This window comes from Buteo buteo, chromosome 19 (assembly GCF_964188355.1).
Source record: "Buteo buteo chromosome 19, bButBut1.hap1.1, whole genome shotgun sequence".
NCBI classification, from domain to species: Eukaryota; Metazoa; Chordata; class Aves; order Accipitriformes; family Accipitridae; genus Buteo; species Buteo buteo.
The window spans coordinates 29,617,443-29,688,572 of record NC_134189.1 but is presented as its reverse complement, the minus strand read 5'-3'; the positions used below and the strand labels follow the sequence as shown (position 1 = coordinate 29,688,572).

Below are 71,130 nucleotides of genomic sequence, written 5' to 3'. Positions count from 1 at the left end.
TATATAACTCCCAGTCTGGATTTTCTAACAGAACGTCTTTAAGATCCGGATGGCTAGCATATATTTCCTCTACAGTTTGTAAGCAATCGTGTTCTAGTGAACTCTCCGCTCAATCAGTGGAGAGGAATACTGCAGGATTTGTAACTGAAGTGGTCTTGAGATTGATGTCATCTTGTTCTAGTAGTACCACCTGGTATTTCAGCATACGGCTGAGGGACAAGCAATGCCCCCCTTTTTGTTCCGAAACTGTGACTACCGTGTGTGGTACACACACAGTAATTTCCCAAGATTCCGCTGCAATTAAGATGTCATCTACATATTGTAATACAGTTCTCTGTCCATTTTCTTTTCTCTAAATCTCTAATTCATTCACCAGCTGATTTCCAAAAATAGTTGGGCTATTCTTGAAGCCTTGTGGTAGAACTGTCCAAGTATATTGTGTCTTTTGCCCTGGTTCAGGATTTTCCCACTCAAAAGCAAAAAGCTTTGTTCAATGGTGAGGGTATTTAATAACGTACACAGGTTTGCAACAACTGGATGTATATCTTGTACTCTCTGATTTATTGCTCTAAGATCCTGGACTAAACAGTAATCTTTTCCATTAGCTTTCTTTACTGGTGAGATAGGTGTATTATATTTTGACTCACATTCTATTAGCAACTTATATTTTAAGAATTTTTGAACTATTAGTACCAAGCCAGTTCTCGCTTCTAATTTTAAAGGGTATTGTTTAATTCTTACAGGTGACGATCCTAGATTTAGATCAATTCTTACTGGTTCCGCTCTCTTAGACCTTCTTGGAACTTCTCCTGCACAAACGATGGGGATCACTGCATCTTCTATTTCTCAAGGTATCTTGTCCCTTTTGGGGTTTGTATCCTGTAACAACAAGGCTATGGCTTCGACATATTTAGATTCTGGGATTAAAATTTCAACTTCCCCATCCTTGAATCTGATTTCAGCTTCTACCTTTTCAAGTAAATCTCTACCCAGTAAAGTTTTCAGAGAATTTGGCAAATATAAAAACTGGTGAGTAACCCATTGTTTTCCAAGTTTAAATTTCAGGGATTTGAAAAATGGCCAGGTCTCACGAGTCCCTGTCGCACCAATGACATTTATGCTTTTGTTACTTACATTTCCTTCTAGTGTATTTAAGACCGAATATGTAGCCCCGGTGTTGACTAAAAAATCTGTTTCCTCATCTCCCAGCTTTGCCTTAACCAGAGGTTCTGCTGGGAGAGGTTCCTCTGGTCCCCATCAGTCCTCTCCCCCTGCTTACTTCAAAGGCTTCTCTCAGCACAGCCACAAATACACTTGATTCCTCTTTCCTTTAACATCCCTCTTCCTTAACTCTTTCTTCTTCTTGACCACTGTAGCCAAAGGCACTACCTCATCCATTAACTTCCCTGGTCATTCAGGGACACGTTTAGAAAAATATTTTTCTTGCTGCACATATCCCAGGTTTCCACAATAGTAACATTTTCTTCTAGTGTTCCTTCACATTCTCCTTCTCTTTTTCTAGGTCTTAGTTCAGACCCTGTACCTGATCATCTTTCTTCCTAATCCTTATCTCACTTGTAAACTCCTTGCAAAAGCGACTGCCAATAAATCATCCTCTTGTTGCTTTGCTCCTCTTCTTTTTTTTCTCTTTTTTTTTTTTTTTTTTTAATTTCTGCTATCAGGGGCCATTTGACCTACAAGGACACTAATTGGAAGTGCATCATTAAAATTTTGTTAGCAGAGCTTGTCTGAGTCCCCCAAAATCACTGGGATGCTTATCAGGTCTCTGCCTGTATTCTTGCACTTTTAGTCCAGTTTACCAATTTACCCCTAGTTCTCCACATGCCCTAATGGCTTCTATTAAATTTCAGAGCCCTGTCTGACAAACGGCTCAGTCTCCTACACTGTTATAGTCCCAGTTTTGATTTTTTTTTTTTCCCCTAGACTGTTGTGCTAGTTCTGCTCAGGGAAATTTAACATTCACCCTTCTCCTTTTCTTATAGGGACATCAGACCCCAGGTAGCAGCCACAGCGTCCTCCAAGGAAGCTATCCTTGAGATTTTTTATTTTTTGGAGGAAGCTCTCCCCTCCGGGATCCACCTGTGACTCCCAGGCATCTCCCAGTCTTTTGACCTCTGTTTTCAGTACCAGAGATCGCAGATCAGATTCGACAAGGGTATAAAGAGGATCCCGCTGGAGGACATTTTGGAATCAGTCCTCCCAAGAGCAGCGGATCTGCAGTCAGAGACTCCTCCTTGGGTCGGGACGTTGCCTGAGGTAACTCCTCAAGGTAGAGAGCCCTCAACTTTTAGGTGAGTGATACGCACGTTTTGAGTCATCATTTTAAATCTTAAGAATTCTTAAGTCAGCTGTGTAGTATTAATTCCCCTTACATCATTGAGCCTGTGGTTTACAAAATGTTACTGGAGTTCTAACTAACTTTTTACTAAAGAATAAAGCTGAGCTTTAACACCTGTTGGATTTGACTGTGTGTGCCTCCATAACATCCCTTCGAGTGTAGGTTAAAGCTCTGCCAATGAGCCCCGCTAGCTCGTGAGCCAAGACCCCCCTTCCCCCTTTGAGAAAGGCGAAGCCCATCTGACACCAGCAGGCCTGGGGCCGTGCCGGCCACCCTATTATCGAAAAACCCAAAACTCTGGCGGGGACACCAGCCACGACCCACGTATTAAGAGACCAGGTCCACCTCTTTCTTCCAGTGTCGCTGCCCGCAACTGGAAGGAGAGAGGGAAAAATAAGCCGTGTTCCAGATTCCCCTCCCAACCATCCCAAGGCCCCGAAGTCTCTTTCGATCGCCCTTGGACCACGTGTTGCAGCTTTGTCACCACCCAGGCGGAAGAGCAGTTGTGGGCAATAGCCCGTGGGCCGTCCCAGGCTGGGAAGTTTCCCAGTGCTGCCCTGAACCCGGGCCCCAGGGAGGCAGCAGGCTTCCCTAAGAGGAGGCTCTGTCTGGCATCTCGGACCCTCTGTTCCCCTCAGAAGGGAGTCACCCACACCCCTAAGCCATCTTGGCTTCCTTGGGGAGGCGGTCATAATACAGGGGTAGGCCTTTCTGACCATGGCAACACCTCTGGCACAGCTGGCCCGAGCTCCACATCCTCCCTGGACTGGCCTTCCACCTCCGGAGCCTCATGCGTCTTGTTGAGAGGCACCTGGGAAGGCGAGGAGGGGGTTCGCCTGCTGCCCCCAGCCTGGCCTCCTTTTTCTTTTTTCTTTTTTCCTTTTTCCTTTCCTTTTCCCTTTCCCTTTCTTTTTCCCTTTTTTCCCTTTCCTTTTCCCTTTCCTTTTTCCTTTCCCTTTCCTTTTCCCTTTCAATTTCCCTTTCCTTTTTCCTTTCCTTTTCCCTTTCCCTTTCCTTTTTTTCCTTTCCCCCTTCCTTTTCCCTTTCCTTTTCCCCCTTTTCCCTTTTTTCCTTTTCCCTTTTTTCCCTTCCCCTTTCCCTTTCCCCCCGGCAGCGGGAGGATCCAGGGTCCCCCGGCTCTCGGGTGCTTTCTGGCGCCCGTTTCTGCCTCGGGGAGGGCAGAGCACGGTTCCAGCAGCCAGAGGCTCTCAGAGTCCCGGGTGCGCTTTCCCCTTCCTGCTGCCTCCCGGAGCTCTGCCGGCGGGCTGGGCTGAGCTGGGCTGAGCTGAGCTGAGCTGAGCAGGTCGTCCCCTCGGTCCCACCTCACAGGGCTGGTCCCGCTCCTGCCAGCCCTTCCCAGGGCCAGGCTCTGGCACGCCCTGAGGCTGCGTGGGAGCTCTCTCTGGGTCGCCACATCCCTGCTGGCGAGCGCAGAGGACGTGGCTTTCTGCTACCGTCGCCTGGCTCCTTCCCCCGGCCGAACTCCCCTCTGGAGCGGGCAGGGGCACGCCGCCCTTCCCCGCCAACTGCCGCCCCCGGCTCTCTTCGCCCGCTCTGGCCGCGGCGCTCCCCAGGCCGCTTCGGAAAGGGCTGGGGGTGGCGCTGTTACAAATATTCTGGTAAGTTAAAATTTTATATAAACTGGGTTCAATCAAAAGGTGAAGACTGTAGAATATAGGGGTTTGAAGCTCCCAATGTAGTCGTCGAAACTTAGGAACGTACAAAATGTGCTGTATACAGTCATAAGAAATAAGTATTGTCTAAGATTGGTTAACCATAGAAACTTCGACCGATTGGTTAGTTTGTAGTGTTTTGTCCTAAGAAACTAAGAGAGATCGTTGTGGACCTTAGTTCTGTTGCTTAGAAACCCCACTTTGATCAAGATTCCAGTTAGTGGCATTAAGTAAGATTAACCAATGAATGTTTTAGTATAAGAATATTGATAAGGTGGTGTGACTGAGGGCCAATCACTAGAAACGTTAAATTCAAGAATTAACATTGAATGTACTTTTTATGTCAATCTAATACATGATGGCGAAAATCGTACTGCGCAGAATCACATAAGAGAGGTCAACTCTCGGACAAAGTGAAGAAGACTACGGAAGACCACCAGAGGGCTCCTGAAGACCACCAGAGACTTCACCACGCCTGTGTAAAGGGGCATTTACATATGCTAATGATTTGTCGGACAGTTGATGATTATGTATGACATTTCCCAGAAATTTAGTGACTATGTATAACAGGTGTGTATTTAACCTGCATGATCAAACCAGACAGGTGCACACACGCGGTGGAGTGATCCCCTGTGTGCCCAGCGCTGCAATAAAGGAGTGCCTGCTTCTTAACTTCTCATTGCCGTCAAGGAGTTTTATTCCGGATTTCGGCAACAGCGCGGCCCCCGGGCCGAGACCTGCCGCTCCGCTCCGCTCCGCTCCGCTGCGGGCCGGGCCGGCTCCGGGGCAGCTCGCCTCGGCGACCGACTGCCAGCCGCAGTGACAGCCGGGCAGCGGCCCCAGGCTGCTCCAAGGAAGCTCCCGGAGACGAGGGCTCTCCTCTGGAGGAAGCTCTCTCCGCCGGGACCCACCCGCCGCTCCGTCCGTCCGTCCGTCCGTCCGTCCTCGGGTCCCTTTGTCCCGGCAGGCTGCGCTGGTGCCCGGGAAGGGCAGCGGGAGAGCCCCAGGGCTGGGCCGGGGCCGGGGCCGGGGCCGGGGCCGGCTCTGTCCTGGCGGCGACCCCCCTGTGGCGGGGGCACGGGAGGACCCCCTTTGGTCCGCCCCGGGACTGACTGACAGCGCTGCCCTCACAGCGGGGGGGGACTGACTGACAGCGGCGTCACGCTGCACAAAGCCCTGGGGAGCTGCCCCGGCGGGGGGGGGGGGCGAGGCGGCAGACAAAGGGGGGTCCCTCGCCTCCCCTGCGACACACGGCCATGGGGGCTTCCTCCCCTGAACCGCTCCGCTCTGCCACAGATTGCCGGGGGGGGGGGGGGGGCGGGGTCCGGGAGGGACACGGACACTGTGCATCTAGTGAGGTAGCTCGCTCTCTCTCTAGTGCAACTGTAATTGCCAACAAGCCGTAACAGCAACCATCAATCGGAGGAGCACCGGGTGTCTATACAGTATTTTCATACAAACTTATCCTCCCCAAGAAAGTAAATCGCTAATAAAGCAAAGCCAGCAGCAGGACAAGCAGCACCGGGGCAGAGGAGATCCCCCTTTTGGGGAAGGAGCGGGTAAGTAGCACAAAAATGTCCTGCGGGAGGAGGAAAAACAGAGAAGCCTTTCCCAGTTCCGACTTCCCTCACCCACGAGCTCTCCGGCCTGATCACGCTGACTTCAGCAGCTAGGAGCATCAAGGTCCACAGTCACCAGTGCCAGCAATACAGCACCGGTGCCACGAGCCCAGGTACCGCTGGAAGTGATGTCAGATACAGAAACCCTGTGGTAGGTTAGAAAGTCCTGGTTTAAATTTAGTCAGTTGGCCAAGATCAGTCTGATCTTTTCTAGTCTTCCTGTTTAACGGTGCCTCACCTGGAGCACCAGAGCTGATCCTTTCTGCTCTTCCTCATGGATGGCGTGTCCCTCTTGGCAGGAAAATGGAGCGCTGACCCGATACAGAGCGACTGAGCGGTCAAAGCGAAGAGGGGATAACTCCTCAAAAGACCACCGAAGGCCAGCCGAGACCCCCGCGCGTGCAGAGAAGGCATCCGATGCGTCAGGGTTACACAATGCTACGCACATGCATCAGATAGTTTGAATATGTATTAGGTAGGAGTAGTTTAATAAATTAGATGCAATTGTTACTGCATAAAAGGGACACAACTGATGAATCCAGCCTGCTTGATTTGTGCAAAGTCCACGGAGCAGCCTGCGCAGAATAAAACAGTAACTCTCCCGCCTGTGTGAGATTGTTCTCTTGCACACCGTGTACCAAATCCGCTTTTAGGACAACAGATGCAAGCGTGTGGCTTTTTCCAGGGTTTATGGGATGCCAAGGGGAAGAGAGGGAAGAGCTTGCTTGTTTCTGCTTGTTCTTTTTTAAGTACCTTTCCCTTTCCTTTTAGAAGGTGGCCACTGCTTTAAAGAACAAGGTGCTTTCTCAAAGTTAAAAGAATGCCTATCCCAGTTAAAATAAAAACCATTTTTGTTTAGATTTCATTAACCCATGTTCTTTATCATCTAAAAATGATTTTCCAAAATGGATGCACATCTTGCCCGTAATTCTGTAATGGCATTTGCTGGACTGAGACATCAAAATGTCTTTGTGTGTAGGTTGTAGCCTCAGCCAGCCCAGCTCTTGCAGGGTAAAGGCCCTTTCTTATGCAGCTGCATCTAAGATCAGGGAAGTGGGACATCCTCCTCCTCCTGACAGAACCAGTGCTAAAGAAGATCAACTCATGGATATCTTCCCTTATTTATGGCTTGTTCTCCATCTGGTCAACTCTCTAGCCATTCCCTGGTCCTCACCGCTGTCCATCTCATTGTACAGCCCCCCAGCAGAAGGGACCGAACCCTGGTGCACTCAGCCTGTACCACGGTTTGTGGGACAGGACTAAGGAGAACGCCGTAAATGGAACCAGTTTCTCAACCCCATTTCTTCTTGGAGGGAAAGCATTCTTTCACTGCTGATGGGAGTCCAGGAATGAATACAGAGGCATATAGGGTGGATAATCTGTGCACCACGGTGGCAACAAGCCAAACAGACCCCGTGTTGCATTATCATCTGACTCTTTTAGAACATCGCCTCATTCTGCCAGACACGTTACCCCGTCAGACAGCCACACATTGCTACTGCTAAAGTAACAACCAGTAACACAGTGTTATGTCTTAGACCAGCATTGTGCGTGTAGGTGCTGACGGTGCCTCAGCTTGGGACAGGGCTGAAGAATGATGGTTTATTGCAAATGCGCTAGCGTGATGGCAAAAAGCTGCCTGAGCATGCCCTAGGCACATCTGAAATCTTAACTCCCAGCCTCATCCCACTACCCATCAAAGGCAAAAATAATTACACCACTTGTAGCAGAGTGGTAAAATCTAATCCAAAACATTTTCACCAATTTTGACCTTTTTAATGCTGTGAAGCATAGGGCAGCAGTCCATCCAAGACTAGAAACCTCTACTTCTTCTTCTTGGAGGGAAGGAGTGTTTTCTGCCAGGGTAAGACTGATTAAAATAACACACAGAGCCAAGCTGATGCTTGTTTTATTAGAGTCTCATACAATGATTTTTAAATGTAAAATTCCCGATTTATGACACTCAAGGATCAAAATCGTAAAGCTTGTCACACTTTTTCCAAGACCTCTAGGTTGTGAAGAAAAAGACATTCTAACCCAACATCTTCAGTATAATAATTTGAAAACGTAAACAAAGTAGAATTTCATTTTAAAGCATTTAATAGCGGAGACAAGCAATGTGTAAAGCTGAATTACAAAAGAAACAATACAACCTGACATTCATGCTACAAGTTTACCTTTCCACAACCATTAGTACTTCCAGGTCAGTTCTTTCCAACAAAGAGATGCTGTAGTGGCGAGAAGATTATGCTGGGGAAACAACAACAACAACAAAACCCACATTATTTCTTCTTCTCTGCAGAGAAGTACTTCTCTGAGAATTGTAACAACAAGGTAATTTCTGTCCACCAGAAAGACACATCCCCAGCACAAAATAATACAGAGGAAGACCAAAAAAGTAGAGGAAACGTAAAGAACAACCTGTGCCGTAACGGTCTAGTCTCAACAGTTAAGGGGACTGGCATACATTATGATTAACAAGGAGTTTTATTCCTTCCAAAACTAACCCACCTATCAAACAGTTACTGCCAACGTTCAACATGGGCTGTGCAGTGAACAGACCACTCTTGTTTCGACAGCTTTAGAGCACTCCTTTAGTCAGCAATGCCCAGCAACTGTTGGTGAGGGGGGCTACTTTCATTTCGGTTTAAAATGGTGTCTTTGGGAGTCAAAGTTACAAAGGCCACAGTTGCCAAGTGGCCAAATAAAGGCCATACTTGCCTTAAGGGGACTGAAGGTCCCTCCCAGGAAGGCCCCTCGAGAAGGGGGGAGTGTGTAAAAGTCCTTTAGAAACCAGGCTGGAGATGGCACTCCGCAGCTGACAAAAGCCACATCCTATGAGGGCTGTGACTGAGGTCAGTAACACCCCCCAACCCCCCACCCCTCAGGCCCCCCCTCCCCCGTGAGGAGTTTTTTCCCCAAAGACAGCCCAGAAGAGGAACATTTCCTGGGAATGCTGCACCTTACCACAAGACAAAAGGACACCCCGGAATGCTCCTTTGCCTTGGCAGACTTTTTTGTTTAACCACAGAAAAGAGGGACCCATTCTTCAAGAGAACGTAGAATCACCTGAACTGCCAGAATCAGGCACAGGCTCGGACAGAGCCAGGACTGCATCTGCTCATAGCTGCAGTATTTGTACCTTCTCCAGAACCTGGACAGACCTCTTCCTTCTGACTCCATGTTTCCTTTGTTTACCATTTGGTCCAGTTGCTGCAGTAGCTGCACCGCACTCTCAGCCTGACCGGTTCCTGTTCTTTGTTCAAGGTTAGATCCCACAGGCGCCCCTGTCAGAAACAGCAGCAAGAACAAAAACACAAGCTCGCTCTCTCCACACTCCCTGCACACCCAACGGCAGACCCTGAAACCGAGAGGTCGGTCCAGACTCTGACTGACATCACGCCTGGGAGCTTTCAAAGCAATCACAGTGCAGACTGGTTTGGAGGTAGGCTCCCATCTCACAGCCCGGCTCTGAAAGAGCTACGTAGCCTGGCTCTATGGGTGGGAATTGCTTACAGCCAAAATCATTGCTGACCTACTGCTCTTCGGTGGTTCTAATTCCTAGTCTCACGTGCTGGAAAATACCAAACACCGCTTTTAAAGGAAAACTATTACCAATGTCATCCTTGCAGCTTTTGACTTCATATGACCAATTTGAATGAAACAAGCCAGGAATTCCTTCCTTACACAAACTCACCTGGCTACAGCCCACAGTAAGGGATGCTGGACTAAACTCACGCTCATCTTCTTTGGAGGAATTCTGAAAGGAAAAGGAACCCAAGAACTTTCACACCATGTAAAATTCTATTCTACAGGAGATCTTTGTTTCTTTGCTTGCTTGCTTGAAGAACTAAAAGGCAGGGTCTGCTCTCTTGTTCTGTGACTTTATTTTCTTTCCTGCTACTATGAGGACCTTCTTCACCAATATCTTTCTGCCCCTCCCTCCTCAGGACATTCCCAGGCCTAACATAAAGCTGGAATTCATTGACTAGACTTTAATATAGCAGATAGTGAAAGAGGAACACCAACTATGGCACAGACAGAGATTTTAAAAAACATCGACAGAGGTGCTGTGGGAAATAACAGCCGCTGGACAATACAGGCCCCTAGACATCAGCCCTGCTAAGACACACTCATAGGAAGCAGAGTAACAGGGCAGGGACAAAAGTGAAAAGTGCCAGAAGCAGGAGGTGAACCAGGAATACCCATTCGCAAGGCTATCAGCAATACAAAGGACCACAAACAACAAAACCACCATGTAACCTTCTTTAGGAGAAAGTGAAACAACTTTGTCACAGAGATAAGAGAAGAGAAGAATAGATCCCTCCCTGATGGTGCTTCTCTTGCACTAAGCTCAGGTTCAGGTGAAATTCCAAACTTTAGATGGCCAGAGAGCTTTGCAGTTTAGTCTCAGAGCATTAACTAAGGTAGGAAAATTATCTGCAGTGACAGGCTGAGCGTCTCCCAGTCCTTTCTTCCTTGGACTTCTACTGGTGCTCTTGGTAAGCAGAAAGATGCACAGGCTCAACTCCAATCATCCTGACCAGACAGCCTCCTGTCAAAATTGCAGGCCTGGAAGGCATTCGGGTGAGAGCTGAAAATGCAATCTATTCAACAGCCATGCGACTGCAGCACTTCCATGCTCCTCCTTCTGAATTGAGTGCCAATGCTGTAAAGTCAGTCCTACGCGTACTAAGCAGACAGATTTCCTTCATGTTTCAACAAGAGCCTTCCCTTTTCGAGATGCACTCTAAAACACCAGCTGGATTTGGATCCAAAGTCATACACTGCTCATAAACTGAACAAGAGCCCTGGAGGAATGACCAGAAGAATCCTCAGAAAGCACAGGCCCTACTGAGATGGTTTTTTTCTAAACCTGATCTTTCTTCTCATTCTGAATACCAGAAGAAAACAAATGGAAAGCAAACCAAATGGAAGGCATGTCACAGAAGCACCTGGCTCTGATCTCCTAAAAAAGCACACGAGGGAGAGGTCATCTGCTCAGGATTCCATGCGGTGCTCCTGACATCTGGTCTGGTATTCATAAAGACACCAGTTTGTGTCTGGAGCTCCCTCTCAGTGTAACAGTGCCCTGACTAGTGCAAATTGCAGGTACGAGTCATGGTGGCACAAGCATCTCTTCTGGAGAAGGTTCTTCTCACCTGAACTGGTATTTGCTGACTTGATGAGTCACTCATCATAGTTCCAGATTACCTGGAAAGAGCTCAGGACACGTCCTCCCACATCAGTTAACACAGTAGGAGGTTACGGTGATGCCTGCCACCTACCACATCATTTCTCAGGGTCCAACATGCTAACCCGGAGCTCCAGCTTCCAAGGACCCTAATGTTTGGGAAATTCAGCCACTGTACAAGGAGCGGAGGCATTCTGGGGACAGCAATTATGGCAAAGCGGGGAATAAAAAAAAAAAGCATCTTTCACAGGATGACCTTATCCCACCAACAGAGTGTTTGGAGCACCTGAGGAAAGAAGCCAGAAAGGGCATGCGTAGAGACACCTGTCACTAATCCTGCAAAGGTAAGCTGAAGGGAAAAAAAGGGATACAGTTTTGGAGACAAATCAGCCTGCTTGTTTTAGAGAAGTTCTGTACTGAAGGCTCCTGAGGAGTTACCAGGCAGTGTCCTTCCTATCTTGAAAATCCAACAAACCTGTCAAAAACCCCTCTTCTGAAAGAAAGTTTTGGGCTTACAACAAGGTGAGGGCTCTTTCAATACAGGAGTTTACCTGGGCAGGCTGAAGGTAACCATGCAACTAGCAGCACCTGAAATTGCAGGCTACTGTATATGCAGGGGATCCCTGCAGAGCAATTATGCTGAGATTGGCCCTTTGAAACCAGTCCTACAGCAGCAAGCAGGCAGCATGCCCTGGCCAGCAGGCAGCAAGCCCACAGACGATATTTGCGTAAAGGCTCAGCCAGTTGTGGAGAGGTCCAAAAGGTTTCTGAAATGGGGGCAGCACGTCATCATGCAGAAACACGCAGAAACCTGGGCATCTGATGCAACTGTTCACCTCCCAAGGAACAGTGGGAGAAGAAGCTGTTCCTTTTATACCACCAGGCAACTTCCTTTGTGGACAACCCCAAGAGGAATGAGTTTGCCTCCTCGGAAAAGACTCTCTCCAAAGAGCTGGAGAGGGAAGGAGGCCAGGAAGGCAATAGCATGGCAGGGGTTTGAACTAAATGCAGAATGGCTATCGGGATCCAGAAAATGGATGAAATGCACTGGGAGGATGGGCAACAGCCAGGAGGAGGAGAACAGGGGGGTGAGGGAAGACCCTCTTACCTAAAGGGTGTGCCTAACAGCAGCTCTGTCAGAGCAGCCTTTTAGCTTGTGGGCTACAAGAGAAAGAATCTTGCCCTCCTGACAAGGTCTCTGGAGAACAGTGGGTTTAGAAAGCAACTGCCAATCCCTCTGGAACAATCCGGTCGTAAATCTGCCTTCTGATGACATAGCGAGAAAAAAACATGACACTGTTTCAAGAAGAGGGAGATGCCTGCAAGGCCATCTGCACAGAGAAAGGACACTGCTGAGGAGTGGCAAGTACTCGCACCGAAGCCAGTGTCAAGGTGTCAGCACCCACTGTCGGCCCTTCATGAAGTTCTGCACAAAGGAGCATGTGAGGTAAAAGAGGACTGGAGTCTCTTGAGGACAAGGCAGGGCGACCTTCAGGTTCAGCTCCGAGAGGCTAAGCTCACCCCTAGAGCTTGTAGCTTCACAGTCAGAAAAGCCTGTGTTGGTTCCCGGTAAAACTCATCCCGTGGCTAAGTTTGATGAGCAGGAATCACAAATGTCTCCATGCAGGTGATGCAGGTGAAAAGGGAAAAAAAGTTACCTGAAGGCATTTTTATGCTTGCCACTTTAAGAACCTAGGACTAAACAGATGCTATTGTCTCTGAATATTCTGTAGCTTACCGTTTCAAATCCGTGCTTTGCTTGTATGGCAAACACGCTCGGCTCCAGTTCTAAAAATAAGTCAAACAGGTAAGAACTGAGTTTACCAAAAGTCACAAAAAGGAAACAATCTTGTAAATGGCTGCTCAAGTATTTCATTAGAAAGCAGGGTTTTAGTACCTCCCTCTAAGCCAACAAGATAGATACCCTTAATCTGTATTTGTACTCATGTTTCAAAGTCTCATTTAAAAAATGACAATAGGCACTCACTCCAGTATTAGGCTTTCTGCTTTTCTAGTAAGCCCAACAAGCAGTTAAAGAGAAAAACAGCGTGACGTGACAGGGAAAGGGGCATGAGCAGCAAGGTGAGAAAGCTTGCAATCCTACAAGATTACTGACACAAGGAGAAGGGCAGGTAGCAAAGAACCATAGAAAGATCTTACAAGACTTGGTCATGGAGCGACAAAATGGCAGAGAGGTACAAAGTGGTGGACGTGGGGAAAACCAGTCCTGGCTTCACACACAAAATAGTGCTCTTGGAGCTGATCAGCATCACCTGGAGATTCCGATAGCTCAACTCTCAATAGCACCCCAAGAAAACCCAAATCCAAATGCCCCATGAAGACTTACGAGCAAAAGAGCTTGTCCAAAAAGAAAAAAAAAAAGATCAAGAAGTGGTCTGACTACAGCAGGCAAACTCCTTCCCGGGGCGGGGGGGGGGGGGGAATGCTCAGACTGAATGCTCAGCTCTTCACTCTGACAGAGTAATTGCAAAAAAATGACAGACGGCTTGAAGTTGATGCCTGACTGGTTTAATTTTGCAATCAAGAATACACTGTAGAATTATTAACTGTTTTAATCTTTTCTGGAATAGCGTAACTGCTGGGGCAAGACACAGGACTAAGAGAGAACTGCCAGACTGGACCATGAAATAGCCCTTTCTGGCCTTGTATTTTATGAATCTACAACTCACGCCTTGGCTAAAAGAGATTAGAAAGCATTCTGGATCCTGGTCTCATTCTTCACTTATGTCCAGCAGTTTTATTGTGACTAGAAACTGATGGGGGGTAGGGAATGAAAGGACTACATCTGGATGAGCAGGAAAAGAACTGGCTTCAGACTTCTCCCATTATAATCTCTGCATGAAATACATCTGGGAATTGGGTAGAATATAAGGCAACAAGGGAGATGATTTGACATGGTCTGTACGTCGCCATGGAAGGGGAAAGGTGAGCATAAACACTTCCAACCACAACGCTGGATCTGGGACTCTCTGCCACATAGTTGTGAATATTAAGTACAGACATGAATCTTCTGTTTTTAAAAGCTATGCTCCATGAAAGAAAGAAGCTGCCAGACTATAATAATGGGCCTGCCTCTGAAAGGTAATCAAGAACTAAGCTTGAAGTTAGCCACCACGAGCCAGCATTGCACCCTCGCGCTGAAGGTGGCCAACAACACCCTGAGCTGCGTTAGGAAGAGTTTTACCAGCAGCTCAAGGGAGGTGATCCTTCCCCTCTGCTCAGGGCTGCTGAGGCCAGTCTGTGTGCTCCGTACAGACTAGGCTCCGCAGGACAAGACTGGGACTCACTGGGGTGAGCCCAGCAGAGGGCCACAAAGAGGATGAAGGGACTGGAGCACTCTTCATATGCGGAGAGGCTGGGAGAGCTGGGACTGTTCAGCCTGGAGAAGGCTCGGGGGCTCTTATCAATGTACACCTGATGGGAGGGAATGAAGAAGAGGGAGCCGGGCTCTCCTCAGCAGCGCCTTATGGCGGGACAAGACGCAAAGGGCACAAACCGCAAAACACAAAATTAAAGCTGAACACAAGAAAAAACTTTCTGACAGCAACTGTGGTCAAGCACTGCAACCGGTTGCCTACAGAAGTTGTGGCGTCTCCACCCTTGGAGTCCACTCAAAACCTGAGGGGGCACGTCCTGGGCAACCTGCTCTGGGTGACCCTGCTTGAGCAGGAGGGCTTGGACTCGATGATATCAAAGGTCCCAAAAACCTCAATGGTTCTGTGAAAGCCACAGACAGAGATCTCTGCCTCAAGCCGAGAGGCAGCAGTCATCAGCCAACTCAGAGAACAGGCTGGGAGGCAGCTAGAAAACTGTTCCCAGTTCCCCCCTTGTCATCCCTGCCTCAGGTGTGCAAGCCAGTGCACCGCTTTGTCGAGCTGCCCAGTTCTCATCCCGCAGAAACCAGAAACCTGGTTTCAGGCAACCGACAGGTACCTGTTTTCGAGGACATCCTCCTTTCTCCCGGCCTAGGGAAGGAAGCAGGAGAGCCAACGGGACGCGACTGCTCTGGAAACGCCGCTGCCGACCTCCCTGAAGCTTGACAGGCCTCTTGCCCCGGGGGCTGCCAAGAACGCCCGGGCAGGACTGCGTCGCAGCCCACCACCGACGCCAGGCTGTGAGGGAGGGACACCCCCGGCGGCTGAGGGTCCCCGCGGGGACAGCCGGCAGAAACTCCTTTCTCTCCACAGCCGCACGTCTCCGCGGTGCCCGCCGGCCTCTGCCGGACAGCCACCAGCGGCAGGCAGTCCCCTGCTGCCCCCGCAGCCCCGGGGGCGGCAGGGAGGGGCCGGGGCTGGCCGGGTATGCGGGGGGAAGGCCGGCACCCGGCGCCCCGGCCTGCCGCGAGGGGAGATGCCGCCACCGCCGCCGCCTCAGCCCCCCTGCCGGCCTGCGAGGCCCCAGGGCAGCCCCGGCGCTGGCGACCGCCGGGCAGCCCACCGCTCCACGGACGGGGAGGAGCCCCCGCCACGGCCACCGGCCCCGCCGCGCCCGCCGCCCGCCCTTGCCTCAGGCGGGGCCGGGCCGGGGCTGCAGCCGGAGCGGAGCCGAGGGCAGCCGGGCCAAAACGAGATGAGCCGAGCCGAACCGAGCCGAGCGGAGCCGAGGGAAGGCGAGCGCCGCCGCAACGACATGAGCCGAACCGAGCCGAAGGGAGCCGAGCCGAAACGAGATGAGCCGAAACGAGCCCAGCCGAGATGAGCCGAGCCCGGCCGAGATGAAACGAGCCCGGCCGAGATGAGCCGAGCCCGGCCCGGGCGCCCCCTCCCTCTGCTCCAGCTCCCCACGCTGCTCTGCACTGGCTGCTGCTGCGCTGCAGAGGCAGCTGCATTTTGGGGCTTGGAGCGCTTTGGGTTCCAGCGTGAGCCCGAAGCATCAGAGGAGTTGGCCTGTACCTCGGTGCCTTTGCGTCGGTGTCCTTGCCACCGGCTCAGTTCCTTTGAATCGGTGTCCTTGCCACCGGGGCAATCGCTGCCAGAGACGTAGGCCCCCCCGGGCCGCTCCCCGGCCCCTGGCAGTGTCCCTCTCCATCTGCCCGCCCGCCCCTGCCGTGGGCAGGAGGTCTCCGCGCCCGCGCTCCCCTGGACGAGGAGCTGCAACGCCCGGTGCGCAGTGCCGAGAGGCCGGCTCCTGCCCACCATCACCTGCAGCTGGAGGAGCCGCACCGCGCCCGCCGGCACCGCTGCCCGCCCTGCCCGCCCATGCCGCTGCGCCCGACCGCCTCCGCTCGGCTCGGCTCGGTACGGCTCGGCAAAGCTCCGCTCGGCTTCGGCTCGGTAAGGCTCGGCAAAGCTCGGCTCCGCTCGGCAAAGCTCCGCTCGGCTTCGGCTCGGTACGGCTCGGCAAAGCTCCGCTCGGCTTCGGCTCGGCTTCGGTGTGCTTGGCTGCACTCGGTTCGGCTCAGTTCGGCTCCATTCGGCTTCGGCTCGGCTTCGGTGTTCTCGGCTCGGCTCGGCTCGGCTCGGCGGAGCTCGGCACAGCGCCGGAGCCACCCCCAAGGCGAAGCGGTCAGGATGCTGACCAAGCAGGAGCTCTCCTTCGGCGGGTCCCGGGACATCCCTGCTGAGCTCAGCCGAACCCTCCTCGCTAGGCAGCAGCTGGCGGGACAAAGAAACCCGGGTGGGTGCAGGACAGAGACACGGCGAGAGCGACCTGCCCTTCCCGGGAAAGAGGAGTCAGCGACGGCTCTCTCGGGACTGATGCCCCACGCCCACCCGTGCCTCTGCACCAAGCAGGCTGGAAAAGGTCCCTGGCTGCCGACCCCAAACACGTTCCCCCGCAGGAGCTCCCCGGACCCCACTCGGGCCACCAGGGCTGGGCTCAGGAAGGAGTTTTTCCCCCGGGCAGATTGGCAGAGGTCCCGGGGGGGTTCGCCTTCCTCTGCAGCACTGAGCACAGCCCCTTGCCGGGGTCCTCGGGGCCATTTCTGGCCAGCGAGTCCCTGCTGTTGCAGGAGCAGGAGTCCAGCTGTGCACTCCACCCTTCCGCCTCTCTTCCCTGGGCCAGCTTGGCATGGGAACCTCATGGACCTCCATGTCTCCAGGTCACTTGGGGCTCTTCTGCCCTCTGCAAAACAAGGAGCCTCAAGGAAGCCGACTTTTCCCTGGTGCTTTTAAGCTGGCACACTTCCCTGGGGAGAACAGAAAGCCTGGAGGGGGGTGTCTTATCTATCTATCATCTATCTATCCCTGCTGGGAGGGAATGAAGATGAGGGAGCCAGGCTCTTCTCAAGAGTGCCCACTGAGAGCACCAGCGGCAACAGGCACAAATTAAAACACATGATATGCTCCAGCTGCACATGAGAAAACAACTTTTTCCTGTCCGGGTGGTCAAACACTGGCACAGGTTGCCCAGGGAGTTTGCGGAGTCTCCGTCCTTGGTGATGTTCAAAACCCAAGGGCACATTGTCCTGGGCAACCTGCTCTAGGTGAGCCTGCTTGAGCAGGCGGGTTGGACCAGAGGAACTCTACAGGTCCCTTCCAACCTCCACCCTCCTGCGTGAGTCTGTGCTTTGTTTTCACTCCTAAAGCACCTGAACTCAGCCCTGATGCCTGCAGGAAAGGATGCTGGGACAAGGCAAGATCCCAGACTCCTCCCCGAGGACTCATCACAAAACCCCATCTACCTAGTCCAGAATATCGTATGGCAGACACACTCAGAAGAGAGAAAAGATCCTTTTATTGTGAACATCAACTGCGGGGGGGGGGGGCCAGGAGTCACAGGGGTTCAGCAGTGACATGAAAACAGCACCTACAACGACAGAGTCAGAAAGCACTGATAAACCCACAAAGGCAGGAACAGGCAGGATTTGGTTCCCCTTTCTTTGGGGAACACTGTTGACGAGGAATTGTTCATAGCCCAGAAGAGAGAGCTATGGCTGGCATCGACTAGGGTACGGCTCTGGTGCCTTATCCCCACAGGTAATGCCCTTAGAGACCTGCACGCGTGCAGAGATGCACGGGGCCCCTGTGCCACACAGCAGGGCTCGATGGGGAGCCCCTGGGGAGCGGCCACAGAGTTATTTCCAAGCCCTGCGCAGCACCATCCCTCGCCGTCCCTTGCCAGTGGGTTGGACCAACATGGAGCAGCGCTGAGAGTTGGGAAAGATGGGCAGCAGAGCCTGGTACGCACCTGGGCTTCCTGACCTGCTGGACCTTCCTGCATCTTTTCACCAGTTTGTCCCCAAAAACGTTTTCTCTCTTCCTCCTCCTCTTTTCTGCGTGTCTGTCACTCTCCTCTCCCCAGACCTGTTTTCTCTTTCGGTTTTTCTTTTTCTCCTTGTCCTGGGGAGAGCCTGCAAACCTTTAAATCGCACAGCGGTATGAGGTAGGGGAAGGCACGACCCACTGGAGTCGGTTCTAATTTTAACCAAAGTGAGCTCGTTTTACCGTCTTTCCTCCGACAGGTTTGCCAGCTCTTCTGGGCGCACCAGGGGCTCTGCTGCGCTCTCGGGGGTGGTTGGAGGCAAAGCCTACAACAGAAATGTCAGAGTTAGCAGGTGGCAAGAGACGGCCTGGAACAGTAAGCAACTGTTTGCCAAACTGCTAATCTAGCTCTCCAGAGGAGATCCCTTTGGTTGGTTTGCATCATCCACATTTCGCACAGTCCCCCCGCCCCCCCAAAATAGACTTGGAGAAGCACTGACAAAGTCGGACCTGAGCAAAACCCCGCTGAAGTTGACAGCTACTCCCCTCTGTCTCTTTGTAGGTGATTTGCAGGCATTTTGTTTGTCAAAGCACATGCCAAGTGCATTTGAGAAACAACCTTGACAGTTTTCCTTGCTAGGGATCTTCCCAGCAGGTGGAGGAATAACCCAAACACACACCAGCTCTACTGCCAGGAAGAGGCACAGCAGCATCTCGGCCTCATCAGAAACTCCCCTCTTACACCAGACACGCTGTCACAATGTTTGGGGACCTGACATACCTCTCCTCTTTCAGACTCCACCACCATAGCTCCCCCAGCTTCTCTGAGGACACGGAGCAGAGAGGGGGGTGCATGCAGCGAGGCTTCTGTCTGATGTTTGGTGTCTGCTGTAACTGCTGGCACACTTTGCTCTTCCAAGTGCAGTTCTGGAGAGCAAAAACATGTGCAGCAAAGCAACTTGTTGGAAGTAAACAACCACTAAAGCAAAACCCACCCAAAGCCCTACACCACTTAAGTTTTCAGACCTCCGATGCCCTGTCTGCAGGCTTCAGCACATCTTGCAGAGCAAACCGTTCATGCCCCAAGAAGGAGTGGCCAAAGAGAGGCCATGGGACAAGCGGGGCTGAGAGGACAACACCCCAGGCCCAGCCCTGCCAGAAACGATGCTGAGGTTTCTGGCGTCCAAGCCCCAGCCTCTGACAACCCTCAGTCCTGCCTCTTACCTCCGCAGCTCTCTGTGGGGGCTGCCGACGACTCCTCGGCTGCTGAACAGGAAAGGTCAGTTGTCTGCTCCCCAAAGAGTTCCCTGCAGTTGTCAATCATGAATTCCACCAGCACGTTCACCTGCACACATCAAACCCTCGGGCTCAACCCAGGTGCCTGAAAATGTATCACGCAGCCTTTCCCACTCCCGACCCTTGCCTCTGCGCAGGCGGTTGTGGTTGTGGGGCTGCTCTTGCAGGCAGCCACCCCACCAGCATTTGCTCAAGAGAGGAGGCAGCCAGGGACCTCTGAGCAGCCAAGCTCGGATGGGCCGGCAAGGCTGCAGCCGGCTGCTCAGTACAGCGCACCTTCTCAGTCACCGCCAGCATGGCCTCGAGGGGGAGCAGGTCCTCGTGAGGTGGGCTCAGCAGATTTGGCCCAAGGCAGATGGCCAGGTTGCTGGTGGTCATTCTGCTGCTGGAGGCATTGTGGCCGATGTGCTGGAGGAGGGCCAGCAGCTGCTTGAGGAGGAGGAGATTGGCTCCAGGCAACTTCTCGGCCACCCTGAGGGAACAGGAACTCAACGTTAATAGAGCAGATGTTGCCCACAGCCGTCCCCGAAGCTTGCCCAACGCAGGTGGGTTGCGCAGCTTTCCGGGTGCTCTCAGCCAGCGGTCAGTGCTCCTGCGCTTCAGGAAGGAAGCACGGCGTTGCTTCCCAGCTCCTCATTTCACCCAAGCCCAGGCAAGGGAAGGCTCCCTGTCCATGCCCTTTCCTCCGAAATCTAAGCCCACCCCAGCAAAAGCAAGCTGTCAGAAGACACAGCTTTTTAAGGAGACCGTCCCTTTTCAGGCAAGTCCCAGGCCTCTACCAGTCCCTCCTCAACAGGCAGGCTGCTGCCCACACTTATGCTTTCAGCTCTTCAACCTTCTCCTCCTTGCTGCTCTTCTGCATCGCTGCCATCCAGTCCTCATAGAGGTCTGTCATGAGGAGCTTGGCAGGGATGCTTCAGAGGAAGTCCTGCAATGCCAGGGGCTCCAGGTGAGTCTCTGAACACTCCAGGCCAGGCAGGAGCTCTTCCAGCTGCAGGTCAGAAGCGCTCACCTTCAAGATGATGGCCAGCAGCAGTGCAGGCTGGCTGCCCAGGTCGACATGGGCACTGTGGTCCAGGGCCTCCCGCAGCTCATGAAATTCTGTCCCGCCGGCAGCTCTTCGGAATATCCCTTCTGTCAACAGTCCTTCCTTGTGCAGGACAGCCAGCATCTCCTGCAGGAGGGGCAGGAGGACAGTTGCTTGGCTGAGAAGCTGCCTTCCAACAGCAGTGACCAAGGCACTGCCCCAGATCCTGCTCCTTGCCCCCCCTCAAGGAGGCTGGCACCAGAAGCATCTTCTGGGGGTGAAGGGCCCAATCCCCCATCCCTGGAGCTCCCGGGGACACCCACCTCCCCTCTGGAGCAGCTGGAGGGAGGGCTGGGGACCCCCTGCCCAGGCTGGCTTACCTGGATGGGCTGGGGCAGGGAGCCGTCCTCCCCGCAGAGGGCTGCCAGGGGCTGTCCAAAGAGCGCCCTGCTGCAGCCGGAGCCCGCCTGCCCTGGCGCCTGGGCAGCGGCCGGGGTCCTCCGCGGAGCAAAGGGCCAGGGCAGCCCCATCCTCTTCCTCCTCCTCCTGCTGCTGATGCTGTTCCCTCCTTCTGAAAAGGAAAATGGAGCAAGAGCGCGTCAATGGAGACAGCCGGTCCAGCACTCCCAGAGCCTGCCCTGCCTGCAGCACGGTGCTGAGTGGTGCGGCAGGATGGGCAGGGAGCCGGCAGCTGGAACCACAGCTCCAGCGGCTCCACCTGGGAGGCTCCTGAGAGCCGGCATGCCACCGGGACAACCTGTCCCAGCACCCGCCCTGCCCTCCTCCAAGCTGTGGGCAGCAGGAGACGCTCTGGGTCCCCGCAGAACCACGTCCAGCGGCTGCTGCCCAGCGGGTGTCCTTGCTCGTCCAGGTGATGTCCTCCCTTGGGGTGCCGCACCTGCATGGCGACACTCAATGGACAAGTGAGCACAGCTCAACCATTTGCAGGACAATGCGTTTCTTTCCAGAACTCACCTGGTGAGCGGCAAAGTCCCCCAGCTTTGATAGACAGGCATGTCGGTGGCCCTTGCTTGGGACGAACCTGCAAGAAGCAGGCTGCGCTTAGAGAGCAGCCCCACAGCAGAAAGGGCCACCGGCGAGCTGCCACCCGGCATCAGCAGCCTGAGCGCGGCAGAGCTGGGACCCTCTGCCCTTCTGGGGTCTCTGCCCCACACGGCAGGTTTCCCCCCAGTGCCGCCAGCGAGGATGAGCTGGCATTCCTGGTGGCTCCCCAACCCTCTACGCTCCCCGAGTGGCACCGTGGGACGCTCCCTCCCTCCATCTCTGCCTTACAAGCTCACCCCGCTGGCCGCAGACGCCAGCACAGCCAGAGGCGGGTGAAAGGCAGCCATTCTCACCTCTGCCTGGCCCTCCATCAGCCTCTCCAGGCTCCTGGAGCTGAATGTCCTCCACTGGGCAAGAGAGAAGGAGCGGAGGAAGGTGAGCAGCGATGCCTCTGCTGCTCGGCTGGGGGACCAGGGCTCGGGGACAGAGCCCAGACCGGAGAGACACTCACGGCGTGGTGGCGGCTCAGCTCCTTCTCCAGGGGTCTGAGGGAGGGAAGATGGGTCACGCGGGCTCTCTTTGCTCCTCCTGGTGTCCTGTGCACCGGCAAGGGACACGGAGAGAGCTGGCTGAGCCCCAAGCTGTCCCTTCTCTCCTGTGAGGCAGCTCTGCCCGAGAGCTGCCTGCAGCCGTGAGGGCACCTCTCCCCAGCTGGGGAGCTGTGTTCCCCCCTCCGGCTGCACCTGGAGCATCCCCCCTGGCTTACCCCAGCAGTGTGCCCACCCACAGCTCCTTCAGTGCCTGGGAGCTGCAGAAAGAGAGGAAAACCAGCGTCAGGCCCCACTGCCCCCCAGCCCGTGGACAGAGGCGGGTGCCTGCGCAGCCCTGCTCCGTGGGGCAGGACAGAGACACTGCCCAAGCTCTGGCTCCCCGTGTCCTGCCAGAGCAGCTGCTTTTGCCCTTCTCTTCTGGGGACCCAAAGGGCACCAGGGGATGCAGGACCTGGCAATGCCCCCATCCCTCCCTGCCGGCGTACTTCCTGCTCCTTGCCCAGGCTCTGCACACAGGGCAGAGGCCATTCACAGGATGGCGTGGGCACGGTTGGGAACCTCTCCTGCCCGGCCATGGGACATGGCACCACGACTCACCCAAAAGCGGCAATGCAGGAGCCGGTGGGCCAGATGAGGATGATGGAGGTCCTGTCCTCATCGCTGCCTTCCTCCTCCTCTTTTTCCTCCCCCGCCACCTCCTTTCTGCCGCTCAGCACCCACAGCTGGTCCAGGGCCAGGCGGAGCTGTGGGCGCAGGGTGGTGCCACGTCTGCGGAGAGGAGACGCAGGCAGTGAGCTGGAGGTGGCCTCCTGGGGGTCCCCCCGGGCAGAGCCCCGTCCCCCACCTGCCCTTGGGATGGACATCGATGGGTGCATCCAGCACCACGGTCCCAGGGCCTGGGGCTGGTGCCGGGGTGTCCCTGCCCTGGTGCCAGGGCCAGGGATGGGGGAAAGGTAGCTGGGCTCTGAGGGTCTTACTGCAACTTGGCGATCACCACTTCCTCCTGGAGGAGGAGAAGGTGTCTCTCGCTCCTCTTGCGGCCCCGGGTCAGCCGCACGTCCGCGCTCAGCACCGGCTCGGCATCGGTGAGAGCCTCCCTGCAGAGCAGAGAGCGGCGGGCATGAGAAAGGCCGCCGCCGCGGGTCCCGGCCGTGCCCGCGTGTCCCCAAGGCACAGGGAGAGCCCACCTAGAGCCGCAGCAGCAGTTGGCCTGGCCCATCCTGCCCGGGAGAGGAGGACCCTCGCCGTGGACCAAGGACGCGGGCCAGTTGGCGACAGCGGGGATGGGAAGCGAGGTGCCGGTGCCGGCTCAGTGCTGCTCGGCCAGATCCTGCCTCCTCCCAGCGCTCCTCCATGCCAGCACAGCTCCGTGCTGCTGTCTCTGGTGGCTGTGAGCTCCAACGGACCAACATTCCAAGCCCAACGGAAAGTGGGAGGGGCACTGGGGTGAGAGTTCTCTCCAGTATGGCCGTCTCTGCCTGGTACTGGGGAGCCCAGGGCTGGATGGACACAGCAGAGGGGAAGGACCACCTACCTCCACCTGTTGCCAATGCTTTCCCTGCTGCAGCCCAGGATGCACTTAGCTGCCTTTGTCCCAAGGGCACTTTTCTGGCTCTAAATCGGTCAACTTGGTGTCCACCATGAGCCCAGGTGTCTGCACAGCTGCTTTCCAGCTGGGTGTCCCCCAGCACTTACTGGTGCAAGGGCTTGTTCGTCCCCAGGTCTCCAGGTCTTTGCTCTTCCCCTTGTTGAACTACATGAGGCTTCTGTCAGCCCCTTTCTCCAGCCTGTCAAGATCCCCCTGATTGACAGCAGGACCCTCCGGCGCGTGAGCCTCTCCTCCCGGTTGTGTGCCACCTGCAAGCTGCCTGAGGGTCCACTCTGTCCCATCTCCCAGACCAGGGAATGTGAACAGGTCCCACGTGGTGCAGCGCAGGGGGGGCAGACATGCACTTTGATAGGCCATCACTTGTCACAGGAGGTTCAGAAATTTAGGGGGAAAATCCATATTGGTTTGGGTATTATTTACACAGTGCTTCCCCTTTGTATTCCTGCAAGCTATTAAAAGGTGTTCAAAATGTCTCCCTTTTCATTTGAATGTCACAGCTCTTCACAGTGCTGATGTTGCATGTAACATTGGATCGGGCTGTACTCTCGCATAGATCGTTAGGTAGTATGTAGCCTAGATTATTAGGTAGAAGATAGCAGATTATCTGCATTAATTGCGCTAACACCAATGACAGGAGGTTGCGTCTAGCTCTTGAGCCGAAGGATAAAAATCCAAGGCGTCTATTGAACTCAGTGGGCTATTGATCAGCAGATTGAATTCACCATGTTCAAAAAAGAAAAGGTACGTGAGAAAGGCGTATTCCATCTTGACTGCTACAATGCCTGTTTTGGTAGGTATGAAGATAAATTATCCATGCCCCTCCCGCCACCCCCTTTGAAAAAAATAAAAAGGACTAGAGAAAAAGATTCAACTGCTAGAGCAATGGGGCTTTTAATAGCCAAGTACATTTCCCTAGATCATTCCCATTCAATGAGCGACTTTGAGCCACAATGAGTCTGACATTCTGCCTCTACTTGGTACCAACAGAAGACTCTACCTGTGCCATGCTATGGAAGATGTAGAATTCCTCTCTGATCCAGAACTTTCCACCTACAAGCAAAACCGTGGTGAAGTTTTCCTCCACCTCAACCACTCCTTGGTGCCTCTTCCCCAGGGAAAGTCTTTCCTCTCTCACTCTGTGATCATAGCTGGTCATGGGCAATGCAAGCCCCAAGCCTCAGCCACCGTCCGAGGCCACCAACAAGCAAGCTCTCAAACTCCTTTTCAGCTGCAGGAGAAGCGTTGTTAATAGAAATGGATGCACATGGCACAGTCTATTCCAGAATAGCCACAGCGGTTAAAAGCTTTCCGTGTCCTGGATTGGTGGTTTTCAGGACCAGCTCCTGGGTGCCGTTGCACGAGGCTAGTGATAGCTCTATTTCATGCAGGTAATTCAGGCTTAATCCTTTGTCCCCACAGGCCCAGCAGCACAGAAAGTCACCGTGGGCTGTGTTTGAGCAGCCTGCTCCACTGGACTTGTGGCAAATGGCCGCATCCCTGCTCTTCTGTTGTCCGCGTAGGGTCCTGGTCAATACAACAAGTTGTTTTCCCTGGAAATGACCATCGTGGCTAAAGACAGACTCCTCCTTGTGGATGCCAGCCAAGCTGTGGGAACGTCTCTGGCACCCATGCTGTGCCAGCTTTCAATCCCCAAGAGACTGGAACTGAGGCAGGTCCAACAGGAAGAAAATTTGCAATTGTTACTGAAAGAGGGGAGCAACCACCGGCACTGAAGAGCCATTCGTACCCTGCCGAAAGCCACAGGGAAATGCAATGTGTGGTGAGCTTAGGCAAAAATACTCCTGTCCGAGGAGCAGCACGCTTGGTTGTTAAGCCTTTATCACACTTGGGTGATAAGGCTTTATCCTTGGCTTTCCCGCCGTGCTGACCGCTGTGGCTGCTGCCTATTCTTTCCTGCCATGCTGGCTGCACCCACCTGTGGGGCTGTCCTTGGGAAGGGCACCAGAGCCGAGAAAGCCCCTGGGAGAGGGGCGGGGAGAAGCTCTTCTCCAGAGATTTGCCAGAAGCTCTCCAGAGCATCCCTTTTCCAGCCCATGAGATGCTCCGTGTGACAAGGGAAGGTGCCCATTGGTCCAATGAATGAGGCCCTGCAGGGCTCCCATCAGGGTCCTTTGACCTACCCATCTTCCAGCCGCCACTCCAGGGACCGGGGGTCTCACGAAGGGCAGAGCCCTGTCCCCCACCTGCCATTGGGACAGACATTGGTGCATCCAGCCATTAAAACCTGCCGAGGCCAGCTAACTAGGAAAAAGAGATGAGCCACACTGCACATGCCCAAAGGGCGGACACTATGTCAAGGATAACATAAGTAAGTATATGATTAGAACAATATAAGTTTGCCTTGCTGTAGGTAACGGTATGCACAATAGGCAGAACAATCCCCCGTGCATCCAGCGCTGCAATAAAGAATGCCTGCTTTCTAAAACTCCAAAATCGAGCCTCAGAGAGTTTCTTCGACCGGCTTTTTTGGTTACGCACCCCTACCTCTGACTGGCAGGACAGAAGAGAAGATCACTCGGGCACTTGTCCCTTTCACTCATGCCACTCAAGTCCTGCTTGACCTTGCCCGGGTTTTGCTTTACTGTGTCCTGGTGCCCGCATGGAAAAGGAGCAGGGGAAAGCGGTCTGTGCTTCGAACCAGCATGCCAGCCTCCCCGTGACATCCTGGAGCACTCCTGAGTGGTCAGCACCACGGGGCCCTCCTATTTCTTCTGGCAAAGTCTCAGCTCCTCCTCTCTTGCTCGCTCCTCCTCCCCCATCCACATGCTCCTTTTCTAGGTGGTGGAAAGCATATTCTGCTTTCCTTGACTCCCACACGGCCCCTTGGTTTCCAGCAGGCTTCCCACCAGTGCCTCTGCAAGCCTGTTCTTAGGTGCAACCAAAAGGAGAATTTTCTTTTTATTATTCCCACACCTCAGAGGCAATTCTGCTTTCACTGTACTGAATGGAAATTTTTGAGTAAAGATGATGTTTAGATTTGTCTGCAGTGCCACAGTAGAGTTCACGGGGCCCTGCCCACCTTCAATAAATGTCAGCTTTGTGTTGTGGTTTTCACTGGAGTGACAGCTACTGAATTGGAGAAGACCCATGGGAGAAAATAAACTGATGACAGAAGTTTTGAACGATGGGCTTGGGAGCCACAGATGTGCGTGTTTATGGAGTACCTCTCTTTCAACCTCCTGAGAGGATTTTTTCCTCTCATAACTTGAGTAGGATGGAAATCTTTTTGGTCTGGTGGATTTGGTATTTTTAACTTCACTTTTTATTGTGTTGCGAAAAAAATGCACGCAGTCTTACTATTTACATCCCACAGTGTTACCCGCTGGGCAGAAATGTCTGAGGCTTTCACATCTATTCCGTACCTCTGCTAACACTGTGCCAGTCTTGATCTGGTCGGATGAGAGCAGCTACTGCGAATAACGTTCCCGACTTCCCCATCTCCTCACTCTGGTTTTCCTCTGTTTCTCAGGCATATGCTTTCTCAAGACTGCATATGAGGGTGAGAGATTACTAAAGTCCTTCCTTATTCCTAAAGGCATCTGAAAATTCTGTTAGGAGTCACTTGCTGTAAGATTATCTCCTCAAGTCATCGCAGAAATATCTAAGATTTTGTAGAAATTCTTTTGAGGCTCAGGAAGGTATGATTCTTTTCTTATGCTCAGTTTCACAAAAGTCTCTGTAGCCGTCGTCTCATCTTCTTTAATGCTACATTTGAGGATTAGTGGTTCTCCCAAGCAGGGTGCCCTGCTGTTGAATTAGCCAGGCACAGCACAGAACCCTTGGTCTGGCCATGGTGAATACTTTTTCGGAGAGGCTCAGATGAGCATGGTGAGTTTATGTTGTTTCAAGGATTTGCTGCAACATTTGTGCCTTTTTTGACCCAATACTGCAAGCTGTTTAAAGCCATACACTTCCCCCCCACCCCGCTCCAATGAACCAGTCTGAGACTCTGTAGAGCACAGGATTATTGCACTATAATATAAGGTATTAATATAGCAGCAAAGCAGTCTTCCTTGCTGGAATACCTACCTAGCCTTCCTACCACGATAATATTGTTTCATAATGTGTGTACTGGAATGAAAATGCTGATAAATGCAACGTGAATATTTGCTAACTGCAGGTATTTTTACAGTGCTGATCCCTCTAATATGGAGGCAGATGTAACCATAGTCACCCGTGTACTTCTATGAGCCTGTGCAATGTTTAGTTTGTTAATGGACTGGAGAGTGATTTCTGATGGTGATTCATGCCTTATCAGAAAGGGAAGAAGTGGATGTGGAAATGGCAGGAGAGACTGGGAGCTTAAGTTTATAAATCATGGTAGCATCTGACAGTTCATCCAGTCTCAGTGGAAACTGTTTGGGAACAGCGCTAAGCACTGGATCTCGGTGAATGGTCAAAAGTTGGGTGGGAGAAGGTACCGTGGCTTTATTCAGATCTTCCCTTCAGTTGACTTAAGTAAGAGTGGATGAAAACCCTCTTGCAAAGAAGCACTTTTGCATCTTCCTCCAGACTTTGAGGGGTTTTGCCTTTTGATTTATACTAATGTACAGTCTTTAAAATATTTTCCCCTGGAAAAGTACATCAATCTATGTGTTCCTTACTTATCAAAGTGTGTTAAGATAAGTGTGTGATTAGATAAAGAAGCTCTGTTGTATCAGAACCACTAGAGGAATATTGTTACAGAACTGTATGGAAGTGGTGGTATAATTTAACTATGATTGCTCAGACAATCGTAGCAGGTTATTTTTATCAAAAGAATTGGTGCTGACTTGGAGTTGCTAACACTTATGGAAGCTCATTATATGAAGCATAAAAGCATGGGTAAAACAAGTGTGTTAAAGGTGATGGTCGGATGGGATTCAATGTGAGCCTTACATGCCAGGTGAGATTTCATAAATCAGACAACCAAGTAGATGGCTTCCTTGTGAACTGGTATGCATCTGGGACTAATTTAGGGACTAATGCCATTGGGATAAACTTTGGGACTAATGCCATTGCACAGTTGGGGCCTGATGGTACATTTCCCTTAAAGACATTTTTAAATAGGAAGCTGAGGATTCAACTCAATTTGTACAAGTTCCTGTTTCCTCTGAGAAATACTAAGCTTTTGCTCTAAAACTAAAAGATGCCCAAGCTGAAAAAGCCTTAGCTTTCAAACAAAAACAGTGCTTTCCATGGGAAACATCCACAGACTCTTTAAAGATGTTTTTGTAGAGCCCTTCACACATCCTCCGCAAAACTACTCCTTTTTCTTCCTGAACAGCTCTATTGGCAGTGTAATTTCTTCACCTGCCAAAACACCGTTTTGAAATGCAATTGCTAAACTGCTGTGCAACTTTGGACAAGAAATCTTTAATATTTTCTGTCAAATTCCAACAAAGTGGGAAAAACTATTTCTTTTTCTCTATTCACCTTCTGAATGAGAGTAGCATAGTTCAGCTGGAAGGGACCTACAAGTCCCTACTAGTCCTCCTGCCTGACCGCTTCATGGCTGACCAAATGTTCAACCATGGTATTAAGGGCATTGTCCAAATGCCTCTTCAACACTGACAGGCATGGGGCATCTACCACCTCTCCAGGAAGCCTGTTTCAGGGTGTGAACGCCCTCTTGGGAAAGAAATGTCTCCTCACGTCAAGTCCAAACCTCCCCTGACAGTGTGGTAGCAAATGTCCCTTGGTGCATTGGTAAGGAACGGTGAGGAAACCGTGCATGCTCTCTACATCTCTGTAGAGCTCCTGCAGAGGGAACCAAACCCCTGTCTTTCACCTCTGGCAGCATCACAACCAAAGGAATGTCTGTGACCTAGAGGCCCTCATTTACATAGTCTGAAGGTACAGATCAATTTTGGAACCAACGCACAAAATGGCAAGGAGAGTACCTCTCAATTTCTCAGTACTCAAAATATTAAATCCTAAAGGAAAAGGAGACTTGCCAGGGTTTCAGATAAGATCTGAATATCTTCCCACAAACTGAGGTAGGCAAAGAACTCTCACAAAGGTTCAAGTCACAGATGAGCTGTGGAAGTTTCACCCATGGCTGAAGCGCCTTTGGTATCCCCTATAAACACGGCCAACGGGTGTGTTTAATAGAAAGGCTGCGCAGCTGGGTTTCAGTGGGACAAGGGGATGCGACGGCAATAGTAGCAATGGGCTATTTTGACAGTTTGGAAGAGCTGTCTGTCATTTGCCTGGTTAGGCTTTGGTCATGGATCCAAATGGTCCAGGTCTGAATACCACCAACCTTTCCTCCCACCACACCGGGCTAACCTCCGCGCACTTGTTTCTCAAAGCCTGACATACTTCTGTGGCGGGCTGTTGGCACCCACCATCCTAACCTAGGGCTCTGGTTACGCTTTGGCTTGCCTCCAGGCTGTGGCTGCCGTAATCACGCCCCCTTACGCCCCATGAAAAGGGGTTGTGTCCAGCCAGATCAAGTCCCTGCTCCTCCTGGCTGCGGGGCCTCAGGGACGGTAGTTCTGGCGCAGAGAGGGGACAGCTAATAGGGGTGGTCTCTGCGCTGCACGCTTGGTTTCTGCCATGGCCCGAGAGAAGAGGAACAGCACCAGGCTTGGCCTTGGGAGCTGAGTGGCAGAGCAGGCGCCAGGGACACCCAGCAGCTGGGCCCAGGGCATGGCCGCCAAGGGCAGGGAGAGACCCCCGGGCCTCCTGGGCACAGCGACAGCCCGTGGAATGATTGCTGGAGGTGACTTGTCGGTATGACACATGCCCCCCCCGCTGCCCCTCAAGGGAAGGGGAACCTCCAGGGAGGAACGCAGTGCACACGTAAAGAATCGGTGCCGTGGGAGCTCCCTAAGCAACGTGACCGGCAACTTTAGACGTCAGCAACACCAGGGGAGCTTGGTACGCTGACTCTGAAAAGGAACACGGAGGGCGGAGCGGAGCCGAGACCCCGCGGCCAGGCTCTGTGATCGCAGGGGTAGGCAACCGGAACGATCGCAACGAGAATGCTTGGTCCCTGCGTTGAATCCACTGAAGCAAGGAGGTAAAATAACGGCGGTTCTGTCGAGCTAACACCCTACGCTTCTGGTTTCTATCACACGTGCCCACTTCTGGGGTACTGACACGCAGCAGCAGGTCCTCTGGGTGAACTCTGCTCCTTATAATACCAAAACACACCTCCATCCCCAAAGGTACCCACCTCCAAGGTGCGACCACCCCCCCACTGAGCACGCGCTCTGAATTTTCTCTAGCGTACACCTTTGAAAGCAAACCGAGAGAACTTTATACCAATCAAAGGAAAGGGATGTATGACTAGAGTCACTCCAGCTCCACCTAAAAACTCAGAAAACATAAAAGGGCTTAAGAGAGGAGAAATGTCAGGGAAGACACCATCACAGACAAGTCGGGAGGACATCGCTGACTTCTGGGATCAGTCGATGGGCTGAGCCTCTCTCCCCCCCCGCCATAGGGATGCCTATTGCGTGAGATTCGAACACTCAGCTGTACCGACTGCTTCCCCGGGAAACTTAGAATTCTTTAGAGCTCTTTTCTTTCATCATTTCATGTGCTTGTAGGCGACTGTATTGCCACCTGCACGTGTTTTGCAGACAGTCTATTTATCACGGGCAATCCAAAAGAACCTCTCCTGTTGCTTTACTAAGCTGCGCTGCTCATTAATCTAGTCGTGATTGTTCGTTAGCGCAACCAAACTCCCTAAGTCTGGTCATTCTCGTGTGTTGAACGCGGCTAAGCCGAGAGTGCAGTGCGCTATTAAGGGCATCCCTCATCGTGATAGCTCAGCATATTGAATGCGACCGCCCTTAGAGCGTCGAATTGGACATCACTCAGAAAGAAATTAAACCTAGCCGTCCCCAGCCCCTCTGACATCTGAGGGTAAGCTGGAACGCAAGGCGGTTGATTTTCTGCCAAACTTCTGGACTCAGTAACACCACACAGCCCCCGGGGCCGGCACCCCAAAGGCCTTCCTCCGAAGGATGCTGGGCCGAGGGGCGGCGGGCAGCGCTGCGCACGGGGGGGGCCCCCTCACACACACACCCCCACCCCCCCCCCCCGTGTCGCAGTGCCACCACCCGGCACCGCAGCAGTCACAATGCCCCGGGGCACTATAAAAGAGGCAGCCTCCCCTGTCCCACCCCCAGTCTGCCTGGCAGGCGCCCCAGAGACATCCCAGAGGAAGTCCACGAGGAGCTGCTGGAATTACTTGCCGGCCACTGAGGGAGGAAGACCGGAGGCTGGACCAGGCTGCTGGAGACGAGAAGAACCACCAAGACCTGGAGGTGCCCGAGGCCCTCAGGCCTTTTTGGATGGAGAGCTGTGGCAAGACCAAGGGAATGCCGTCTTGAGGAGCGCTGCAGAGCTCGCCGTCCTCACTCCCTGCCGAGTCAGCGGCAGCAGCCGTAAGAAGTGGGATGCAGAGATGTTGCCGGGGGTCCCGGTGCTTTGGAGCACCCGCTGGTGGCCCGAAGGTGCGGGAAGGATTCTTGCCCCCAAGGTCGATCAGGCCGGGGGTCTTTTGCCACTCTCGGAAGCCCCTGAGATGGCTCCAGGTTGAGGGAAAACAGGGCTCGGGCATCTTCTGGGAGGCGTGACCAGTCTGTGGGACCAGGAGGCAGGTCTTGCTCACGTGCTCAGGGAATAGCCGATCGCCAGCTCTGGGGTCAGGAAGGAATTTTCCCCCGGGACAGATTGGCACTGGGCCCCGGGGGTTTTTTGCCTTCCTCTGCAGCACTGAGCAGGACCACTTGTCAGGGCTCCTCCGGTCCATCGCGGCTAGGTTACTGCCTGCTGCTCGTGCACCACGAAGATGGCCTCTCGTGCCCTGCAGCTGGGGGGAGGAAGGCTTTTTTTCCCCCACGGCGGGCTAGCAAGCGTCCCCGGGGGTTTTTGCCTTCCTCTGCAGCACTGAGCACGGCTCCTCGCCAGGGCTCCTTTGGGCCGTTGTGGCTAGGTGCCCGCTGCTCGTGCTCCACGAAGGTGGCCCTCGTGCCCCGCATCTGGGGGGAGGAACCTTTCTGACTCCCACGGCGGGCTCCAAGGGATGCTCCCGGGGGGTTGCTTCTTGTCCTCTGTAGCACTGAGCACAGCCCCTTGTCAGGGCTCCTCTGGGCCCTTTCGCCTAGCTCCCTGCCTGCTGCTCTTGCACCTCCAAGGCACCGCTCGTGCCCTGGCTCTCTCGGGCTCTCTTGCCCAGTGCAAGTCTCGAGCGGGAGCGGGCTCTGCTCTTCCCCTGGCTCCATTTCTGCAGGACTACTTGCTTGTGCAAAACAGCCTGTGCTTGGAAGGGCTCCAGGCTCGCTGCCCCGTCAGGAGCTGCCACTTTTCACCTCTCCCTGCACGCAAATCAAGCGCAGGGCCGGCACGAGAGCACCTTTCGTGCATCGTTGGCCAAGAAGCACAGCGGCGGAGCAAGTTTCCCAACGCAAAAATATGCTTTTCACCTCTACCTGTCCTACTTTGGAAAATACCCCACGGTACCACACACCTCGCCTTAGTACAGTTAGATGTTATGCAGGTGTTCCATAATTAAATTGCATAGCATAAAAGCTGATGTAGAAAGTATTACCACGTTGCAGAATCAAAACCCTGGCAGATGTATTAACAAAAACTAAAGCTCAGTGTTTTAAAGAAAATAAAAAGAGTCTGCTTTAGTTCAAGCTCTGCTAAAATTACGTGATGGATAGGTGCCTAACATGCATCCTGTGCCAGACACTCTGTATGCACAGAGACCTTTCTTATACACTTTCTTGATTACCTGCATTGCTTATCAGTATTCACTCATTCATATACACATAGTCATTTAAAGCAAGTTATCTTAGTAGGGCTATTTTCATCACAGCTTGCTCTGAATACCGTCTCATTGGCAACATCAACTGGTCAACCCTTAGGTATACATATGATTCCCACAGGTACCAGCACATACAGAATCTGGCACTTGTGAGACAATGCCTGTGCAAAGGCTGACGAGGTGGGTAAAACAGTCTCATTTGGTGCATCCAGGATGGGTGCTGCATCCTCTATCCGCAGCACAGACAAACACAGGACTAAGATTCATGCGATACAGTGAATTTACTGGGTGAGAAGGGAGAAAGCGGAAGAGGATTTGCCTTCTGAAACTGGACAGTACTCTTCTCAAGAGCAAGAGCTGCCGCTTTTATTAACTGTTTTCAAAAATCTGCAGCTAAGAGGACTCCTTTGAGCTGAGTACTTGACAGTCCTTCTCCACTTGTACAAACTTGACAAATACAAGTGTATTTGTCACACCCTTAATGTGTGTTTTGGCTTGATGGGGCTTTTGTTTGTTTTTCCAGAAGAAATTACCAGGAAGTAGTAAACGTCAGCTGCTCTTCAAGTATGCTTGTGTGTTTCTGGATGGTTTGTAGCCCTGCCTCCAAAGGAAAAACACATGCACACAGTTTAGCATTGAAAATACTTCACACTGTACTGATGGCTTTTTTTCTTCTGAATCTCAGTTTGTAATTGTTGGAAGCAAGTTTTCTAGTCATAAACTTAGCTGAGCTATTGGAAAAACCTGCTGTATATTATCTTTATACTGCTATCCACCAGCATGGAACTTACTGTCCTGTAACTACATACCTCAGATTATAAAATACATATGCATGTGTTCATTTCAAATGATCAGTTATTTATGTCATAGCTGAAGAAACATATCTCAACATGAGAAAACAAGTATACACCTACTCACTCAACTGCAAGTTGTAAGCTTCACTGCAACACACCTTACAGTTTTAGTTTCTTTCCAGAGGTGAAGATGACAACAGAAAGACTAGAGTCCAATGCTGTTTTCACCTACCCTGAGTGTTATTTCAAGTTATTGCTCTGTGATTACTACAAAAATTATGCAGTGATATGGCTTGAAAGGCTGACCATCTTTCACACATTCTGGAGACTGTGAGGTTTTGTACATGAATGTCCTGGCTTCACGTGGGATAGAGTTAATTTTTACAGGAACCTGGGAGGTGGGGGGCATAGCCGGGGCAGCTGACCTGAACTAGCCAAGGAGCTATTCCATACCATGTGACATCATGCTCAGTATATAAATGGCGAGCAGGCTGGGTGGAGCTCTCTCAACTTTCGGTGGGGGAAGTGGTGGAGCGTCGGGTTCCGGGTGGTGAGCAGTTCCACTGTGCATCACTCTTTTTGTATATTCTTTCATTAGTACCGTTGCTGTTGTAACTTTTTGTGTGTGTGTGTGTGTTGTCCCAGTAAACTGCCATTGTCTCAACCCTCGAGGTTCCGGTTTCTTCTGGTTTTTTTTCCTTTTCTCTCCTTCGTCTCCCCCCTATCCCACCAGAGGGAGGCGGGAGGAGTGAGCGAGCGGCTGCATGGTCCTTTGTTACCGGCTGGGCTGAAACCACGACAATGAATAATAGAGAAATGGGAATCAGCACAGGTAGATCAGCGATTTTTCTATGTCACACATGCAACAGTGTTAAGAGGTTAATTTGCAATTTGTTTCATTTTTATCCTTACATCTGCACCACTGGTAAGCCACTTGGGTGAGATCCTTCATTTCTGTAATTCCAACTGTTTTACACTGTACTCAATATTTCCATCTCTAAACATGGGCCCACTCAAAACAAACAACTGATTTCAGGTTTTAAAAACACTTTTTTAGTTTTAAAACATCTCTAAGTTTTACAGCAGTACAGTTGTACATGCAACTCCAAAACATCCCTCGCCTGTAAATCCACCAGTCTGATGCTCATTTACATCACAGGTCTTTCACCTAGCACAATGTTCCTGAGGTGGGTACAATGCGGTATGTGCCAGTGTAGACTCTTTTCCATTACCAGGGAAGGTAAAAAGATGCTTTAATATCACTGAAAATTCAGGTTGGATGGAAAAACACACAAGTAGAAAATGCTGGTTTCAAAAATGCCAAGGCACATCCTTTCATTGCCCACATGGAAAACCCATAGACCAGGTATGGCTATGGAGATCTCTTCCTCCACCCCACTATTGCCTAAAAGGACAATGGGCAGATTTTTCACACTGCTTGGGACTCACAAAGATCTATAATTTGGCATTATATTTCTGCATGCAGCCTCTGCATTGTGTGGGAGCAAAGAAATGCTCCTGCTGCCTTGCAGCCCTGCCACTCCACAACTCCCAGGACACCTCAGAGCTCTGCACATCCACATCGGTTCTCCTTGCGTGGACATTTCCAGAGGAATTATGCTGCTGCAAGCATGCAAAGCCACGTAATCCAAGCCACTTGAAGGAGACACAAAACAATTGTACATTTTCTCCTTAATAAACAGTCCCGTGGACATAGAAGTCACAGACTCTCTCTGCTCGGCAGCACGCGGGATAACTGCGCATCAGTCACCTCCTACATTTTCTCCGTGTTGGTTCTTTCTTTTGCAGCACTTGCAGATATCCACTGCAGAATATGGTAATCCCAAAACACTGCTGCCTCCATGCTACACGGTTTCACCATTCATCAACATTAGCTGTGTTCATGCATGATAAAGTACTGGCTTATTTGTACAGGAAGGAAAGACAAATTAGGAAGTTTGTGTACTAACATTTTATCTGCCCTGGCTTTGACACACCACACCCTGTCCTGTTCCAGAACTGCGGTACCGAAAAAAAGCTATGCAAAAATTACACGTACTTTCTGCTGCTAGTCCACTTTCTTTTCCCCATGATCAAATCCCTTTTCAGAGATATGAGAAGACAAGCAATGTAGAAAGCACCTGGAAGGTTACCTTACTGCTGTTCCAGCAAATTATATGGCTGGCTGCCTCTGGAAAATGTCTGGGGAGCTGCATCAATATGCAAAGAACCTCAAAAGGAGGGAATTTTTGACTGCTCTAATTGTCACTCTGTCCTGAAATTGAGACCTCCAGCACAGCAAAGACCTCTGACACCAAACAAAATCAGCAATGAACAACAACTAAGATGGTTTCCCTCACAAACCTCAGTCCTGCCCTTGGCAAACTGCAGGTAATTTGCTTAGACAAGATATTTTCTTAAGCTGTCAACTGGGCAACAAAATTGTCATCAAGGAAAAAACAAATGCAACAGCATCTCCATGCAGATGAGAAAAAGAGAGCACTATATTGTCTCTAAGAGAAGAACCAAGAGAGACGCTATAGACTAGGTTCATTCAGTAAAATCAGATAACAGCATCTGACTTCTCCTTTTTCAGTCTGATATGCACCTACTTACTCCTAACTTACAGTGGACAGAGTAAATATGGTTTAAGAATTACTTGTTCTCAAATTTCACTTATATTCTTAAACGTACAGGACTTTGGGCATAAATCTACCACTCACGACATGCCTGTTTCCCCTTTGTATTCAATCTAAAAGCAGTCTTTATTGAAATGATCATAAATTACACACTGACATTTGGCAGCCTTTGTTAAAAACAGAAACCTACCACAGCCTCATCACAGCTCTCTATTGCCATCTCCCCATTTCTATAGCTAAACATACCCAGTGTGGCAAAGCAGCTGCATCATTTACTGTTCATTAAGAGGTAGAAATGATGCAGCAGGTGGATGTCAGGTTTTGTCCATTACTTCACAATTACTTGTTCTGAATATTTAACCCACATTTTGGGAGGTGGAATGAGAACCATTTATCTAAATCAGAATGATTCACCTGAGGAATATTTTCCCCTCCTGCACCTCTTTTCTATCTTTTTTTTCCCCCCAAACCTCATAAAATATTAAATTCTCCTGGATCACCTTATTAGTACTCATCTATTAATAGCAGACTCCACAAACTCCTCACTCCTCAATTAATGTTGCTCAGCCAAACATCCCATGCTTGAAAGCTCTCAGGATGACTATGGAAACCTCTCTGTTGCAGGAACTAACAACCTTGAAAGATACCTTAACGAGGCCAAGAAGATCTCCTCCAGTTTATTAAAAAAAAAATTGTGCTAACTCATCCAAATGCTTGCATGAATTTGGACCAGTTTCTGTCAAACTTCCCCTTGTTCTTGTGTGCCTAGGAGTCACTCTTTGATTTTAAACCAGCCACCTTCGCACACAGGATTTGTTCAGAATTGTAAGTTTCCATTAAAATGCAGAAAAATCTTGAAAGCTAAAGTTATTTCCATTTTCTATACAGACTGGTACGCTCGTAGAAAAAGCTCCACTGTCCAGAAGGCTGTTGACCACACCCTTCATTTGCAGCTTGAACTACAGCGAATCCAGATCACTGAAGGTGAGGACAAACCCTCTGAATTTGACTCACAACATCATAAAAAGTCAGGGTAGTAAGTCAAGCACATGCCAAATAATTTACTTTTTACATATATGACTTCACTCTCCATAAGGATGAATCAGCTCAGCAGCAATCTCTTACTAGTGGCAAAATACAAGACTAATACATAGCAGTAGGTATCTTGCAAGTGCCACCAAAATGTGAAACACAAATATAGGCAACTTGCTGTATACAACTGATCACAGACTCTGGCATCTGAATAACAGGAAGGTGAGCTAGAAGCTCTATGTGTTACACCACCCGCACAACTCTCCCACCAACAGGGCTCCTCTCTTGCCTGAGAACAGTAAATTCACACTGGGCTACTGCAAAACTATTGCCAACAATTGAAATGAGAAAAGGTTGTGGTATTTAATTAAGAATTTAAAAAAATGCCATCCATGAAATATAAACTGTCAGGACTTCATTCTTTCTGTCTCAGTGTTGTTCATTGAACCCTTCTTTGCTTTCTTGAATAATAGCCATGAATTTTGGGAAGGGTGCAGAGAGGATTACTTAAAGTATAGCGAGGGCTGTGTCCTGTGCCAGAAGCTTTAAAAGAAAAAAGAAAAAAAAAGAAAAAGAAAAAAGACAAGAGAACTGTGGCAAATGGAAAGAATGACAACTTCAAATCTGCAAGCACATAAGTGATCAACAAATGCTGGCTGATAGCCTAACGTGGTGAGTAAAGCAATCACAGTACGCCTGCTTCTGCCATGACAAGGGCCAAGTGAGAGAACAACCATCAGCCAGGTGTCATGGGCAAGCCATCACTTCTGCACAAAATTGAAGTACAATGGAAACAGGCTGAAGAAAGAGAAATACAGAGAATGACAGTGTGGAAAGATGCCCCTCTGCCTTACTTCAGATGTTCATCTAGAGGAAGTGAAGGAAGAAAACAACAGCTATTCTATTCATGATTTCCTGCTGCTGCATGAGTGCCTGAACTGGCATGATAACATCTTCTTCCACCCAGGTGTGCTAGAAAGGGAATGCTGCACACATCAGTTACTGAATTAAATTAAATAGATGCAAGTAATAAGTTCATAAACTGATCTCTAAATCACTGCTATTTTTGTGGATAGACAAGGTCAGAGTCTCCGTCCCTGTATTTCGTTTCATCTACAGGCTTGGAGTTCATTTGACTCTCACTTAAAGTTATTCCTGATTTCACTCTTGAACTGAACAACAGAGAAACAAAAACGGACTTCTTGCATCCCTAGCCCCATGGTTACTTGCAACAAATGATAAAAGGATGGTCACAGTGCACGTTTTTAGGGTTTTATCTGCCATTTGACAACACTTCCAGTTACCCACTGGCCAGATAAACACTAACATTAGACACTGCGTAGAGGTCTGGCTTATCAGAGCTATCGCTCCTCTGTCATTGGGTCTTCTTGTCCACAGCTTTTGTAGAGCCACAGCAAAACAGCCCTCTTCTCTCCCGTTGCATATACGTAATGGGCAGCTACACTCATCAGCTAGTCACAGACCTGTGGCACATGAAAGAGGAGCTGGGCATGACCTTCAGCATCAAAATCACCCGCCTCCATGCTCAGAGCAGTGTGGCAGCCCGCCGCCCTCAGTGAGGAGCGAGGCTCTGCAAGCCAACACAGAGAGAGAGGAATGTGCTGCCTCCTATCATGGACGCTACCCTCACACCGTCATCAGTTTTAAGTGTGATTCTCCTGTAGCAGCATGAACTACTCCTATCAAAGAGATAATGACAACAACAAAACTTTTGAAACCAACTTCCTGGATTCTACATGAGAGTGAAAAATACGTGCTTTCCTCCAAACAATGCTGCTTGGTTTTTTCTTCCTCCTTCTTTTTCCCCTTTTTTGCTTAGTATTCAGCTGTGGGTTTTGCATCTCCTCAGAGATGAGCACAACATAGCAGGTTCCTCACTGGACCTGTTCATGACAAACTTCACTGCCAGTTTCTAATGCTTCTTCTAGCAGCTAAATTTTGTCCCTCAGTATGGTTTCAGGCTTCCCACCTGGCTGAGTTGTTGCACTGTGTTCATAGGTCTCAACCTACGATACTGCCCTGGAAGGAGCAAAATTCCCACTTGCTGACACTAGAGAGGAAACTTGCAGTCTGTGACAGGCCACAAATCCTCCTCTCCTATCAGGGTAAAAAAAAAGCAGGTACTTGGTACCACACGCCCTGCTTTTCCAATGTATGCCACCTTTTTCAGGCTTCTCACAGACAGAGCACTTGAAGAAGGAAGACAATCCGGGGCTGAGTTATCTTGCAGGACCACCAGCATCTCTCAGCAGGATCCTGGCCTGACATTCATGAAATGGGCCAGGGCTCTCCCTACCTACACATGCACACACACAGAAAACCATCCATCTACTCTCATTCCTCATTCTCCTTTCCATGGCATTCCCATTTTTGCTGTCACAAACTAGGTATCCCAACGAGAGTGTTGCAAGGTAGGTCCTTGGCAAAGCTGGTTCCTTACACGACTGTTTGGTAAGGACTATGACAAACCACTGAACAGGGTTGTAAATACCATAAAGCACATGATTCTGAAAATCATGCATTACCATTTTTCTACGCATTTTTTTCATGCTGCTTTGCAGTGTACATTTTCATATTGTGTTTTAACAGTGAGATTGATTTAATTGGCAATTGTTTATCTAATATTGCTAGTCTCCTACTTTATTACTATTTTTACAGGCATCAAAAAATTCTGATGAAAATGTTTTAAAGTTGAAAGAACATCCACAATAGAAGAAAGTTCCAAAATCACCTAAGAAATTTCCAAGGTTTACTTTCTTCCTCAGAAATACAACACAATAATTATGATTTTCACTGCAATTTCATTTAACTGAAGTCTGTTTTCTACCTTGTGAAATGGGAAATAAATACACCATTATTCTCTGTGTTAACATACTACTTCCAATTAGCTGTACCTTTATATTAAGTTTAGCTACGAGACATTTACTTGCATGCTTCTAAATATACAGTTGGGTTATTTCATTTTATAATCCATGCTGCCTGGAAGCTACAGAGCCAGAATTTTGTTTTTGTTTTTGTTTTTTTTTTCCTCATAAAGAAGAGTTTCATTTTAAGAATATATGATCAAGAAGAATAAAGCTGAGAAGAAGAAATTTCAGGAAATAGGTATAAAATGAACTCAGCGATCCTCTCTCAACTCTCCATTGGTTCTATTGAGACGATCTTCTCAAAGCTGCTTTGCAGGCTAAGTTGGCCATATGTCCACACTGCCTAGGCTGCAGCAAGGCACCAGCCTTTGTTCAACAAGCAGTAACGCTTTGAAAATAGTGGGCTTTTGATGCACTTTCCAGTCGGCACTCATATGTAGTTTGGATGCATCTTCTGGACGCAAGCCACCTGAAGCATCACTAGTCAATGTGCACCTGGAGAAGAGGCATAGCCCAAAACACTGTAGTTACATGGCCAGGTCAGCACGATGCTATAGCCAGTGTGACCCAGAAAACTAGATGCAACGATGCCTCACCGTAACCAGTCATGGTGTCATCTCAATACAGGCACCAAGCAAGGAGGTTGCTGATCAGGTAACTGCCACTGGGCTTCACAAGACTAAACTAACACCTGGGTCTTGACTGCTTACAAGTTTGGGCCACACAAAAGCCCTAAAACATGCAGAAATCGTAGACTTGATCAGCGACACTAGCATAAATGGAATGCTTATGGCAGTCATCCCAGGAAAATGCTAAGTGCCACACAAATGGACACTATCCTCCAGTAGATGCTACACAACAGGTAACCCGTGGACACGCCCAGCCCAGCCAAGGATGGCCTTCTGTCAGAAAGCAACTGTTAGTTTCATCACTAAGTCGAGGACAAGCCAGATGGCTGTAGTTTCACACACCTGCACGCTCCAATGCTGACATTGAACAGGCTGGTGCCAAGTGAGGAAAGCCACAAGGTAATGCGAGTTTAGTGCAGGCAGAGGATGATGACCACCACCCTCTCCTCCTGGACTGGGCAGCTCATCCCAGACCTGGCACTACTCCAGACTTTCTGCCAGCTCATTTAGCCCACAGCCCAGTCCTGCAAATCCAGTCCTACCAAGGGCTGCTGGTGTCACTCTGCCAGAAACAGCCTGAGGTGACAGGCCTTGGTTCAGTAAGAATCGCAAAAAAAACCCAAACCCAAAAACAACAACAACAAAAAAAATCACACAAAATCCCCCACACAACATAAAACTGGCACAGGAGCTAGACCCCCCCTGCATGTGAACTAGCTGGTTATCCACGACCACGAGGAGGTCACCGCAGCTCTCTTAACTGCAGCTCTGGCTGTTACAAATATTCTGATAAGTTAAAATTTTATATAAGCTGGGTTTGATCAAAAGGTAAAGACTGTAGAATATAGGGGTTTGAAGCTCCCAATGTAGTCATCGAAACTTAGGAACATACAAAATGTACTGTATACAGTCATAAGAAAATAAGTATTGTCTAAAATTAGTTAACCATAGAAACTTCGACCGATTGGTTAGTTTGTAGTGTTTTGTCCTAAGAAACTAAGAGAGATCGTTGTGGACCTTAGTTCTGTTGCTTAGAAACCCCACTTTGATCAAGATTCCAGTTAGTGGCATTAAGTAAGATTAACCAATGAATGTTTTAGTATAAGAATATTGATAAGGTGGTGTGACTGAGGGCCAATCACTAGAAACGTTAAATTCAAGAATTAACATTGAATGTACTTTTATGTAAATCTAATACATGATGGCGAAAATCATACTGCGCAGAATCACATAAGAGAGGTCAACTGTCGGACAAAGTGAGGAAGACTATGGAAGACCACCAGAGGGCTTCTGAAGACCACCAGAGACTTCACCACGCCTGCGTAAAAGGGACATTTACATATGCTAATGATTTATCGGACAGTTGATGATTATGTATGACATTTCCCAGAAATTTAGTGAATATGTATAACAGGTGTGTATTTAACCTGCACGATTAAACCAGACAGGTGCACACACTAGGTGGAGTGATCCCGTGTGCCCAGCACTGCAATAAAGAAGTGCCTGCTTCTTAACTTCTCATTGCCGTTAAGGAGTTTTATTCCGGATTTCGGCAACCTGGCTGTCCCTCACAAAACAGCTGAACCCCTCCTGCCTTTCCCATCTTGTTAGTAACATCCCACTGAAAAATAATCCCTCCGTGGTTACCAGAGAACAGCCAAGGAGGACACGGGGCAGAGCCACTTACAAAGGTAACAAACAGTGAGGTGGCCCTGGGGTCCGCATGGTTACAGAGAAGTCAAGTATGGCACAAATGCTCTCCAAGACTAGGCAGACCGTAGTCAGGTGCTGTGGAATAGCAAGGATCCCTCGCAGCACTCAGCCTTTCTCTACTGGGGATGTCAAACAGCATGAACATGGGTGCAGTTGTCTAGCCAGAGCTACAGCCATGGGGACTGACTCTAAAAATTGCACATACTTGGCCCTCAAAAGCCAGCATTTTGTCTCAGAGTTCAACAAAGCCAGCGTTTATCTCAATGTGGTCACATAGCAAACCTGTTTCTTTCACCTCCTCTCCAGAAAATATCTCCTGTTCAAAAAAAAAAACAAACCACAGATGGTCACTGTTCATGCTGCCCATCTGAAATTTTGAGTCAAGTTAGCTTTTGGTGCTTTGTTTCTATCACCAGAGTCCTTGAAATTCCCGCAGAAGTATGAAGGCACTCAGAAGAGAACAGAGAACTGATTGATTGATTACCTTGCTCTCCATCTGAATTGCAATCAATTAGCTAATGCCATTCAGCTTGTGACATCTTAGTTGCCTTAGGCATATACTGGTACAGCCCTGCTAAAGGCAGGTACTCTGATAAAACTGCACGGATAAAACTGGCAGAGAATCTGGTCTCACATCTGAGGCCACGCCTGGGCCAACAAAACTAAACAAAAATAGAGAATTTTAGAAGCCAGCTACTGAAAGTATTTAACAGGTAGTTCCCAATAAAGTGTCTGTGGACAGAGGAGTGTCATTAAGATGACTTCACCTTTGACAAGACAAAGGAAAAGTATAATCACATTTTGCACATCAATAGACACACAAATTCAGCAATTGAAAGATTAATGAGAGAATGGGCGTATTTGCTTTCCTATCACTTTGTCTTATCTCAGGGCTGGAGGAAATACACTAGAAAATTTCCCATGTAGTATTTTAGGCCAAGTTCTCTGTTGACATCGACATTAGTAGAGAGTACTGGTTAAAAATAGATGCCACCTTAGTCTAGTATCTCTGCAAAGATCAAAATTTAAGCAGTATTTTTTAAGACCTAGAGAAAGCTCAGCAGGACCCCCAGAAATGCTTCTGCAGAAGCAACAAGCAGCAACCTCTGCGACCCGGCTTTGATTCAAAACAGATCAAAGCATTTGGCTGACCCTGGAAATGAACTAAGGCTTTCTAAGGCTATAGATAATCTCACTAAGACCATTACCCAACTCACAATGAACTGATAAAAAAAAGTTTTCACTGCTTCTCTATGGAAGTTGTCTCTGTCATTTGCACTTCCCCGCCCTCCTTAGAGGAAACTTGTTCAGACAAATTTAAATTACACTTGTGGACCTGTATTAGTATCTCGTCACATGAGTTTCTTCTTTCCTATCATCTGAGCTGTGAACTCAGTGCCACTTTTTTTTGAGGACTGTGAGATGAAGCTTGCCTTTTAATAAACTTCTCTATGCAACACTCAACTCACAAAACACTCCATTTACAGAGGAAAAAAAGTTAAAATATGTTATCCTGGTTTGTCTCAAACACAGATGGGGAAACGCTCCAGAGAAAAATCCCAGCTGTCAATCTGCACTGCAGACCTCTACTTCGTACTGATGTTAGAGGGAGTTCCACCCAGCAGATGTATACAGACAATGCAACAAAAATCTGCAATGCAGACAACAGATCCGCAATGCAGATCAGATGCTAGGATTTTACTCACAGGGTGATAATTCAGCTTCGCTGTTCCCACTACAGAATCACAGAAATGCTGAGGCTGGAGGGGGCCTCTGGAGATCATCTAGTCCAACCCCCTTGCTCAAAGCAGCGTCAGCTACAGCAGGTTGCCCAGGACTCTGTCCCATCATGTTCTGAATATCTCCAAGGATGGAGATTCCACAACTTCTCTGGACAACCTCTGCCAGTGTCTGACTACCCCTCACAGTAAAAAAAAAAAACCAAAACAAAAAAAAAATCCAACCCAAAAACCATTAAAAAAAAAAAGCTGCTTCTTATGTTTGAATGGTATTTCCTGAATTTCCATTTTTGCCCTCTGCCTCTTGTCCTGTCACTGGGCACTACAGAGAAGAGCCTGGCCCCATTTTCCATGCTCCCTTCTGTCAGGTATTTACATTGATAAGCTTCCCCCAAGCCTTCTTGCCTCCAGGCTGAACAGTCCCAGCTCTCCTGGCCTCCCCTTCTATGTCAGATGCTCCAGTCTCTTCATCTTCTTCATGGTCCTTTGCTGGACTCTTTCCAGTATGCCCCTCTCTCTCTTGCACTGCGGAATCCAGAACTGGACCCAGCACTCCACATGTGGCCTCACCAGTGCTGAGCAGAGCGGAAGATGGACCTGCTGGTGACGCTCTTCCTAATGCCACCCAGGATGCTGTTGGCCGCCGCCTTTGCTGCAAGGTCACGTTGCCGGCTTATGGTCTAAGTTGTTGTCCATCAGGACCCCAAGCTTCTTCTCAGCAAAGCTGCTTTCCAGTCAGTCAGCCCCCAGCACATACTGGGGCATGGGGTTTTTCCCTGCCGCGGAGCAGGACTTTGTGCCTCCCCTTGCTGAACTGCATGAGGTTCCTGTCAGCCCAGTTCTCCAGCCTGTGGAGGTCCCTCTGGATGGCAACACACCCACCAGGTCTACCAACCACACCCCCTCTTTTGGGGGCAGGGGGGTGTTCATCTACAAACTTGCTGAGGGTGCGCTGTGCCCCATCATCCAGGTCATTCATGTTAAACAGCACAAACCACAGTTGTACAGGCCATAACACAGCCATGCTGGGGCACAGGCGACCGGGGCGGAAACAGATCTGTGTAAAATAGATTGAATCAATTTCTGCTATTATAAAATTTTCATTCATTGTTGTACCGCTGCTTCAAAAAGAATGACATATAGAAGATGACAAATCTGAGTTTAACCTCAATTCAGAAAAAAATGAAATTAGTTTGGAAAAAAGAGAGCAATACGGCTGATATTCTGCTGCAGCACAAAACTAAGGAGCCTGTACTCTGTTGATACCAACCAGCAGGTTTTGTAAGAAATTAAGACAGTTTTGCTAGCAGAAGAGTTGATATATCAGGATAACACAATTATTTATATTATATAACGAATTATAAAGCAGAAAAGCACTAAGCACTTTTTTTTTTTTCTGAGAACTAATGCAGTGAGCAAACATGCAAAGCCCAATTAAAGGCCATACTGATTCCAAGTCTGCAAGCTTCACGGAGTTTTTGTGAAAGCCAGTGGGCATTCCACAGATGGGAATTTGCTGTATCTAGCCCAGGCCACTTTGATTAACACATCATTCAACAGCATCGCTCATGATTCAGCAAAAACACTCTGCCAAATTTAGCAGATTTCTAACATTAATCAACAAAGAGGCACGTTTCAGTGCACGAGCACTGTTTTGAAATACCAAGCCACACACTCACCTGCAGTAAATCAGTATAACTCCACAGAAGTCAACTGAGTTTTATGCCAATTTACAGCAATTTTGGCCCACCCCATTTACACTACTACACTCCCTAATTCTTTTACTCAAGTACTGCAGACATTGCAGGTAATTACATTAGAAGCAACTTTAAAACTATTTAGGAAGCGAAGAAACTCTCACAAGGAGGTACAGTGCCAGAAGAGGAATCCAACTTTCTCAACATCTTCAGAATGAATCTGAGTATTACTTTATTATGAGTAATACTGTTTGGAATTAGGGCAGACTTAATTGTAACTGCTACAAGCAGCCGGTAGGATAACAAGCCTCTTTTCGATTCAGGAGCAGATACTACTGGTGACAATTACATGACAAAAATCAGTCTTGAGGTTCCAAGTACTGGAAAGAGAAATGTTACCTTCTTCTTAGAAACTCCAACTACAGATGCTCACACTGATCTAAATGCTGCTTGCGCACATCATTTAAGAGGAAGCAAAAGAAGCTTCTGAGACTTTTCCTTTTTACAAGAAACGCTCTTCAGTAGCTCTCATTTAAAAGAAACACAACTTCAGGTCTAGCCCTTTCTCAGCTGAGCTGGGAGAAAATTTGCTCTGACAAGGAATTGCAAGAGCTCACATGAAAGAAGAGGCAGATCAAAGCTACATACATAACAGAAGGAAGCCCTGGGCACAAATGGGGACCCAAAGCCCACATTCCTGGGTCAACTGCCACACCCCAGAATAAAGGCCTTTCCACCAAAAGAAGATACAAGATTGCTCTTTGACAGAGTACTGGTGCTGCACTGACAGCAAAGTTAAACTACAGGCCTGGTTTCAAAACAACTGGAGTCAATTTATACAGTTTAGATCAATTTATAAAGTTCACGTGGAAACCAGGTGACACATGATGGCTTTAGCAGTCTTGCTGTGAACACTTCAGTAGATTCAGATCCAAAAAGTATTACAACTACAAATAAATGTCCCAATCTGCAAACTACAGGCACAGTGGCTCTGACATCAGCAAGTGCTGAGCACTCAGATGGATAGTGTGATAATTTCCAAATGAGACCTTTCTATTACATAAAACAGTTTCTAGAAATTGCCAGTTGGCAGCCTAACAGGCAAAAACCAGACAAAGAACAGCCATTAGCAAGTTAGGTGGGTAAGGGGTGTTGACAGTTCACGGCAGCTTACCTAGACCTTGCTATCTATCTGCAAAGGCACTGCTAGGCTGGGCTTTAGAATTTCTGGCAAAAGAATCTCCAGCAAAATACAGCAGTTACCAAATATCATTCTGCATGGGGAGGCAAACCAGACAAAACCTTCATCAGAAAGCACAGGGTCAAAAGAGAGATACACAGAGCAGGGGGTGCAAACAGGGGACTCCAAGCAACCCATAGCCTGGTAGTCATAGCATTCCTCGGGGAATCAACAATTCAATCCATTGGATGCATGACACCTGCAACAGGTATGGGGATTTCCAATGTGTCCCAGGTAAATGTCTAGCATAGATTCTCTCTTGGGTTTCATCAAAAAAACAAATCTCAAATTGATATTTCAATGCATAAATGGCTAGTGTTTTCCCAAGACGGAACACAGTTTTCTCTCCAGATGTCATTGTCATACTCAATTAACTGGAGCTAAGTATCCCTTTTTCCTCCTCCTTCAAAGCTCTTCACACAAAGAAGAAATGCAGGACGTTAGCAAAGATTAAGCTCTTATCCATCAGCCTTAAGATTATTTTGGGTAATTGCATGATTGCTATTGTTGCTATTCCCTTCAAAATATTCCTGAACTCTTACTTGCAGGTTTTATGGTCTCAAAACCAAACCAAATCTGTCCTTGATTGGATTGGATCTGGAGAATGTTTTACCACATCCTTTAGGAAAGCATCACAGTACATGGTACCACGTAACTTCATTGCCATCAGCCAGCCATTTAAAAGCAGATGAAACTGTATAGGAATTTCCTTTGGAGTGCCTTTTTAATGCTTCTTGCTTATGCAAATTAAAGAACTCAAAGCTTCAGCAATTCATCAAAGACACTTAGCTCAGCTCATCACACTCTCTCTGACTGCCAAGAGTAAGAAAGCCACTATCCCATTTTCTCATTGGGAATCAAATATACACCATGACAGCCTTAATTCAATAACAGGATGAGCAACTTATGGACCACAGGACTCGCACAGAGTGCCAGGACAATAAATCTCTTCCAGAGCCTGCATTCCCCACCTCCCAAGTGCCCTTCAAGGGCAAGCTGCAGGCTGGAGGAATAGGCCAGGTGGCCACCAGCCCCTTTCCAGGGCTATTCTGTGTGAAAACACAGCTGCTCCTCCTCATTAGGTGACACATCAGGACAGTCAGTTCACATCAGGAAACCCTCGGCCTCTGCATGTGCACAGAAAGACCACGCTGGGTGTCACCACATGCCAAGAGGCCAGGGGGTCATGGCATAGAGTTCACTTAATCTACCCAAGTAAGATATGTGGTCCACTCCACCAGGGTGATTAGACATGATTTATAGCATAACAGTAGTGACAAGAGTACCTTTCATTAGCAGCACTTAGAGTACTCAAAGCTGCAGCACAAGCTGTGACTGGTTTCTTAGGCACTTGTACTTTACATCTTTCCTACCTTCCCCACAGCAACGCATTCTCTGATCTGCTGCTCTCCTGCTGCTCTGCTCTCCTTGGCCTTTTCCTCCAAATAGCGCCCTGCCTGCTTGTGTGGTCACATATGGCGCCTCGTTCACAGCTACAGACGTGCTGATTACATAGAGAGGATGTTAGCACTGGTCAGCCAGACAGCAACTCTGGGAAGTCAGCTTCTCTCTCTCCTATCCATTCCTTCACTGGGACCCTTTCTTATCCTACCAGCAGTTTTCACAAAGCAGAGAGGAACTAAATACCTGTCCTGGTTTCAGCTGGGATAGAGTTAACTGTCTTCCTAGTAGCTGGTACAGTGCTATGTTTTGAGTTCAGTATGCAAAGAACCTTGATAACACTGATGTTTGCAGTTGTTGCTAAGTAGTGTTTAGACTAAAGTCAAGGATTTTTCAGCTTCTCATGCCCAGCCAGCGAGAAAGCTGGAGGGGCACAAGAAGTTGGCACAGGACACAGCCAGGGCACCTGACCCAAACTGGCCAACGGTGTATTCCATACCAGGTGATGTCCCATCTAGTATAGGAACTGGGGAGTAGGGGGGGGAATCGCTGCTCGAGGACTAGCTGGGTGTCGATCGGCGGGTGGTGAGCAATTGCACTGCGCATCATTTGTACATTCCAATCCTTTTATTATTGCTGTTGTCATTTTATTAGTGTTATCATTATCATTATTAGTCTCTTCCTTTCTGTTCTATTAAACCGTTCTTATCTCAACCCACGAGTTTTACTTCTTTTGCTGATTTTCTCCCCCATCCCACTGGGTGGGGGGGAGTGAGTGAGTGGCTGCGTGGTGCTTAGTTGCTGGCTGGGCTTAAACCACAACAATACCTTTGAGATGTCTACCATTCTGTTAAGCTACTGATCAAGTTCAGCTATGTTTAAGAACTTAACGGGAAGGCTGACTGAGAGATATGCAGCAATTTCCTTTGGAAAAGGATAGCCAGTTTTCCTTAGGAAACCAGGCTAAAAATTATGTCAACAGGAATTGCAAGGCATCCCAGTTTGATATTAGTATGTAGAGGCTTTTAATCGCTCATGGTGGAGACAACTAAATAGTGCATTATTAAACACTTCCTTATCAGAATAAAGGCTATCCTTAAATTAGTGTCTTTTCCTATATACAACTCCCTGCCCATATACAGTTTCTTCTGAAAACCTGCAAGGAAGACTGGGCTAGCAGCTTCAGTAAGCCAAGCAACTAAGCACAGACCCGGGAACAGCCTTGTATACCCACAGGAGTGCTGCACGGACATTTGAGACTCACGTGGTTGGAGAGGTATACCACCATCTGGATCTAAAAAATACGTTTGCCCTCTGTGTGTGGTGGGGGTACTGTAGTCCATGTAAAGGACTGGGGGTGATCTGCATGCTTTCAAAGACAGAACTGGAAGCCTTGCACAGCTGCAAAACAAATGCTCAGAGTTTATTATTGTACCAGATTCACGTCACGTACATCAGGCAGAGAAGGGTGGTCAAGGACAGGTATTGGGCAGTCCTCAAAGCAGGACTTCTTTACTACCAGGACTTTGTTTAGCCATGGAGCTTCAGCTCAAACTCTCATTCCCATTTTGGAAGTGGATTTCTTCCCTGCCTTTCAGAGGCACAGCTCTGTTAGGACACCCACAGTCCATCTGAATTTCTCAACTTGGGTCTTTTCATGTGTCTGATATTTACAGGGACAGAATCTCTGGCTTTGCTTGTCATCAATAATACGTCTATCCTATGAAGAACAAGAAGACTGGGACACCAAAAAAAACCCCAAACCAAAAGACAGAGAAGTCCATTTATCTTTCAACTGCCTGAAAAAATACCTTCCTCCTGGTCCCCTTGTGGATATACGCAAAGAGAGAGAGAATGCAGCCTTTGAACAGTAACTGGGATAAATCCTTCTCCTCTGATCATTCCCCCGCTGACTCATAAGTCTCAATCTACCAAGAAAATAGTGCACAGCTCTCACAAAGCATGACATGCACCTAGAAGGGAGGCACAATCAAAAGAAGAGACAAGAGAGACAAATGATATGGGAGCCATTTCCTTAATGAACAGAACACTTTTCCCTTCTTATTCGTCATAATGACTACCAATAAATAACAGGAAGAAGCAACAGGTGTGAATACAACACCGATTAATTTAAGTTTAATGCAAGTAAAGTGCCTTATAACAAGTCTGGATTGAAAAAGATGTTGAGAAGGGCAGTTTTCAGAGAGACTGCTTACATTTTAATGTTTAGCGAGACCTGAATCTGCAGTAGATGGGTACAAAAAACAAGGAGAAAATGTCTTTTTTTTTTTTTTTAACAAGTTAGGGCAAGTGAGAGTCATCTCTCATTTTTGTGTGTTCTTTAAAAAAACAAGAAGAAAATCCAAATGAAAAAGGTGATAAACAAATACTGAGACCTGGGAGGGAAGGCAGGCTTTATTCTACCCCACGACTAGCCCTCAACTCCTGTTCTGCAGTCATGGTCACAGCTCTCCCACATAGCATCACCTCCCGCTCTGATTTTCAGACCTCACATACTAGCTTAGGTAGCTACAGCCAGGCTTCGGTGCTGCCCAGAAAGTGTCAAAACGTGAGAGGTGCTAAAGGAGTCCTGTAGGTCCCTCTCCACCAGGTCACTAGAGATGGGCTCTTGCTAGGACTCAGGCAAAGTAGGGGGAAGGCTGGCTCATACCCCTTATTCCCACTGATGCCACCTTGACCCACATAATTGAGCCTCGTGGGCTGACTCCCAGCACGCGGTGCTGTGACTGAAGTTTTTGCATTTGGAGCGCTGCAGTACCCTCTCTATCCTGTCAATCAAATGGCCAGTAGCTGGCACGAGCAACAGTTTACATCACTCACAACCGAACCCGAAATACAGGACGATTAGCTGCCAGGGTGATTTAAGACTCCCAAAGCAGAACAGAAGCAGATAAGGGAAGCAAAGCAAACCCTCCTTGGAAAGATAAAGAAACTTTGCAGCTGACACAGGAAAAGCAGCTATTAAGGTAAGCAGGGGTGTTACCAGTCTCAAGCTAAAAGTATTTTGAAAGGTGACAGCAATTAAGAACCCATGCAAGCCTTGAGCTTAAAAACACTCTGACCTTGAAGGAACTCAATCTCCCTTTCTGGTTCCCAGGACATATGGCCTCAGTAACAGATGATATATATCACTTCCTAGTTCAGTATAGCTACATAGGTATCCTGTAAGGCTTGTCTGGTACAGGACAGAGGGTCTTTGCCTCACCTGCTGACTGTTCAGCTCCCTGCTACCCTGATTGATCACTTTGGAATCACTGCTGCCCCAAGCCCCCACATGCTAGATGGAGCCAGCTGGACTACTCCACAATTCCAGACCAACTTCAGCTGTCACACAGGCCCTGGACCAGGATGGCAGGTTGCACTGAACATTTTGTCTCAGACAATCATCTCCACTCCTCCCTGGATGTCACTGTCACCTTGTACCATGGGATCTCTCCTGCCACAAGATCCAGCACAGCCATTACATCCCATAAGCACCACCACAGTCATACACCCCAATCCAGTGTCCCAGGTCTTTGGACTCAAAAGAACAGCCCGTCTCTCCCATACATCAAAACCAAATAAGTCTAGCAGACATGATGACATCTTGGACACATCAAGTTTTCAGCTGGAACAGTGCCACCCTGGTGACTTGGTTCACTCCAGGCAGCAGTCTGGGGACAAACACAGCAGTTTCTCTCCTATCCTCCAATATAAAGCACTTCCACAAACTTCTAGGTGGTATTGGGAGAACAGCACCCAAACTGTCTCTCGTTTCTCTGCTCCCCCTGCTGGGTGCCAGCCCAGCATTATCAAAATGCCTGCTTGGGTAGCGCTGCCAGGGAGCAGCACACAGAAGCTAAAGCAGGCTGTAAAGTTACTACACAGTCTCCCAAAGAGCTCAGTAATTACCACTGTTAATTCTTACCAAGACCAATAGCACCACTACTCTTTACAGGGACCAAGCAGACCAAAAAGCAGATCCGGGAAGAGAGTTTCTGAGTTACAGGCTTCAGTGTCAGCAACCGCTGACATCTCCAGCCAACAGCCAGATCACGCAGCCCTGCCAAGGCCATACACCCACCACCTAATATTCCACACTGGCATCAGTGCACAGCCACTGCCAACGATTGTACATACATGGATGCTGATCCACGCACAGCTATTCAAAAAGAAAGGGATCACAGCTACTGTAATTGTGAACTTGCATCTTGGTGCAAAGAAAGACAGTGGATATATCAGGTTTGTGGCATAAAATGTGGGCCAAGAAGCTCATCACTTCTATGTGTCTCATGATACTTCTTTCCCTTGTCAAAAGGGGATGATCCACCATTCTCCATATTCCACTGTATTTTCAAATGTAATTCAAATTGGGGCCTCCCCTGCCTTTACTAGACAAATAGAGTAAATGCCAGTGAGAATGGATTTTAAATCTACATTTTAAGCACTGGAGTAGTAGAACTAGTCAAGACACAAAATTACTCACAACTGCTCGCTCACTGCAATATTCCAAACAAGATGATACTACAAACTCTTTCAATTCTCTCTTTAGAAAGGTAATCAGCCTTGTTTAGACCAATCTGGGGCTGGTTCTTGGTATCTTCAGAAAAGAGATAGTAAAATAATTGTATAAGACAATCAAGACCCATCAGAACACTTTTTCATTAGCGAGGGATCATGCACTAGACTTATGCGGGGTATAGAGAGGGGGTTGGTTTCATTTGGGTTTTGCTTTACATCTTAAAGATGGATTATTACCGCAGGAAAAGTACAACCAAAATGATTGAAATAGTCACATTCCTCCTTCCATGTTTAAATGCGTTTCAAGCTCATATCTGGAAGTGGAACAAAATCAAACATAGATCTCTTCCTAATTGTCCAAGCTACAGAACAATAAGTACTGCACAGTAGAAAACAAGATCTAATACAAGAGGTGGCAGCTGGGATTTCATGCTGCTTGTATGTATTCACATAAAAAGATACGCAATCACAAGCAAGTGTCACTCATTTGACACTGGAGAGGCATTCTCTTTCTAGCTGTGCATGGAAGGGATAGTTTTGCCATACACTGCTCCAACAGCAGTGAATCAGAACTAGTAAGGGAGTCGCTGCATTTTACAGTTTGTAGCAGCCACGTCCGAAAGCAAGGCCTGGTTTTTCTCTCTGTAAAACCAGTTCATGCAAGCCCAACGTGGCCCCACGCACCCCCTGAGATTCAGCCACCAGATTCCCAATTAAGACATGCTGAAATGGACAACTTGGAAAGCACATTTCAGTCCCCAAAAGGCAACAGGGTAGCAAGATCTTCCACTAGCCTCTAGCAAACAAGAAACAAGGAAAGCCCATGCTTGCCAGGCAATCACTTACCCTCAGACACACCAGGCAAACTCTGTCACGGAAGCACTTGAAGATCACCACCCACAGAAGACCTTGATGAATCAAACATGCAGCCCATCATACAAAAGATGCTACTGCCTCCTAAGCCCCAGTTTGCACCACAATATCAACAAGATCCCAAACTCAGTAAAAACACCACAGTGTTTTTATTTTCTCATGTCTTTATACAGTAATTGCAATGTACCCTCTTCTCTTCTGCTCCCCTGCACAGCTCAAGCGCACACGGGGCTCCCTTTCTTTATGAAACTAGACAATTAAAATCTACTTTGTAACAACAATTTGTTTGGATTCCCATCTATAAAAGCCTCCAAAAATGCCACATTGTACAGCAATTGCTCTACTGGTGAAATACAAAGGTTCAATAATGTTTATAAAGCCATTTAAACTGCATGAGCAAAACTATTTTGCTTAATTACATTTTCCAACCCTTCATGCTATCTACAAGCTCACTTCTTCCAAGAGTCACCCCTACTCACATGATCAAATCATGTCACTTGAAACGCTCTGACATTATTTTGGCATATAAAAAGGTTGAAATTATCATGATGACAGCAACCTAAGGACTACAGATACCCAGAATTTGGTATGAGAAGTGAAAGCTGAAAAAGAGTTAGATCTCTTGAAAGTATGCATTTTAAATACCAGAGACACAAAGTGTTTAAAAGCCATTCAATACCATGGCTCACCATAAAACCATAAAAGGTTCTGAAACACTTGTCCTGGATCATTTCAATGGAAATATTAAAGAATAAAAATGCCCCATGGAATTACAGGATTCATTTATATAGACTGACAAACTCACTTTGTGGTAACGGGTTTTTAAATGTCAAGCAGTATAAACAAGGTATCTGAAATTACCACCTAATACAATGACTTGAACTTCAGTGCCTTCAAAATCACAATTCTACGAAGACTGAAATAAGTTTGACAGACTGAGGTATGATCAAAATCACTGTAGTCAAGAGAAATTTATCCAAAGCAAAAACCATTTCATGCTTGCACACGTGTATGTTTGCTATAAAAGAAAAGTAGAGCATAGGTTTTCAACAACAACCAAAAAAAGGCTCGAAAAACACTTGGAAAAAATAAATTCTGCCACTCACTCCGCTTTTGCTGGGCACGCCAATTTTCACATTTTGGTCAAAGATCACTCGGCTTCTCCAGTTTACCTCACTTTGAAAAAATCATTTTCAGAAAACATGCCTCCAGGAAACATCGGACAACTGTACGTCCACATAATTAAATAAGGGGTAGGAAAACCCAGCAATAGATCTATCACACACTTTACAACAGCAGTGATCCCTTGCTTGTAAGCCCCTGGCCAGAATCCTTCTCCTTGGCAAAATAAATTAATGCTAGACACTTCTCAAGACATCACATCAACAGGAAAAGGGTTAGCTCTCCCTCGCATCAATAAAGCACATCATCTGACCTAAAGTGCAAGTCTTCATCACTAAACCACTTTCAGAAGAAACAGTGCCAACCTTCAAAGTCATCTTCCTATAATTAGCTGTCTTTCCTGACCATTTTGACTAGTTACAGACTTTATATCTGTCTAGTTCTTCATCTTTTAGGAAGGTTAATGAGGTCGGAGAAGTAAAGGACAAGTCCAGCCAGTATTATTTATGGACCTCTTTTTTCACTGTTGTTCAGTACAGATACGCAGCATTGCAGAATCCTTCAGGACTGATTTCTCCCACCAAATGCACACTGCAGACTTAATCTTAAAAACATATCCTCTCAAGGATAAACAAAGTAAACTCATATCAGCCAGACCTGAAAGATGTTTTCACCAATGCCTCAGGACTGTCCACTGCTGGTAGTTCATCCGCTAAGCTTTCTTCAGGAGGTCTAGGGTCACTTTCCTTGAGGTTGCCGGTCAGCCCACCGATAATGGTGTTCCACAAGCAGTTTTGTCATTTAGACCCTGCAAAACCAGACAGTCAGCAAAATACATTCATAGGCCTACTGTCCAGCCTCTCAGCAGTCTGCAAAACAAAGATGGTCTGTGAACTTTTTACCTTTGCATCACCACCAGTTTGGGATTAAGCCTGAAAACCCAAAATAAAGCTCCAAGTGGAAATAAGCACTAACTTTCAGCTCATTCCCAGTCCAAGACCACAATGCTTCCCATAAAAAGATTTGGTTACAGAACAGGGCATTTTCACATCTCAGTAAAAACCATCCTCTCCACATTAACTTATAGCTTAGCATGTATTGGCGTGGCTGTATTTTAAGCCAAAGAACTAACCAGAAAACAAAGTACCAAATCAATACAATATTAATCGTTGAGTTTCTTAGTGCTTAAATTACAGATTTGAGATATCACTGAAGGACTCATATCAAAAAAACATACTTCTTTTCTGCTGAAATTTCAACTTTTCCCAGCAGACATTCAAATGCCAAAATATTTCTATGGATGATCTTTTTACATTTATTTACAAGAGTCACCAGGCGCCTCTTGCATGTCATTCAGAGAACCCATACTCATCTCTAAGTCTAGCTCCACTGACAAAGTACAATTAGCATCCTTCAGTCAGATCTCCTCCCCACCTCTGAAGAACAGAATACCTGACTTCCAGCTCCTCAAATTTAAGGACAGGGAGGGATCACTCCCCGCTTGCGGTCACGGTCACAAGACAGGCTCAACCTGGGGAAGAAACCAAATCAACGTAACCTGCTACCCATCAAATCACAACAAGGCTACGAGGAAGCAAAACCCAGCCTGAGAACAGCTTCCCCCCGGGGAGCCCTCCCGCCTTCCCGCCCCAACTCCACTCACTCCCCGTTCTCTCCACCTCCTCCCCCCGGCGGCGCAGGGGAACAGGGGACGGGGACGGGGGCTGGGGTCGGTTCCTCACCCCTTGTCTCTGCCGCTCCTTCCTCCTCAGGGGGAGGAGGACTCCGCGCTCGGCCCCTGCTCCGCCGGGGGGTCCGTCCCTCCCGCGGGAGACAGCCCTTCACCAACTTCTCCAGCGTGGGTCCTTCCCGCGGGCTGCAGTTCCTCACAGACTCCTCCAGCGCGGGTCCCTTCCACAGGCAGGGTGCAGTCCTTCCGTCACAGACTGCTCCAGCGCGGGAGTCGCGGCCATTTTGGGGGACATCCGCTCCCCTGCTCCCCTCCACGGGCTGGGGGGGACAGCCTGCCGCCTCCCCGCGGGCTGCGGGGGCATCCCCTCCTCCTTCCCTGACCTCGGCATCCGCAGAGGCGTTCCTCTCACGTCCCACTCCCCCGACTCCCTCACGGGGCCTTCCCCTTCTGAAATCTCTTCTCCCCGAGGCGCTACCGCCGTCGCTGAGGGACTCGGCCTGGGCCAGAGGCGGGTCCGGCTCCGAGCCGGGGGAGCTTCGAGCAGCTTCTCCCAGGAGACGGCCCTGCGGACCCTCCCCCGCCACACAAAAAAAACCAAAAACGCCACACACAAAAAAAAAAACGAAACAGGGAGGGAGCAGATCCCGAGAAGAGCAGCAAAGGGCTGCAATGGTGCTTACCTCAGTCAAGAGGCTTCTCTCAGCAGACGTGCAGCAAGCCTTCATCTTACTGGATTCCAAAGGAGTAACAAAAGAGGATGGACTGGAGAGAGAAGCCATGGACTGAAGGAGGGATTTACTTAAGAAGAGGTCTTGTGAAATAAGAGATCCTTTGTCTGTACAAGGCATGCCTTGCTAACGACTGGGCCCCTGAAGGAGAACGAAAAGACTGAGAAGAAGGGAACATCCTACCCCAGGAGGCGCCCAGAAGTTGAAAAATTGCTAATAGGCACGAAGTCAGCAAAAATCTTGGATAACCGGAGGAAGGGTAAAGGCAGCAGGGGCAGATCGGACCACCGACTCAATTCACGACCAAAAGACTTACTCGCACCACCCCCCCCCCCGCCTTGGGCATGTGCTGTAGAAGAAAAGAACACTGTACCTTTAATTCGAAGCGGGGGAACTTCAACCCGATAGAAACTGTGCGAGATAAGCGACTCCCGGTAATAGTTTTGGGGAAGAACTTTGGAAATCGAGTGTGTATAACTGAACTTGATAGTATATGTCCATACATTTCATGTGGTTTGTTCAAACTTTTATGGTTTTAATATTTTGTACCTTCTATGAAAACTGGTTTGCTGCTAGATGACTGTATAAGTGAGATTTGATAAATGATCATACATTAACATTATGGTTGAAACAAGAGACAAAGGGTAACTGGGGAGATAATTACAAAAGTGTAGTCAAGTGATTAACTAGTAATTCTTCATAAGTTTTGCAGTCCTTTGCTCTATGACGAGATGTTCCTGTACACTAGATGAGAACAATGCTGAAACTGACCACATGTGATTGAAACTGCGTTAAGCTTCAAGATCAAAGAACAAGGACAAGAATAAAGACTTCAAGGACAGCCAGCAAGAACTTCAATGGGTCGGTGGTCGCAAAAGCAGCCCTTTGACTCAAAGGGATCCTTCATTGCGCATGATCGGATATAGCCAGTACTAAGATAATCAGTTGCAATCATTTTTATGTATATGTATACTAATTCGATTAATATGCAACTACTTATTCTATATTGATACCGAAAAGCCGGTCAAAGAAACTCTCTAAGACTCATTTTGGAGTTTTAGAAAGCAGGCATTCTTTATTGCAGCACTGGATGCACGGGGGATCGTTCCACCTAGCATGCACACCACAGCTTCAGCACAAACAGGTTATATGGAGTAACTAATTACATATTAATTAGATTAGTATACTTATACATAAAAATTATTGTAACTGAGTATCATAGTACTGCCTACATCTGATCACACGCAACGGTTCTTCATTTGAGCCAAAGGGCTGCTTTTGCGACCACCGATCCATTTCAAATTCTGTTGGCTGACCTTCAAGTCTTGTTCGTCATCCTTGTTCTTTGATCTTGGAGCTTAACATGGTTTCAGTCATATTTGGTCAGTTTCAATATTAATCTTATCTAATGTACAGGAACATCCAGTCATAAGAGCAAAGAACTGTAAAACTTAGGGGTAACTACCTCTACTAGTTAATTACTTGGCTACACTTCTGTCTATTTTTTCAATCATAGTGTTAGTATAAGATTTCTAATAATTATTTACCAAATCTCACTTTTACAGTCATCTAGCAGCAAACCAGTTTCCACAGCTGGTACAAAATATTAAAACCAACAAATATTTAGACATACCATACAGAATGTATGGACATATGCTATGACCCACCACCTCACTTTGGTGCCCTCCTCGTTCACCTCCAGCAGCTCTGAGAACTGCAGGGTGTAAAGCGTCAGCCACCAGTCATGCGTCAGGTATTTCACCTGAGGGAGAGAGGGGGCCACTGCGTCACTGTGGGTCTCCCCAGGCAGGGACCACCCTAAACCCATCATCGAGGCAGGCTGCAACCCCATTAACCTAAGGTCATGGCAAGGCAATATCCCCCATTCAGGATTTGTGGGAGAAGGCCCCCTGCGCTCCCGGACCATGGCAAGAAGACACAGCTTCCCTGTAGGTCACACCACCAGTGCTTCCCTGCAGTTTTTTAGTTAAGGGATGATCTCTCCCAGAGCAGCCTGGGGGAACCACGGGCAGAAGAGGTGAACCCAGCCCTGGGCTTGGGGTTTGAGGACCGCTCACCGCTTCCCCAGCCACCCTCCCTGGGTGGAGAACTGCTGCAGCACGTTGAAGGCAGAGAGGAGGGCCCAGCTCTGCACCACCAGCACTTTGCCGGGACACAGGCAGCCTGAGCAGAGCCTGGACCTCCCCGTACACCTCACCGCAGACAGCCAGAGCACACCCAGGCATCCTCCACGTGGAGGCCACTTCCCACCCCGGCTGGCCAACGCAACGGGCTGCCTACCTTCTTCAAGGACGTCAGCAGTTTGATGCTGTCGAAGCCCATCTTGTTCTTCTGGACATGTTTCAGGAGGAAAGCATCCGTGGCCAGGTTCTCATCAGAGAGGTGGAATTCCACCTGGGACACAACCGTCCTGACCAGCTGCAGGTCAGGGACAGAGTAGCTGCAGTCCAAGAGAACAGCCCCCAGAAAATTGCTCGCATCGCAGAAGCTCCCGGCAAAGCAGCAGGGACACGGGTGTGACTTGGTGGCCTTTGGGATGTGCAGCACTGCCCGGTCCCAGCCACAGCGGTGCAGATGGCAGAGTGTTGAGGAGCGGGGTGGCTCAGCTGCACTCTGAAATGAAACGGAGTTTTATGGTTTTAGAAGCGCGCTTGTCTTCACGCCCCCAGCATCGGTCCCTGCCACAAGTTATGCAGCAGATGGCCTTGCACAATCTTGCAGCCAGAGGTGCCTCATGAACAGAGCGCAATCTCTTTAATTAACAGGATACAGGCCAGGAGAGATCCTTGGCCTCCGGTTCACAGCAGTTGTCCCGACTCCCCCAGGCCACACACTGTTCACACAAGCGGGAGCGAGAGGCCTGTGTCCTTGGTACCGGGGTGTCCTTGCTAGTGCCGAATCCTCCAAGCACGAGGAGGGGATGTACTAGCCCCATCCCTGGGGTCCCGTAGAGTGCAAACAGCCCCAGCGCCCCGACACTGGATGTTGGGCAGAATCCAGTCCTTTTCTGGGAGCACGCAGTGGCGGGTACTGTCTCCTCCTGGGTGTCACGCACCCAGGGAAAGCGCCGCCCCCTCCGAGGGGGATCCAGAGCTGCTGCTTTTCCCCCCCCTCAGGAGACTAAAAGACCTGGCAGCACTACTGGAGCGAGGGGTGGGGGAAAGCGTGCCACCGAGCAACACCACGTGACCTTCCTTCGCGCCCTCGAGGTCCTTTTTCCTATTTCTGCCTCACTCCGGTCAACGCAGCAAAAAGAAGCATGGGCAACAGTCACAAACGCATTTGCCATCTGGAGGAGCTGGGGAGGCTCTTGGGGGTGGGGCGGAACACAGGGAGCCCCCGCATTCCTTCCAGGGTGATGCCAAAGAGTCCTTGGCAGCCAACAGCCAGAAGGGACCATGGCGCGACCACCAATGCAGCTCCCACTGCCTGGGCCCTGGGGCTCCCCGGCGTCCCAGCTTTTCCAGCCATTCGTGCTCCCCAAAACCTTCTACCCTCGAGGTAGGGACCAACCCCAACCCGTGCATCCCAGGGACGCTCCTGGGGGGCAAGAGCAGAGGTGACCGCCGGCCATCACTCCTGTCTCTCTCTCTTAGGCTCAGTCAACCTGTGCCGCCTGCCTGCGCGGGAGCAGCCCTTCCCTGCAGCCCGGGCACCCCAGGCCCCCCAGGCACCACAAGCAGGTATGGCACCCCAGTCTGCTCTGGCACCTTCGCCATCCCCATCACACCCGTTCCCCCGGCACTTTTCGCATGGGGTTCAGCAAGCCCCGGTAAGCATCCTTGCCCTCGCCTGGGTGGCGCGTGCCCAGGAAAGCCCATCTGCAGAGAATTCCCCAAATATTTGGGGCCACCTCTCCCGTTTCACCTCCTCGATGTGAGTCTCCTCCCCGATTTGCAACCCTGTCCCTCCGGCACAGCAGCTCACCCCATGGGGATAGCCCCGGCCACAAGCTCCCCACGCCCCTGGCCCAGAGCTGGGGGATGTTGGCCATCGGGGCCGGCTCGGCGGGTGCCCCTGGAGAGTCCCCCCGGTCCAGCACGGCTCCCCCTCACCCACACAGGTCTGCAGAGGGCTCCATGTGGCTGCCTCTTCGACCCCTGGGTCTTCCGCATCCAGTGGACAACCACCGACCTGCCTCCACCGGCCACCGCCACGCTCGGCCAAGGCGCCGCTTCTCTGCCGGCTGCTGCCCTGTGGGGTCCCGGGGGCTGCGGGGCCCCCCTGGCCTGGGCAGCCCCAGGGATCCCCCAGGGCCAACCACAATACCTCACACCCTACGAAAATCAGAGGAGTGGGGTGGCCCCAGCCCCTCCGGTGCTGCTGACAGCCATCCTCAGCTACCAGCACATCAAGGGGCAGTTGGCGAATATCAACATCTCCAGCACGGCCACCCCTGCAGGGGCAGCCCCGGGGAGCGACGTCCCCCCCAGCCAAGCCCTTGGAGATGCACTTGCCGTGGCTGAGAAAGTGGCTCTCCAAGAGGCCCTAATGATCTTTGACTGCTCCCTGGGCAGGCTGGTGGTCAGCCAGCACGCTCCCAGCAGCAGCCCCATGCCTGGGGACGCTGGTGGCACAGGCGCAGCCACCCCTGACCACGACTTCAGCTCCCTCTCGCTGCCTGAGGAGATGCTCACCCCTGACTGCTGCATCCCCAAGCTCCATGACGCCATGCTGAGCCTCAAAATATTCAACGGCAGTGGGATGGAGCCCCAGGAGCCATGGCAGGATGCGGGGATGGACCTGCCACCATCCCCACCTGCCATGGCAGGCAAGCGGAGGAAGAGGCAGGCGCCGAGCTCCTTGCCAATGCCACCCAGCAAGCGCAGGGCTCTTGCAGCCAACGTGGGGGTGTGAGGGGGGGGCGGGGATTAGACAGGGGTGAGAGGGATGGAGATGGGGGGAGTGGGCGGTGGGAGAGGAGGGGGGCTATTTGTTGAAGGGGGGGCCAGGGAGGGGGGTAGGGAGGGGTTAGACCAGCTTGGATGGGACCTTTTCTCTTGACTTTTCAATTAAAAGCTCCTTCTCCAGAACCGCTCCATGCCTGTGTGGGAGGGGGAGGGAGAGCAGGGGGCACCAAGAAACAGCACCCAAGAGGTGCAAAAGCCCTGCTGAGCCCCAGATCCGAGCTGGGGAAAGCCCCGAGGGGAACCGAGCCACCCCCAGGGCCGAGTCACCACCAGTGGGGCAGGCAACGGTGGGGCGGGATGCGGACGACTCCCCTCTCCCCTTCCCCAGGGGGAGCAGCCCTTTGGTGGGGAAGCCAGGACAGACAGGTCCCTGCAGGACTCACGGACACAGCCCCACGCAGAAAGCAGCCCAGAGCCCCTGTGACAGCGACCGACCTTGGGGGCCGGGGGGGACACGGGCACACACGACAGCAAGGGCTGCAAGGCCTTCGTCTTGAACACCACCAGCATCCCCTCCAGCGGGGACAGGGCTCAGTGCAAAGCCCTTCAAAGCCTCAAGACCATCACAGCCTTCCTCGGGTCCCACTGACTTCAGCCCCAGAGAGCCCAGCTTTGCCTCACTGACACAGCAAAATCACCCCAAGAATGGTGAGGGAGGGAGCTGCAGGCCAGGCAGGAACCCTCCTCCACTTGTCTGGCTGCACCTTGGGCAGCCGCAAGACCAGCAAGGGGGGAGAAAAAATCAGAAGGAAAAAAAAAATTAAAAAAAATCACTGCACGGGCCAGAAAGTGCCTGGAAACTTCATCAAATGGTACATTTCAGCTTGAGGGCTTGAAGATTTACACCCATTTATCAGTAAAACTCTCCCTGCATGCTGCAATTTGGTGGGAGCAAGATTTGTGGGTATGTCTGCACCCAAAACGCAGCAGTACATGGCACCCCTTTACCTGGTGTTCTTCCCAAGCCCATTCACCTTTGCAGAAAAAGGGATTGTCATCCTGCACATGGCACAAAGCAGGACACACGCAGCCCATGGTGGCTGAGAGGGTTATAAGGGAATAAATGCATTGAGCTGGTAAATTCAGCCACCAGCACTTGAAATCAGACAGTGAGTCCCAACTCAAGAAGCGCTCGCTCTCCTCCTTGCCATCACGCCTCACCATCGAGCTATTAAAGCTGTGCCATTGTACCAGCTGTCCCAAGGGTGGCCAACAGCATCTGCCCAGCTTCAGCAGGCACCAAGGCCAACCCTTACGCTTCCCCTGCTTGACCCTCCGACTCAGCTCCAGCCCTTCTGGGGCAGCCCGTGCCATTTGCCATGAGCTGCTGTTAACACTCACGGGCCCAGTGACAGTGCTGGATTTACTCCAGTTTATGTCAGGAACAGTGAGCTCAGCCAGGACATTCGGATTCTTCCCATCCTCCCACCAACCTTATTCATAAACAGCGGTTTGTTTGTTTTTTTTTAAACAGAGTATTTTAGGTAGATGTAATTACCGTGAAATGCAGCAAGAGGTCAGCAGACTGCATCATCACACAGACGGTCCAGGAGATGAGACGCGGTGAGCCGGGAGGACAGAGTCAGCCCCTTCCACCGTTCAGCCCCTGGAAACATTTTGAGACAACCAGAGGGTCGGGCTGCTCCAGTACAGCTCTCTCACTCCTGGCTCTGGAGCCTTCATCTCACCTTCCCCACATCCCTTCGGCCTTTCTAATCACAGGCTTTAGGGTCCCTACATACGTTGGTGAGCAAATATTGATTTGCCTGCACTGCCTACAGATCATAATCTAACTCCACGCACCTTAAAGAAGCTCAGTGCACACTCCACGTTCTTACAGCTGCTTTGATTGCAATTCAGTCTCTAGTACATTACCCTTATTTATAATGCCAGGGCTTCAGCATGGTGCCTCAGGCACTCTAAAATTATTACAGGGCCCTTTTGACTTTCAGTTCCCTTCCATTCAATTCCATTTTTATTTGTCAGCAGAGACTCCCATTGACCAGCGGTGGAAGCCAACCGTGCACAGGCAGACGGCGCTACTGCATGTTAAGCCAATCCTATAGAAATTGCTTGCACACAGCTCAACACGACGGGTCATCTCGGTTTGAATGAGAAACACCGGGTCTGGAAGAGCAGGTGGCAGAGTGCTCCTGGGTGCAGCTTCCCCAGAGAGATGAGACATCCAGGCTTGGAGCAGCACCTGGGGTGCTCAGCTGCAGCCCCTTGACAGTGCCATCTGTCCGGCTGATGCAGCCATCATTTAAAAAAACGGCAAAGGAAAGCGACTTTAAGAATCAGAGCCCCGGTGAAATCAAACTTCAATTATTTACCAAATCTCACTTTTACAGTCACCTAGCAGCAAACCAGTTTCCACAGCTGGTACAAAATATTAAAACGATCAAAATATTTAGACATACCATACAGAATGTATGGAAATATGCTATCAATTCCCCCCTTTCTGTTTGAGCCTACTAATTCTTTTAGTAGTCTCACTTGAACATAGATTGTGTCACAGTTGCGCACAGCATTATCTCCTTCCGTTCATTTATGCTAACAATAACAGGCTGTATTTAAGAGAAATGCTACTAACTTAGACAAATCTTTAAGTTGAAAGCTTACTTAGCTGTATTTAGGAATACATGAACTAATCTACAACCATGCTGTTTTATAAGAAGGTACCTTTCACATTCCTGGGTAAAACCTGTATCCCTTTTTTTCCCTTCAGTTTACCTTTGCAGGATTAGTGACAGGTCTCTCTACGCATGCCCTTTCTGGCTTCTTTCCTCAGGTGCTCCAAACACTCTGTTGGTGGGATAAGGTCATCCTGTGAAAGATGCTTTTTTTTTTATTCCCCGCTTTGCCATAATTGCTGTCCCCAGAATGCCTCCGCTCCTTGTACAGTGGCTGAATTTCCCAAACATTAGGGTCCTTGGAAGCTGGAGCTCCGGGTTAGCATGTTGGACCCTGAGAAATGATGTGGTAGGTGGCAGGCATCACCGTAACCTCCTACTGTGTTAACTGATGTGGGAGGACGTGTCCTGAGCTCTTTCCAGGTAATCTGGAACTATGATGAGTGACTCATCAAGTCAGCAAATACCAGTTCAGGTGAGAAGAACCTTCTCCAGAAGAGATGCTTGTGCCACCATGACTCGTACCTGCAATTTGCACTAGTCAGGGCACTGTTACACTGAGAGGGAGCTCCAGACACAAACTGGTGTCTTTATGAATACCAGACCAGATGTCAGGAGCACCGCATGGAATCCTGAGCAGATGACCTCTCCCTCGTGTGCTTTTTTAGGAGATCAGAGCCAGGTGCTTCTGTGACATGCCTTCCATTTGGTTTGCTTTCCATTTGTTTTCTTCTGGTATTCAGAATGAGAAGAAAGATCAGGTTTAGAAAAAAACCATCTCAGTAGGGCCTGTGCTTTCTCAGGATTCTTCTGGTCATTCCTCCAGGGCTCTTGTTCAGTTTATGAGCAGTGTATGACTTTGGATCCAAATCCAGCTGGTGTTTTAGAGTGCATCTCGAAAAGGGAAGGCTCTTGTTGAAACATGAAGGAAATCTGTCTGCTTAGTACGCGTAGGACTGACTTTACAGCATTGGCACTCAATTCAGAAGGAGGAGCATGGAAGTGCTGCAGTCGCATGGCTGTTGAATAGATTGCATTTTCAGCTCTCACCCGAATGCCTTCCAGGCCTGCAATTTTGACAGGAGGCTGTCTGGTCAGGATGATTGGAGTTGAGCCTGTGCATCTTTCTGCTTACCAAGAGCACCAGTAGAAGTCCAAGGAAGAAAGGACTGGGAGACGCTCAGCCTGTCACTGCAGATAATTTTCCTACCTTAGTTAATGCTCTGAGACTAAACTGCAAAGCTCTCTGGCCATCTAAAGTTTGGAATTTCACCTGAACCTGAGCTTAGTGCAAGAGAAGCACCATCAGGGAGGGATCTATTCTTCTCTTCTCTTATCTCTGTGACAAAGTTGTTTCACTTTCTCCTAAAGAAGGTTACATGGTGGTTTTGTTGTTTGTGGTCCTTTGTATTGCTGATAGCCTTGCGAATGGGTATTCCTGGTTCACCTCCTGCTTCTGGCACTTTTCACTTTTGTCCCTGCCCTGTTACTCTGCTTCCTATGAGTGTGTCTTAGCAGGGCTGATGTCTAGGGGCCTGTATTGTCCAGCGGCTGTTATTTCCCACAGCACCTCTGTCGATGTTTTTTAAAATCTCTGTCTGTGCCATAGTTGGTGTTCCTCTTTCACTATCTGCTATATTAAAGTCTAGTCAATGAATTCCAGCTTTATGTTAGGCCTGGGAATGTCCTGAGGAGGGAGGGGCAGAAAGATATTGGTGAAGAAGGTCCTCATAGTAGCAGGAAAGAAAATAAAGTCACAGAACAAGAGAGCAGACCCTGCCTTTTAGTTCTTCAAGCAAGCAAGCAAAGAAACAAAGATCTCCTGTAGAATAGAATTTTACATGGTGTGAAAGTTCTTGGGTTCCTTTTCCTTTCAGAATTCCTCCAAAGAAGATGAGCGTGAGTTTAGTCCAGCATCCCTTACTGTGGGCTGTAGCCAGGTGAGTTTGTGTAAGGAAGGAATTCCTGGCTTGTTTCATTCAAATTGGTCATATGAAGTCAAAAGCTGCAAGGATGACATTGGTAATAGTTTTCCTTTAAAAGCGGTGTTTGGTATTTTCCAGCACATGAGACTAGGAATTAGAACCACCGAAGAGCAGTAGGTCAGCAATGATTTTGGCTGTAAGCAATTCCCACCCATAGAGCCAGGCTACGTAGCTCTTTCAGAGCCGGGCTGTGAGATGGGAGCCTACCTCCAAACCAGTCTGCACTGTGATTGCTTTGAAAGCTCCCAGGCGTGATGTCAGTCAGAGTCTGGACCGACCTCTCGGTTTCAGGGTCTGCCGTTGGGTGTGCAGGGAGTGTGGAGAGAGCGAGCTTGTGTTTTTGTTCTTGCTGCTGTTTCTGACAGGGGCGCCTGTGGGATCTAACCTTGAACAAAGAACAGGAACCGGTCAGGCTGAGAGTGCGGTGCAGCTACTGCAGCAACTGGACCAAATGGTAAACAAAGGAAACATGGAGTCAGAAGGAAGAGGTCTGTCCAGGTTCTGGAGAAGGTACAAATACTGCAGCTATGAGCAGATGCAGTCCTGGCTCTGTCCGAGCCTGTGCCTGATTCTGGCAGTTCAGGTGATTCTACGTTCTCTTGAAGAATGGGTCCCTCTTTTCTGTGGTTAAACAAAAAAGTCTGCCAAGGCAAAGGAGCATTCCGGGGTGTCCTTTTGTCTTGTGGTAAGGTGCAGCATTCCCAGGAAATGTTCCTCTTCTGGGCTGTCTTTGGGGAAAAAACTCCTCACGGGGGAGGGGGGGCCTGAGGGGTGGGGGGTTGGGGGGTGTTACTGACCTCAGTCACAGCCCTCATAGGATGTGGCTTTTGTCAGCTGCGGAGTGCCATCTCCAGCCTGGTTTCTAAAGGACTTTTACACACTCCCCCCTTCTCGAGGGGCCTTCCTGGGAGGGACCTTCAGTCCCCTTAAGGCAAGTATGGCCTTTATTTGGCCACTTGGCAACTGTGGCCTTTGTAACTTTGACTCCCAAAGACACCATTTTAAACCGAAATGAAAGTAGCCCCCCTCACCAACAGTTGCTGGGCATTGCTGACTAAAGGAGTGCTCTAAAGCTGTCGAAACAAGAGTGGTCTGTTCACTGCACAGCCCATGTTGAACGTTGGCAGTAACTGTTTGATAGGTGGGTTAGTTTTGGAAGGAATAAAACTCCTTGTTAATCATAATGTATGCCAGTCCCCTTAACTGTTGAGACTAGACCGTTACGGCACAGGTTGTTCTTTACGTTTCCTCTACTTTTTTGGTCTTCCTCTGTATTATTTTGTGCTGGGGATGTGTCTTTCTGGTGGACAGAAATTACCTTGTTGTTACAATTCTCAGAGAAGTACTTCTCTGCAGAGAAGAAGAAATAATGTGGGTTTTGTTGTTGTTGTTGTTTCCCCAGCATAATCTTCTCGCCACTACAGCATCTCTTTGTTGGAAAGAACTGACCTGGAAGTACTAATGGTTGTGGAAAGGTAAACTTGTAGCATGAATGTCAGGTTGTATTGTTTCTTTTGTAATTCAGCTTTACACATTGCTTGTCTCCGCTATTAAATGCTTTAAAATGAAATTCTACTTTGTTTACGTTTTCAAATTATTATACTGAAGATGTTGGGTTAGAATGTCTTTTTCTTCACAACCTAGAGGTCTTGGAAAAAGTGTGACAAGCTTTACGATTTTGATCCTTGAGTGTCATAAATCGGGAATTTTACATTTAAAAATCATTGTATGAGACTCTAATAAAACAAGCATCAGCTTGGCTCTGTGTGTTATTTTAATCAGTCTTACCCTGGCAGAAAACACTCCTTCCCTCCAAGAAGAAGAAGTAGAGGTTTCTAGTCTTGGATGGACTGCTGCCCTATGCTTCACAGCATTAAAAAGGTCAAAATTGGTGAAAATGTTTTGGATTAGATTTTACCACTCTGCTACAAGTGGTGTAATTATTTTTGCCTTTGATGGGTAGTGGGATGAGGCTGGGAGTTAAGATTTCAGATGTGCCTAGGGCATGCTCAGGCAGCTTTTTGCCATCACGCTAGCGCATTTGCAATAAACCATCATTCTTCAGCCCTGTCCCAAGCTGAGGCACCGTCAGCACCTACACGCACAATGCTGGTCTAAGACATAACACTGTGTTACTGGTTGTTACTTTAGCAGTAGCAATGTGTGGCTGTCTGACGGGGTAACGTGTCTGGCAGAATGAGGCGATGTTCTAAAAGAGTCAGATGATAATGCAACACGGGGTCTGTTTGGCTTGTTGCCACCGTGGTGCACAGATTATCCACCCTATATGCCTCTGTATTCATTCCTGGACTCCCATCAGCAGTGAAAGAATGCTTTCCCTCCAAGAAGAAATGGGGTTGAGAAACTGGTTCCATTTACGGCGTTCTCCTTAGTCCTGTCCCACAAACCGTGGTACAGGCTGAGTGCACCAGGGTTCGGTCCCTTCTGCTGGGGGGCTGTACAATGAGATGGACAGCGGTGAGGACCAGGGAATGGCTAGAGAGTTGACCAGATGGAGAACAAGCCATAAATAAGGGAAGATATCCATGAGTTGATCTTCTTTAGCACTGGTTCTGTCAGGAGGAGGAGGATGTCCCACTTCCCTGATCTTAGATGCAGCTGCATAAGAAAGGGCCTTTACCCTGCAAGAGCTGGGCTGGCTGAGGCTACAACCTACACACAAAGACATTTTGATGTCTCAGTCCAGCAAATGCCATTACAGAATTACGGGCAAGATGTGCATCCATTTTGGAAAATCATTTTTAGATGATAAAGAACATGGGTTAATGAAATCTAAACAAAAATGGTTTTTATTTTAACTGGGATAGGCATTCTTTTAACTTTGAGAAAGCACCTTGTTCTTTAAAGCAGTGGCCACCTTCTAAAAGGAAAGGGAAAGGTACTTAAAGAACAAGCAGAAACAAGCAAGCTCTTCCCTCTCTTCCCCTTGGCATCCCATAAACCCTGGAAAAAGCCACACGCTTGCATCTGTTGTCCTAAAAGCGGATTTGGTACACGGTGTGCAAGAGAACAATCTCACACAGGCGGGCCAGAGCGGGCGAAGAGAGCCGGGGGCGGCAGTTGGCGGGGAAGGGCGGCGTGCCCCTGCCCGCTCCAGAGGGGAGTTCGGCCGGGGGAAGGAGCCAGGCGACGGTAGCAGAAAGCCACGTCCTCTGCGCTCGCCAGCAGGGATGTGGCGACCCAGAGAGAGCTCCCACGCAGCCTCAGGGCGTGCCAGAGCCTGGCCCTGGGAAGGGCTGGCAGGAGCGGGACCAGCCCTGTGAGGTGGGACCGAGGGGACGACCTGCTCAGCTCAGCTCAGCTCAGCCCAGCTCAGCCCAGCCCGCCGGCAGAGCTCCGGGAGGCAGCAGGAAGGGGAAAGCGCACCCGGGACTCTGAGAGCCTCTGGCTGCTGGAACCGTGCTCTGCCCTCCCCGAGGCAGAAACGGGCGCCAGAAAGCACCCGAGAGCCGGGGGACCCTGGATCCTCCCGCTGCCGGGGGGAAAGGGAAAGGGGAAGGGAAAAAAGGGAAAAGGAAAAAAGGGAAAAGGGGGAAAAGGAAAGGGAAAAGGAAGGGGGAAAGGA

General features: G+C 49.4%; 1 protein-coding gene and 1 long non-coding RNA gene across 2 annotated transcripts; both read right to left on the bottom strand.

Annotated features, from left to right (window-relative positions):
• Positions 1–20,145: 20,145 nt before the first annotated feature.
• Positions 20,146–32,074, bottom strand: LOC142042223 (uncharacterized). The gene is made up of 11 exons (XM_075051922.1): positions 31,703–32,074; positions 26,002–26,105; positions 22,865–22,984; positions 22,485–22,655; positions 22,103–22,144; positions 21,848–21,932; positions 21,690–21,743; positions 21,307–21,373; positions 20,712–21,229; positions 20,317–20,478; positions 20,146–20,232 (listed from the first exon to the last, which is right to left on the bottom strand). Exons 1-9 carry the CDS (start codon positions 32,072–32,074, stop codon positions 20,931–20,933), a joined length of 1,314 nt encoding a protein of 437 aa, XP_074908023.1. The 3' UTR covers positions 20,146–20,232; positions 20,317–20,478; positions 20,712–20,930.
• Positions 32,075–34,509: 2,435 nt separating this feature from the next.
• Positions 34,510–57,914, bottom strand: LOC142041984 (uncharacterized). Its single transcript, XR_012653597.1, has 3 exons — positions 57,317–57,914; positions 56,232–56,382; positions 34,510–34,867 (listed from the first exon to the last, which is right to left on the bottom strand). It is a non-coding gene; the product is annotated as an uncharacterized LOC142041984 (long non-coding RNA).
• Positions 57,915–71,130: the final 13,216 nt, after the last annotated feature.

Coding starts and splice junctions, on each gene's coding strand:
- LOC142042223 (XM_075051922.1), bottom strand. CDS start 32,074: ATGCCCGAGCCCTGTTTTCCCTCAACCTGGAGCCATCTCAGGGGCTTC. Junction 22,656..22,864: donor GTGGTGATCGCCAAGTTGCA/GTAAGACCCTCA, acceptor TCCTCTCCGCAG/ACGTGGCACCACCCTGCGCC. Junction 21,374..21,689: donor TGATGGAGGGCCAGGCAGAG/GTGAGAATGGCT, acceptor TGCTTCTTGCAG/GTTCGTCCCAAGCAAGGGCC.